We start from the raw sequence: 67,778 nt of genomic DNA on the forward strand, positions 1-67,778 counted from the left end.
CGAAGAGTTTAATTTAAAAAGTGAAGGGATGAAAAAAAAAGATCAACTGTGCTAATACTAACAAAATGACACGCATTATCAGCAAAAGTTTTTAATAACAGAAAATCGGAAAGAAATTGCTGCTTCTTAAATACCACCTACTGCAACCACAGTGACCCGCCAGTGAACTGCAGTGGATAATTCTATCATTCAGAATTGTGGGTGGGAACAGGATTACTGAAAAGATTACTTGCAAGGAATCTACAGACAGGCCTTTTTAAATTGTGCGTGTGTGTGTCAAGTCGTTTCAGTCGTGTCCGACTCTTTGAAACAGTCTACTATGGACTACAGCTGTCTAGAGTCCTCTGTCCATGGGATTCTCCAGGCAAGAATACTGTAGTGGGTTGCCATGCCTTCCTCCAGGAATCAAACCTGTGTCTCTTGTGTCTTCTGTGTTGGCCGGCAGGCTCTTTACCACTAGCGCCACCGGGGAAGCCCTTTTTTAAACAGGAGGGTCCCAATTCTTCTGCCGGACCAGGATGGCCTTTCAGAACCTGCTACCTGCAAACATCCATAGACCTATCTCTTGACGCCAGGACCCCTCACTTCTGTTCCACCAGAGCCACCCCGCAATTCCCAAGGTACGCCTGCTTCCCGCCCCTGTGTGTTTGCACACTTCCAGTTTCATTTCCTAGAGAAGTTCCCCTTTCCGGCCAGAGGCTGTTCTCAGGCCTTCTTTGGGTCCATCGTCCCACATCACTGCACGGTGGGGACTCTCAGAACTACTCAGCACACTGATTTATACCTATAAATAATAATGGCTGCCATCAGCTGGGCCAAAACAAGGATGCCTGGAAAGGCGCAGGGCCCGAGCGCTCTACCGAGTGTGTCCCCTCAGGGCCACCGTCCACAGTCCAGTTTCCGCCTTGTCTTAAAACGCCCACCCCCGTGGTTGCGTCACAGGAGGGCGGGTTCTAAGCAAGTTCGCGGCGTCTATTGGCTGTCCGCGGTGACGGGAGGCGGGGCGAAGCATCGGCGTGACGTCAAGACGCCGCGGTCCGGACGTCGAAACTTAAAGACAGGAGCCAGCCGGGTCAAGAGCAGTCGCGGAGCCCTGTTGCCGTCGCCTGGAACCTCCGCTGACGAGTCCCGGGGTCGTACGGCCGAGGTGGGTATGGCGAGCAGGGGTGGCCGGGCGGGCGGACGGAGACGGCGTTTCCTTCTGGCCTTCCGCCCCGCGGCCCCCGAGGCCTTGGCGGTCGTCGCATCAACGGACGCCGCGCGCGAGCGACGACAGGGTGTGGCGGGGACGCGGACCAGTGCGCCTGCGCGCGGGGAGCGGGGCGGGCGGCCGCGCACCGTCGCGCCTGCGCCATTGGGCGCCGCACCCCCCTCCCCCCCCGCGCTCGGAATTCCTGGGCCCCGAGCACCCCTTTCTTCAACTCCCATTGACGCGGCGGTTCCACAGGAGGACCGCGTTGCCCCAGGCGACGGGCCCCCTTGCTCTTCTTCGCCGCCTCGCCCCGCTCCCCGGGACGTGGTGCGCAGGGGCGGCCGGGGCGGTGTCTCCGGGGCCGATGGCTGGGATCGGGATCCGGGCAGGCTGTTCCTCCGTCCGGCGTCCTCGTTTGCTTTCCCTGGGCTTGCGGGACGGCCAGGTGCCCCACTCGCATCCGCGTCTCCTTCCTCCCCTTCAGACCTGCCCGGAAACCTCCCTCCCGAGTTGCACCAGACCTTACCCTAAGTCTTGCTGTCCTGGGTTCCCCCTCAATGCCCCTACCTCTCGGGACCGCCGGTCTCCACGCTCCCCACCCTTTCGCTCACTCCCGTTCCTTCTCTTCTCTGAGGCCCATTCTTCTTTAGGACTTTTCCCGGCTCTAGACTCCTGTTCCTGTCTCCCCACTTGTAGGACTTCTGGGTTCCCCAGCGGATCAGGCTTTTGGACACACTCATCCTTCTCAGTTATCCCCTCGAGTCCGGGTCCCTCCCACCCAGTCTTCGCCCCCAGGGCCCTCCTTCACTTTCTTGCAGTCCTCTCCCTCCCGCTCTTAAGTCCCTAACGATATTAGGGGTCTTTTCAGGCACCCGCAAAACTTTCTGTCCAGACCCCCAGCCAAGAGGATTTGATGCCTCTTCTCTCGGACCTATTGCTATTTTTAGGAACCTCCCGTATAAGAGTTTTCTCTGTCCTTAGGGGACCTTCCGGAAATTAGTCTAAGTTTTCTAAGAACTCCTTTCTTTACTTCAGGGCTCTTCTCTTTGCCGCCTTCTGGCTCAAGGAGTAACTTCTGGAAATCCTCATTTCCTCCCAGGTTTCTCCATTCTCCAGTGTTTTCTCTTCTCTCAAGACTCCTTCAAACACGTCCCTCTTTACAGGCTTTCTTTCAGAAGTCTTTCCCAGCCTCCCAGCCTTAAGCTTCACTCAGACCTTGTTCATTAGCGCTTCCTCCCTACCCCTTGCCTGAGGTCCCCCCAGCCACCCTCTGCCCCTCCTCCGATCTGTCTCAGGGTTTCCCTTGAACCTTTCCCTTTCTTCATTTGGGTTTCAGATCCTTCTTTTTCTCTTTGGGAAATTCCTTTCAACTTTTTTGCTTTCAAATCCTTCATTTTCCATCTAGAGTGCTGCAGGGGGCAGCCAGGGTCTTTCCCTGAGACTGTAGCCCATTTATTTATTTATTCTCTTCAGGCTGTTTACCCCATTGGCTCCTTCCTTCTCTGGCTTCTTGTGAGTCATCTGCTTCCCTTCGCTGGTTTGTGACATGTTTCTTGCTCCTTCTTGATTCTCCCTAATTCGTTTTTTGCCTTACAGTCAGTGAAAAAGCATTCTGGCTCCCGAGGTCCACCCCTTACACCCCAGGGTGCAGATGGCGGCCAACGTGGGTGATCAGCGCAGCACAGATTGGTTAGTGGGGCTGGAGGGATGGCATGGGGGTAGGGGGTGGTGAGAGGAAGCAAGGCCCAGTGTTGGGCTCTGGGTGGGCCCTCACTCAGCATGGGGGTCATGATGCGATCGTCCCTGTGCTTGGGCTGGGGGTGAGGCTTGTGTGGGCTTCATACTCAATTTATTTTATTTTTTTTTTAGTTCCTTATTTTTTCCAAAACAGTGTGGTGATTAACTTTCTGACTGAAGTGGCATCAGACAGAATTTGTGGATTCCTAAAACATTTAGGCCTGCTCGGCCCCAGGTTTTAAGTTCTGTGGATACTGGGCATCTTCTTGTTTGACTTTTAACAGCTGTATGTAGCAGGCGTCTGGTGAAGCACCTTAGGTAGGCAGTGGCGTTCACGGCTCACGGAGAGCTGTGAGCAGGAACTGTCAGCACGCCTCAGGTTAGACGCTGAGGCTGTAGGATTCCAGCCCTGTCGTTTGCTGGCCTCCATCCTGCCCACCGTCTGTGATGGGAGCGGGGGCTGACTCCACGTGCTCTTCCTGCAGGTCCTCTCAGTACAGTATGGTGGCCGGGGCAGGCAGAGAGAACGGCATGGAGACTCCCATGCACGAGAATCCAGAGTGGGAGAAGGCCCGCCAGGCCCTGGCCAGCATCAGCAAAGCAGGAGCCGCCGGCAGCTCCGCCAAGGCTAGCAGCAACGGGCCTGTGGCCGGTGCACAAGTGAGAGAAGTCCCTGCGGGACTGGGAACCCTGAGCGGGGCGGGGAGCACAGTGGTGTCCTCTGGGATCACCAGGGCAGGGCGTTCTGAAGATGCTCCTGGAGCCCTTGAGTGGGGATGCCCGGTCTGTCTTCTCGAGGAGTCTAGGGCTATATGGTCCTCACCGTGGGGAGTCCAGCCTAAGGAGGGAGAGGTGCCTGGGTGGGATGGCAGAGGGGGTGGTCTCCGTGGAGAGGTGCAGCCCCGGCTCCGTCCCTGAGAAGTTAACTCCTGGGAAATGGGGCTCCCGCCTGCAGCGCTCAGGCCTGCCACCCTCTGCCCACAGTACGTGTCGCAGGCAGAGGCCTCGGCCCTGCAGCAGCAGCAGTACTACCAGTGGTACCAGCAGTACAACTACACCTACCCTTACAGCTACTACTACCCCGTGGTGAGTGCCCCGCGGGGCGAGCTCCAGGGCAGCTGATGGACTGACCACAGCAGGGGCGGCTGCAGGAAGACCCTCCCCGGCTTGCGGCCTTCCTCGGCGCACCCCAGGCCCACTCTTGCTCCCTACTCCCTGCCCTCTTGTCCCTGCGCTCCTTGCAGAGGGCTACCCGGAACAGGCTTCCTTGGAGTGGCAGGCCTGCCGCCCACCCTGCCTGCCACTCGGCTTCTTTGCTTGGCCTTCTTTCTTCACTCACTGGGGGGAGTGTTAGGTGCCTGCAGCTGATTTCATCAGAACTGGGTTTCTGTGTGTGCAGTTGTTCTGTTGTGTTTAGACGGGGTAGCGCTCAGTAGATGGCTGTTGAACACGGTGAAACGTGGGACAGAGGGAGGTTTTCATCTTGTGACCTGTAGCATGAGCCAGTTTGGTGCGTTTATGCTGTGGAGAGGGGAGGGGTGAGAGGTCAGTGGCGGATTGCCTCTGAGGACTGGGAGAGAGCAGGGCCAGGCCCCCCGCCCTGGAAGGAATGGGCCTGCGGCTGACCCCTTCCTTCCTTGCCCCCGGCAGAGCGTGTACCAGAGCTACGGTTCCCCCTCCCAGTACGGCATGGCCAGCTCCTACGGCTCAGCCGCGCCCCAGCACCAAGGGCCTCTGAACCAGGTAATGCCCATGCCCATCCCTGCAGCCCGTCCAGGCAGGGGTATGGCGGGAGGTAAGGAGGAGCCCGAGCCCCCTGGCGGTCAGCAGGGTGGCTGTGGTAGCTAAGTCTGCACCCGAGGGTCGCTCTGAGGTCGGGGTGGGGAGAGCTGCACGCTGTAGGATGCGATGGTGAAAACTGGAGCGAGGGCCGGCCTGGAGCGCCTGCTCCACCCTCAGCGCCCGTTTCTCCCATAGCCCCCCGTCCCGGGCATGGACGAAGGCATGCCCTACCAGGCGCCCCCTCAGCAGCTGCCCGCGGCCCAGCCCCCGCAGCCTGCCAACCCCCAGCACGGGACCCATCCTCTGAGCAGCGGCCCCCAGCCTGGGACAGCCCCCGCCACCCAGCACAGCCAGGCAGGACCCGCATCAGGCCAGGCCTACGGGCAGCACACCTACCCTGAGCCCGTCAAGCCCAAGAAGGGCCAGCAGCTGTGGAATCGCATGAAGCGTGAGCGCCTTGGGGTGGGGAGTGGGGGCACGGGGCAGGGTCCTCTCTTGGGCACCCTGCACCCTGACCTGGCTTCCCATGTTGGGACCACCCAGGCTGTGGGTGTGGCTGCTCGGGAAGGAGGCGGGATTCCCAGCTCAGGTGTCCGGTTCTGAGGGGTGGGGCCAGCTGACCCCAGCTTTTCACGCCCTCACAGCAGCCCCTGGGACTGGGGGACTCAAGTTCAACATCCAGAAACGGCCCTTTCCTGTCACAAACCAGAACTTCAGTTCCACCACGGAGGGCCAGCACAGCGGCTTTGGCCCCCAGCCCAACTCCGAGAAAGTCCAGAACCACAGGTGAGTGCCCACCCATCCCTGAGAAAGTAGACCCTCCCTCCCTGGGTGTTACAAGGAGGGCTGACGAGGGTCCTGGCCCGGGTGTGGGGGCTGCTTCCCAACCAGCTGTACACGCCCGCCCTCCGCCAGGGGGAACCTATCTGGGAAGCCGGACGACTGGCCACAGGACATGAAGGAGTACGTGGAACGCTGCTTCACGGCCTGTGAGTCGGAGGAGGACAAGGACCGCACAGAGAAGCTGCTCAAGGAGGTGCTGCAGGCGCGGCTGCAGGACGGCTCGGCCTACACCATCGACTGGAGCCGCGAGCCCCTGCCCGGGTGAGTCGGGGGAAGACACAGGGGGCCTGGGGCTGAAGGGAGCCCTGCAGAGAAGTGGGCAGGAGGGTTGGGTCCTGGAGCGGGAGTTGGCTGGGCTGGAATTCCGGGGCATGCGAGCTGGGGGGCATGTTATTCAGCGGCCCGGAGCACCTCCCCTTTCTGTACCTTGTTAGCTGCGTGTGATGCCTGGGGAGGTGTCCTTTCTCCTGAAGGCACAGGGCAGGGAACGGGAGGCGCCAGACTGTAATGCTCTGCCCTGCCATGTTCTCAGGCTGACTCGGGAGCCTGTGGCTGAGAGCCCCAAGAAGAAGCGGTGGGAGGCGCCCAGCACCCTCCATCCTCCCAGGGGGGCAGCCTCCGCGACCAGGGGTGGGGGTGCCCAGTCCCAGCGAGGGACGCCGGGGGCTGGGGGCGCTGGCCGAGCCCGAGGCAGCAGCTTCGCCAAGTTCGGCAACCGCAACGTCTTCATGAAGGACCACAGCTCCTCCTCCAGCACCGACTCCCGCTCCCGCTCCTCCTCCCGCTCCCCCACCCGCCACTTCCGCCGCAGGTGCCGGGGTCCCCAGGCGGGCGACAGGGAGGGGAGGCCCCACAGGGACCAGGCCAGGCCTTACCTTCCCGCCCCTCCCTCCGGCAGCGACTCACACTCGGATTCCGAGAGTTCCTGCTCAGGCAACGAGTGTCACCCTGTGGGCCGCAGGAACCCACCCCCGAAGGGCCGGGGAGGCAGGGGAGCCCACATGGACCGGGGCCGGGGTCGGGCACAGCGGGGCAAGAGGTGAGCCTTGAGCTGACGGCGGGAGGGGCTGGTTTGGGGGTCCTGGGAGGAAGAGGGCGGTTGGTGTCTCTGGGGAGCGTCTGAGAGGGCAATGCCATGCCCCTCACCCCGTACCCCGACGCCCCCCCCACCCCCTCCCCCAGGCACGACCTGGCGCCCACCAAGCGCAGCCGCAAGAAGATGGCAGCCCTGGAGTGTGAGGAGCCAGAGCGCGAGCTGAAGAAGCAGAAGCGGGCGGCGCGCTTCCAGCACGGACACTCGCGCCGCCTGCGCCTGGAGCCCCTGGTGCTGCAGGTGGGCAGCCTGGAGGGCGGTGCAGCCGACCCTGACTGGCAGGAGCTGCAGATCGTGGGCACCTGCCTGGATGTCACCAAGCACTACCTGCGCCTCACCTGTGCTCCTGACCCGTCCACGGTGCGCCCTGTACCGGTGAGTGCCCAGCGCGAGGGCAGCGCCTCCGTGCCCGGGAGGCCAGGCCAGGGATGGGCGGTGATGAGCAGGGAGCTGCCACACCCAGGGGTGCTGACCCGGAGCTTGCACTCGGGAGACGAGTCCGGGAGGCGGGGCGGCCTCGGTGCCTCCATCCCTACTGAGGAGGCCGGTGCCTACGAGACCTGGTGCGTCCCCGAGGCCCGAGCTGGGCGCACAGGTGCGGGAGGCTGAGGCCAGGAGTGCGCTCTTAGTGTTGGCAGTGCTCGTTTCTAATGTTGACACGCACTGAGGGTCTGACGTTGAGCCCCCACTTTGGGACTCGGGTCCGTGGGCCCCTAGCAGATTTTAGCCCTTCCGACTGGTCCTGCCCAGGTCACACTGAGCCTTACTTCACCTGCCCCAGGTTCTGAAGAAGTCGCTGTGCATGGTCAAGTCCCACTGGAAGGAGAAGCAGGACTACGCCTTTGCCTGCGAGCAGATGAAGTCCATCCGGCAGGACCTCACGGTGAGGTGGGGGCCGGGGAGGGGGTCGGGGAGGGGGCCGATGGGGTGATGCCGGCTCTGCCCTGACGTCCGCTCTCCTGCCATCAGGTGCAGGGTGTGCGCACCGAGTTCACGGTGGAGGTATACGAGACCCATGCGCGCATCGCTTTGGAGAAGGTGAGGGGCGGGCAGGGCCCCACCTCACCCCGGGCTTTCAGCCGTCCCCCTATCCAGCCGTGTGGGGCTCACTCTGCCCCCTCACGCTGTGCCCTCCAGGGGGACCACGAAGAGTTCAACCAGTGCCAGACGCAGCTCAAGTCGCTGTACGCCGAGAACCTGCCGGGCAACGTGGGCGAGTTTACCGCCTACCGGATCCTCTATTACATCTTCACCAAGAACTCGGGAGGTGAGGCGCAGGACCGCGGCCCCGGGCTCCCAATGCGGCCCCTCAAGCCCCCTGACCCCGAGTCTCTGGCCGCAGACATCACCACGGAGCTGGCATACCTGACTCGGGAGCTGAAGGCGGACCCTTGCGTGGCCCACGCCCTGGCGCTCAGGGCCGCCTGGGCTCTGGGCAACTACCACCGCTTTTTCCGGCTCTACTCTCACGCGCCCTGCATGTCTGGCTACCTCGTGGACAAGTTTGCAGACCGGGAGCGCAAGGCTGCGCTCAAGGCAATGATCAAAACGTATGTAAAGCTGAGCTCTGCCCTGGCCCTCCGCCCCTGTGCCCCGCCCTGGCCGAGGGCGCCCTGTCTCCTCCCCCTACCTGTGTGCTCCGCCCTCTTCTGGACCCGCCCCCTTCTGCACAGCCACCTCTCCCCCCCTGCTGCTCTCTGCTCTCCGCAGCCTGGACCCCCCACATCATCCTCTTGTCCAGGCCCCCTTCCTCCAAGGCCTCCTGCCTCCCTGACCCTCCTGAGGCCGAGTCCCCCCAGAGGCTGAGCGCCCCGTGGGGCAGCCTGCAGAGCCGGCCCCGCCCTCAGTAGCTGTAGGCTCAGCAACCGGGCCTTGTGCCCTCCTGAGAGCTCAGATGAGTTTACGGCCAGGTGTCATGGGCAAGCGACGCCGGACGGCCCCCAAAGAGGGTGCCCTCTGCCCTGGGCAACGGTGTGCTCACATCTGTTAGGAGGGAGGCGCCCCAGGTGGGCTCAGGACACCCCTTTTTTTGTCACAGCCGGGGTTGTCCCGGCTTCTAGGGCTGGAGGCCAGGGATGCACTGAGTGTTGAGCGGTGCCCAGGTCACCCCCAGCAGGGCCACCTCCTGAGGTGACAGGCTGCCAAGCCCTGCTCAGAGGTCCCAAGGGCCTTGGGAGCCACGGGGCGCAGTCTGGGTGGGGATGAACACCCACTGAAGGTTAGGAGGCTCCTTGTGGGCTTCAGTGTGGGGTAAGAACGTTTAAGGGTGAGGTAGAGGGTGGGGCCGCGGAAAGACAGGCAGTGGGCCAGACTCAGCAGACCAGGCAGGGCGTGGGCTGCTGCCTGCCCAGAGCACCAAGGGGCCTGTGTCTGAAGGGGCCCACGTCTTTGGCAGAGACCGCCTCCTGTCCCAGGGCCAGTCCCGCAGACGGCCAGGGTTCGAGGCGGGAGGGGTCCCGTGTCCCCACTAGTGCACGCCCAGCGGCCGTGGCCCTGGAGCCTTGCTCCTGGGTGCATACAGCTGGGTGGGCCCACTGCTGGGAGGGCGCACAGAGCTGCTGGCTGGCACCGGCCCACCACCTCTTAGCTGGGTGCTCAGCCTCCTCTGACCAGGGTGAGGCAAGCAGGAGGGGTGGTCCCCAGATAGGGTCAGTCCCGGCCCCTCACATCGACCCCTGCCCTTCGCATCGACCCCTGCCTCCCCGCCCCCCCGGCCGCGGTGGGCCCTCTTGTGAGGGTCTGCGCAGGCCCCCAGCCAGCAGAGGAGCCAGCTGGCCCTTCCCTCCCATCCCCTCCTCCTGTCCCCCGCTCAGGTAAGTGAGGGCGAGGGGGGGCGCAGCCGGGGCTGGGGCCCCGACCCCACCCCGGGCCCCCCCGAGCCGCTGAGGTGGGGAGGCTGCGGGTGGGAACAGGCTGGCAGCTAACGCGCTGAGGAAACCTCTCTGGCGCCCGAACGGGGGCGCCCCCTCCCAGCCCAGGGGGCCTTCCCGCGTCCACTGCCGCCTCATCACCTTCTCCTCTTGTCTCCGTAGCTTCCGCCCAGCGCTGCCCGTCTCCTACCTGCAGGCCGAGCTGGCCTTCGAGGGCGAGGCCGCCTGCCGGGCCTTCTTGGAGCCCCTGGGCCTGGCCTACACGGGCCCGGACAACTCCAGCATCGACTGCCGCCTCAGCCTGGCGCAGCTGCCAGCCTTCTGAGCACCAGCGCCGTGGGGGCGGGGGGCCGGGTTGCAGATCTTGTCTTTGAGCCATGGACTTGGGATGTAAATTAATTCGTGGGGAGAGGGCTCCAGGAAGAGCCCTCGTCCCTGCCCCCGTTTTCCCACCGGGGAGTCTGTACAGAGATTTTTCTACATTTTTATTTTTGGCCTCAGAGGGTCGGGCTAGGGAAGGAGTGGGGACAGCGGAGGGCTGGGGGCGCGGTCTGTAGGCTGGTCTGTCCGTCTGGCCCTCCACTAATGCTGTCTCAGTGTTTTTTCTCTCTCTCTCTCGAGCTCGTACTCCGGTACCGACCCAGCACCCTGGCCCGTCCCATGCCGGGGGGCAGGGCAAGAAGACAGGCCGCTCCGCCCGCGCCCGCCTGCGGTGGGGGCATGCCCGCTGCCCGCCGCCCGCCTGCCGCTCCACAGACTCTTGTTGCCAGCCCTCCGGGGCCTCAGTGTTTGGGGCGAGGGGAGCCGCCTAGAGACTGTGCCCTGCCCTCGGCCCCCGAGCCCAGAAGCCACCGTCGCCGCCGCCACCCGCCACGCCGCCGCCACACTGAGGACTCCGGAGGCCGCCGCGGGACCTCGCCGGCCGGGCCGCCTCGTCTGCAGTTGTATTGAGTTGTCTCCGTGTCCCCCTCCCCCGTGTCTCCCCTGCCCCGTCCTCCCCCTCCTCGCACTCTTCCCTCGGTTCAGCACAGGTAAAGCGGTTACCCTCCCTCCCTGCCTCATGGATCACCAGCTCACGTCATGTTTCCTTCTCTTTTCTTTTTGTGTGTGTTTATTTAAGTTATTTTTCTTCCTCCCCTTTTCTTTTCCGTCTCCCTCCCTCTTCTGCCATGTAACTGGAGGGTGCGATGAGTTGCAAACAGCTGGACTGTCAGGCTGCTTCTCTTGCAGATGTCCTCCTCTGCCTCCCCTCTCCCCCCTCTCCCCTCCCCTTTCCTTCCTTCATTCTTTTCCTTGGAGCACTGAGCACCACTTGGAAGCTTGAGAGAAACCAAAATTAAAGAGAGAGAGAGAAAAGCCACGTGTGCGCTTTGTCCTTGTCTGGGGCCCGGCCCTTATTTCTGGGGTTGACCTCCCAGGGGGAGCTCGGCCAGGGCCTGGTAGGTGCCCCCGGCCCTGCCCACGCGGCACAGCCAGAGTGTCCCCAGGGGCTGGCTCCCCAGCTCCTGCCGCGGGCTGACCTCGGGAAGGCAGACTTGGGCGCCCTGGGGCACCTTGGCCAGGGTGAGGTGGGGGCGTATCCCCCCGAGAGGCTGCAACACCCTCAGCCCCTCGGCCTCCAGCCTCTGGCTCAGCCTCTGGGCCAGGCTCTCCAGGGGTGGGGACGGGGGAGCGCAGAGCACGTGGGAGCCCAGGCACACCAGGCGACCGAACCTCAGCCTCAGAGGGACCTCAAGCCTGGGGTCAGAGAGCGCGTGTCTGAGCGCGGTGACGGCCGCCGCTACCTCCCCGGGGCCCGCCAGCCTCAGCAGGGCCAGGGTCAGGTGGAGGGCTTCAGCCGGCACCGTGAAGGCCGCGCAAGCTGGTGCGCCTCGTACCAGGTCTTCCTGGACCTTGGCCACCTCGGCCCGCAGCTCAGGCTCCGTCACCATGAGCGCCACAAAGTGCGTGGGGCGGGGCTGGCGAGGGCCCACAGCCGCGGTCGCTCCTCGGTCCACAGGCCAGATCCCGGGACCCCACTCCGTTCCCATCTCAGAGAAGCTTTCCGGGGGCTTCCCGCCACGGGTCTGCATGGCCCTGGCGGCGGCGGCGGCGGCAGCAGCTGGCTTCAGCGCCCCTCCTGGCGCCATCCACGGGCAAGCTTGGCCTCCAGAGTCCGCCGACTCCCACTCCTGGGTCCTCGCTAATACGCCTGCCAGCGTCAGGCGCCCAGCTTCGGGGCTTCCCCCATCCGAGGCCAAAGCTGCCCGGAGTCGCGTCTGGGCTGGCTGTACCGGCCCCCCTGCGTCCGTGCCAAGGCGGGTGGCAGCTACGCTGTCCAGTGCGCCTCCGGTCCCGTCCGTATCCTCACCTCCGAGCGCATCTCCGACTGAGTTGGCATCCTCGCCGTCACTCGCCTCCCCGTTCCCGTGCGCGTCCCCGCTCCGGTCCCCACCGTCGTGCACGTCCCCGGGCCGGTGCGCGTTCACGCCGTCGCTCTCGCCTCCGGGTCCGTGCGCGTCCTCGCCGTGGAGCGCGTCCAGGATGGTGGGCCCACGGCCAGCCGCCAAGCCGGAGCCAAAGACGAGGTCGGTGCGCGAGGCGCGGTCCCATACCAGGCGGCCGCGGAAGCGGAAGTAGCGCACCCGGTGCTGCGGCACGGCCAGAACACCCGGCGCGAGCGCCGCTAGCGGCTCGTCCCAGCAGAAGGAAAGGAAGGGCTCCTCGCGCACGCCCAGGAAGCGGTCGACGTAGCCCACGGAGAAGTCGGCCGGGTTGAGGTGAGGGTCCCAGCGGATGCGCTGGATGACGGCCTCAGCCGTGCGCAGCGGCGGCTTCTTGGCTTTGGCCTGGTCTTCGGCCTCGCCTCTAGGCTGCGGCAGCGCCGGCGCCCCGGGGTGGGGCTGGCGGCAGCGGGCGCCGAAGCGGCAGCGGCCTTCCAGGAAGAAGCGGCAGGCCGGCGAGGGCCCGGGTTCTGCAACCGAGACCCCCGCGGGCGGCTCCGGCCCTCCAGCCGCCGCCATAGGCGTAGCGTACGGCGGGCGCGCTCGCCCGGCACGGGCCGCTCCTCGCGGGGTCAGCCCTGCCCGGCCCGCCGTGACGTCACGGGCGCGGCTCCCGCCCCGGCCCAGCCTGGAAGCACCCCGCGCGTGGGCCCGCCCTGCGCCGAGCCCGGGTAAGCCCGACACCTGCGGGCGATCGGGTTATGTTGTGGCCTCGCCCCTGCCCACGCCCCATCGCGTGTGGCCCCGCCTCTCCCGGGCGCGTAGCCAGCGCGGCTCAGCTCCCCTAGGGTTCGCAGGCGCCGCTCGGCTCCCCTAGGGTTCGCAAGCGCGGCTCGCCACTCGCGCGCCCCGGAGAACCTGGTTGCCCCCGCCCCGCTAAGGATCTGCACTGCTGCCACGCTCCTCCGGGCCCCGCTCGGGCCTCGTCCTCCACGGGAGAACTGGACGCCTGAGGGCTCAGCATGAACTTCTCAGCCCGGATTCCGGGCACCCCTGTCGGCCTCGGGGCGTCCCTTTCCTAGGGGGCCACGCCTCCTCCCGGCCACTTTTCCTGCGCGGCCGCTCCCGGGGTAAAGGGCAGCCCTCCTGGGCGGGATCCACCGGCGGCGTGGAGCTCCCTGGGTCACAGCCCTTGGCCAGCCCCCGGGAAGCGTCGGGCCGAGCCCGGAACCGCGTCCGGCCGGCAGCGGCTCGCGGCCCACTTTGCTGAAAGAACTGTGCAGTGGGAGCGACCACGTGGGGGCTCCGCCCCTGGGAGCCACGCCACTGCCCCTCTTAAAGGGGCCGCATCCCATTACACCAGGACCACCGAATTTCTACCACTATCCACCCGGCGGGTACCAGAACCCCCCCGCGACACACCTGGCTCTTAGGGGCGCCGGGACCCCATCACCCTGTCCCGTTACCGCTCTCCACGTGCAAAGTGAACAAACGAAACCCGGGACACAGACCTTGTCGGTTTATGTAGAAAGAAGTGGGGCGCTGGGCGGTAAGAGCGCAGGGAATGGGGGTGCCTACAGGCCGATGACGTCGTCCGGCTCGAGGTCCGCGTTGGCGAGGCAGCGGGCCCGGGGGTGCTGCGCCCCGGGGCCGGGGTCCACGTCCGGCTTGGCGGCAGCGGCGCCCGGGCGCTCCGCGTCCATGACGCCCAGCACCGCGTCCAGCATGGAGGGGCCCAAATCCAGGTGGAAGGACAGCAGCGGGTCGGCGGGCGCGGGCGCGCGGAGGGCGGGCGGCGAGGCCTGCGGCACGGCGGGCGGCGGCGCGGTGCGCGGCGCCCCCGCGGGCGGCGCCCTGGGCTCAGGGGGCGGCCCGCCGCCGTGGCGGCTCAGGAACGAGGTGTCCCCGAAGGCGTCGCCGCCGCGCCCCACGTGCAACGTGTGCCGGAAGTCGCCGAGAGGCGCGGAGATGGACAAGGCGCCGCGCTCCGGCCGCTTCTTGGGCTGCGCGGGGCCCAACTGCTTCAGCACCGGCATCTGCGGGGTAGGGGCGGGTTAGCACGGCCTCCCCCAGGGACGCTGCCGAGGCCTGCCTGCCGAGTTCCCAGCCCTGGCCTAGCCCGCGGTGCAAAGGATGCTCCGGACACGCACAGCACGACCGTGGTGGGGGGTACGGGGGTTACTACATTTTACAGCTGCGTAAACTGAGGCCCGAAGTCATAGCTGCTTGATTAAAAACTCAGACTCAAATTTAGGTCTGCCTGTATGTTAACTGCACTTAGAACTAACGTTTGAGGATTTCATACTGCAGAGAACCAGCAAAACACGCTTCACCAAACCTGCAGACTGCTTCCCAAACGGCAGAAACTCCACCTTGAAGACGGGCTCCCCTAGTGGCTCAGACGGTAAAGAATCTGCCTGCAATACAGCAGACCCCAGTTCGATCCCTGGGTCGGGAAGTCCCCTGGAGAAGAGACTCCAGTACTCTTGCCTAGAAGATTCCCTGGACAGAGGAGCCTGGCGGGCTAAGGTCCATGGGGTCACTCGACTGAGCGACTATCACTCATTCCACCCTTAAGACAGAGCTGCCCCTGTCCTTTAGAGGAAGAGACACGGTGCCCAGCGCCTGCCACACTTCTAGAGGCCCGCACACAGTTTTAAACGCTTTAATTTATTATTACCTTTCTGAGCCTCGGTCCTTAACTGAGGCCGCTGGCCGCCAGCTCACGCAGGGCGGGGACAGGCGCAGGTCTTCCTCTCCGGCACCACCTTCCGGGCCCACAGAGCTCATACAGCCCAGAGGAGGGCAGAGGAGACCCTCTCAGACGAGGGGAGCCCCCCACCCTGTCAATACACAAGGTACAGAAGCCCCTTCTGAGCCGAGGGACGCTGTGTTTTGATTTATTTCAAAATGTCTGGATTATGTTTGTCTTTATACCAACACGGTCATAAAATATAATTATAACATAGATAATTATGTCCATGAAAGCTTTGCCTGGGACACACAAAAGTCATAATGTAGGCTGGCCTGAGGATTCTAATTTGGGAGGTTTAGGGTGGGCCTGGGAATCTGTATACTTGCACATGTACGTGTGTGTGCGTGTGTCCACATGCACGCTCAGTCGTGTCTGACTCTTTACAACCCCATGGACTGCAGTCAGCCAGGCTCCTCTCTCCATGGGGTTCTCCAGGCAAGAACACTGGAGTGGGTTGCCATTTCCTCCTCCAGGGGATCTTCCCCACCCAGGGATCAAACCTGCATCTCCTGTATTTGTGGGTGGGCTCTTTACCACTTAGACCATCCCCCCGACACCCACAGCGTTTTACACAGTGTTTTACAATTTCAAATTATCTGGTTTTGAAACAAGCAGCATAAAACCTTACTTCTTGCTAAGAGTAACAGTAATAATAATGCAAAATTTCCTATGTTAAAACATGGCAAGAATGGCATAAATTCCAGTCTGGCAGCACATGAACTATAAACCAGGTGTCCTATGGCCACATGACTTCATGACTTCATGACTTGATGGTAAATAGATATGTCCACCAACCTTTGCCCATATCCTGGAACTTGGCTGTTTTTATGGAACTTCTGGGAGGGACTTGATGACCTTGTACTTTTGTTTTAACAGTCACTGTTGGAATAATAATAAACATTCTTTCTATTTGAATTGAAGCCCCACCCTTTGCCAACTGTATGAACTGAGATAAATGATGTGATCGCTTGGCTTGTTTTCTATCTGAAAATGGGTGAAATAACACTACCTTCCTTGTAGGGCACACAGAAACACTCAGAGAAAACTATATTTGTAACACCACCAGTCAATTGATAGTGATAGCACTGGGGGTGGGGGGAGATGTGTCCCCAGACAAAACTGTGGAACAAAATTTAGATTTCATAAAATCCTCTGAAGCAGGCAAAGCATTGTCCTTTTAGTAACAACCACCCTGGGAAATACCAGCTTTTATGTGGAGAAAAATTAAAGCCAAAGGATTTGAAATAATTATAGATGGCTGTGGTCTGAGGGCTGTCCACTCCCCTACTCAAACACACATACACACTTTACATTTATTTCTCTTGAAAAACCAGTCTTGCTTGACCACCTCTATAGCGCTTCTCAAAATTCCCTAACCTCCACCCAGGTGAATAAATATATTTTACTGCAATCTGGAACACAATCACCATTCCTTCCCCACCCCACCCAGTGTATAAGGGAAACATTTTATGAAATGAGACTACTCAGCACATGCTAGGCACTTGGATAGTTTAGATTCTAATCTATAGTAGTATTTTGGCCGTGCTATGCAGGACCCTAGTTCCCCATCCAGGCATTGAACCCACACCCCCTGCAGTGGAAGCCCAGAGTCCTAACCACTGGACCACCAGGGAATTCCCTGTTAGTCTTTTTCAACGCTGACCTCTGCTCATTAATGAATCTCAATCTACAGTTAAAAAAAAAAAAAAAAAAATCTGTCTCAGAGCTAGCAGTGCCCCCTGTCTCACTGAGCCATGAATTATAGGTGAAAAAAAGCAGAACTCAGAAAGCCAGCTGCCCAGACTTGGATCTGACTGTGCACATTGCTGGGTTGCTTTGGGCAAATCACTTACCCTTTCTGACCTCACTTCCTCATCTCAAAAATGGAATGTTACTCACAGGATAATTCTTAGTCTCTTTGCAAAAAATAGTGAGGGGGAATTCCCTGGCAGTCTGGTAGTGAGGACTATGAGCTTTCACTGCCAAGGGCACTGGTTCAATCCCTGTTTAGGGAACTAAGACCCTGTTAGCCAACCAGTGCAACAACAACAAAAGAATTGGTGAGATATTGCCCCAGGGAAAGTCTTAGCACGGTAGCCAGCACACAGAAAATGCTGTGTGCTCCGTGGTCCAACCTTGCATCATCCTCACCTGTCCCAGAGAAGGAAACAGATGCTCAGAGAGGGTATGTGACTTGCCCGAGGTCACAAAGCAGCTCTGCGGGCCTCCAGAGCCCAGAGTTATGGCTTCAGCTGCCAGCTGCCCCATGCATTGGCCCTCCCTGGGCCGCTCTCCACCTCTGCTTCCTCTCCCTGCCCACCCCCCACCTTGCCCTCATCCTGTCCTCCCACCACCCTACAGGGTGATAGCTCTGGCATTTTCTAACACTTAGCAGCTCCTGAAGATTTTGGTCTCTCACAAGCCATGCAGACAGAAGGAGGAAAACAAAAAAACAAAACACAGCCGGAACTAACTCTCTCAACCTCACACCTCAGTTTGCTCCTCTGAAAACTGGGAAGTCGGAATGCCTATTTGCAAGGGGCTGTCCTAGAGTGGACTCATGGTGCTGACATTGTTTCCCAAGCACTTACCCTGGGCCAGGCAGGGGTCTAAGCGCTTCAGGCACATGAAGGAACTCATGTAGTCCTCCCAACAGTCCCCTATGAGGGGAGAACCCTGCTATTATGTTCATTTTAGAGATGTGGGTGACAGCTTGAGCCACAGAGAGGTGAGGTAACTGGCCCTGGGTCACACAGCAGCAAAACCCGCCTGAATCTGGAACGCAGCCAGACGAACTCCGGAGCTGGAAGGACGTTGTATCGCTCATGGTCCCCAAAGGGTAGGGCGTGCAGACCCGTGGGAAAATAAATAATGCTTTCATATCAAGGCCAGGGACCTACACCCTTGACCCTGTTTGTTTGCTTTTTTTTTTTCCATTCCAGGTAAGAACAACGAGTTAGAAATTGTTTTTGAAAGCCACCGCTTCTCCTGGCTAGTTCTGAGAACTCGGGGTGACTGGGGGAGGGCTGGGGTGGGGTGGAGAGGGTGTGGGGAGCATCCATCCACTTCTCCGAGCCTCGGTGTCCCCTGAAATTGAAGGCTCGAATCTCCCTTGTGTGCCCGATGCAATGAGGTCATGCTCGGAAAGAGCCAGTGGCGGGGCCAACTCCGCACAGAGGAGCTGTTGTGTGTGACGACCTCGGGCCGGGCAGAGAGCAGGAGCCGCGACCCTGGACCCGCGCGCCCCTCCTCCCGCCTCCACGCGCCCCCCCCTTTCCTGCCGAGGCTCCAGCTGCAGGGGGAGGGTGGGGACGCACAGCTGGCTCTGCTCCGTCCTCTCCGGGCCCCAGCCAGCCCCACATCCAACCTGGCTGGTTCTCAGCCCCGTGGGAGAGGCGACCAGGCGGGCGGCACCCGGACGGCGCAGGGGGACCGGGGACCGGGACCCCACCCCGACCCCCCTGTGGCTCCAGAGCGCGCTTCCTGAGGCCACGTGGCTGCGGCCCGGGCTTCAGCGGCCGCCGTCCTTTCGGCCGTTTGTCTGCCCCGCTCCCCTCTGGACTTGCCTGGGGAGCCCGGGGCCGCCAGTATCCCCTTACCTCGCGGTCCTTGCCGAACCGGACGCGCGCGCTCTCAGGCTCCGGCTCCGCCCGGGACCCGCTCCTCTCGGTTCGGGGCCCGCCTCCGCCTCCTGGTCCCAGGCCCGCGCCTCCCTCCGCCTTCCTTCGGGCGGGATCTCACCTGCGAAGGGCCCGTCAGGCGGAACCTGGAGGGGCACTCACGACCCGGGCGGCCGGCCCGCAGCGCCCCCTGCTTCTCTCTTGGGTCCCGGGAGCCCTGACTCAGTTCCTCCTCGGCCTCAGGACGCGAGGGGGTCCCAGACCATCCCCCGGCCTCCCCTCCACCAGCCCCGGGAGTCTGAACCCCACGCCCGCCTCCAGACCCTGCCACCGGGTGCCCTCTTTACCTGCACCGGGAACGGAAGCCTCAGCCCCTCTCGGGGGCCATGATGGGAGCCCAGAGGGGCGCAGAGTTCCCGCCCAGTCCCGTCTGGGGCCGAGAGGGTTAAGGCAGTAGGCCCCTCCCAGGCCTCCCTTATCCCCCTCCCCCGACCCCCCCCCACCCCCCAAAAAAAGTTGGCCTCTAGGATTTAAGGACTAAGAAGCCGCGGCGGAAAAGCGGAGGCCCCTCCAGGCTGAGTGTGGGGGCGGGAAGTGGCCGGGACTGGATGTGCGGGTGGAAGGACCGCGGAGGGGGTGGGGGATTGGATGGACGGGGCGGCCCCCCAGCCCGGCCCCTCCCCTGCCAGCCTGGAATTTCCTGCAAGTGGGGAAGTCTGGCTGTTTGGAAAGAGTAATTTCTTCCAGATTGCAGCGGTTGGGGGAGCGAGTGTGGGGCCTGGAAGAGAGAAGCCGACAAGGTCAGGCAGTGAGACCGGCGGTAGGAGCGGGTGGAGGTGGCCGCAGAGGGCGGCTCCCTGCCTGCGTTGGGGAGTTGAAGGTCCGGGCCTGGGCGTCACCTCGCTGGGGCTCGGCGCCGAGCGGTACGAGAAGACTCAGGGTTGGGGGTGGGGGGTGGATGGCGGGAGGACGATCCCCAAGAGGGTGAGTGCGGGAAAAGCCCCACCCCGGGGAGGAGGCCGGCTCGGTTGTGAGCTGGGACGGAGGGGCTGGAGAGGAGGGAAAGAAAGAGAAGGCGCTCAGTCGTGTCCGACTCTCATGGACTGGGGCCCACCCGGCTCCTCTGTTCTTGGAGATTCTCCATGCCAGGCAAGCATACTGGAGAGGGATCTTCCCCACCCAGGGCTCGAACTCAGATCTCCGACTTTGCAGACAGACGCTTTACCGTCTGAGCCATCTTTGCGGCCAAGAGCAGGGAGGGTCCTGGATAAGGAGGAGGTGTGGCTTGACTTGAATCTTCCGAAGCGGGAGAAGTACGTGTTTACAGGGTTGAGGACCGGAGGGAGCGGGCCAGGCCGCCAGGTGGAGCCCAGGGCCCTGAGGCCCCGGGTGGAGCCTGGTTTGCCTGGAGAGATCGGGTTGGAAGCCACGGGGAGCTTCTGATTTGTCCTGAGTCGGGTATTAAGCGGGAAAAACAGGGTCAGAACTTAAAGGGGCAGAGAGTCCACTTCACAGTCCAGAAGGGGGATGGGCTGAGACAGGCTGGGACGGTGGCTCAGATGGTAAAGAATCCGCTAGCGATGCAGGAGACCCGGGTTCCATCCCCGAGCGGGGAAGATCCCCTGGAGGAGGGTACGGCAACCCACTCCAGTAGTCTTGCCTGGAGAATCCCACGGAGAGAGGAGCTTGGCGGGCTACGGTCCATGGAGTCGCAAAGAGGCGGACACGACTGAGCGACTAATACTTTTTTCTTTCACGTTCAAGGCAAAGTTTAAGGTGGGGGTGGGAGAGCGGTCACCCAAGATAAATGCTTAAATAACAACAGCATTTTAGTTATTTTCTGTTGATGTTTGGATTCACATTACAGTGCATCATTATAAAGGGATTTAGTATATTCTCAATGTCGTACAATCACCACCTCTATCTGATTCCAAAACACTCATCACCTCAAGCAAACAAAAGACAAACTCCCCCACCTGGTCTGGTCTGCACCTGGTCTGCTGCGGCAGGCTGCCTGCGTCCTTCTGCGGCATTCACCCTGTCTCTCCACCTGAGTCCCTCTTAGGCTTCAAACTCCCTGACTTGCAAGCCTGCTCCACTGTCCTGCCTCTGGCCAGAGAAGATCCTCTGCTTTTAGGGCTCACGTGATTACGTGAGGTCCACCTGGATAACAGCCATGGTAATGGCTAGATCTAATGTGTTACTCTGTAATCAGTACAAGTTACATGCTGCTGAGGTGTCTGTGCCTTCCCAGTGGCTCAGTGGTTATGAACCCGCCTGCCAATGCAGGGGACATGGGTTCAATCCCTGATCCCAGAAGATCCCACATGCTGCAGAGCGACTAAGCCCTGGAGCCACAACCACTGAGCCTGCGTTCTAGAGGCTGTGAACCATAGGCACTGCGCCCTCTCACATGGCAACCGCTGGAGACCATGGGCCAGAGCCTGCGCTCTGCAAAAGCACCCACCGCGACGGGAGGCCCGTGCACCTGAATCAGACAGTAGCCCCACTCACAGAAACTAGAGAAAGTCCACATGCTGCAACAAAGGCCTAATGTAGCTAAAAAACCCCCAAGAATCCAGCTGCAGTGCAGGAGACACAGGAGACCCTGGTTCAGTCCCTGGGTTGGGAAGATCCCCTGGAGGAGGAAATTGCAACCCACTCCAGTATTCTTACTTGGGAAATCGAATGGACAGAGGAGCCTGGCGGGCTACAGTCCATGGGGTTGCAAAGAGTCAGACACGACTGAAGCGACTTAGCACACACGCAACCTAGTCATAGGTTCCAGGGATTTGTGCCTGGACATCTTTAGACGTGCATTCTGTCTACGCCAAGGACCTGCAGAGGGCAGGTCCTGGGGGATGCTGGGGCGACCGCCAAGCTGGAGAGCCTGGGAGGAGGAGCAGGAGAACAAGAGACCCCGGAGACCCTGATCCAGAGCAGAGGGAAGGGCAGTCAGCCCCACCAGAGCAGAGGGGAGCACCTGTACGGTCCCTGGGGGTGCCGTGCCCACCAGGGCCCTGTACTTGTTTAATGGTTTGCTCTATCTTGAACTATTAATCCTTTTGAACAAAGGACCCCGCATCTTCCTTTGCCACGCACCCTGAAAACTATGTAGCTGGTTCTGATTGAAGTGGGAAGAACAGAGGCCGGAGATGAAGTGGCTGCAAAGGGTGACACTGAGAGATAAAAAGGGGAGGCACTTGGGCCAAGGCCCAGCAGCCACAGAGAAGGAACCATGAGGAGCCTGTGTCCACACATGTCCCCTCGATGCAGGCTCAGAAGCAGACCAAGGCTGAGTTTAAAAAAAAAAAAAAAAAAAATCCACTGCATTTGGTAACAAACCAGAGGCCACCGGTGGCCGAGTGAGAACTGCCCCTGGGGGCTGGGTGGGTGGGAGCCAGCTTGCTGTGGGGGAGGGGAGGGAGACAGGGAGGAGGATTTCGGAATCCAAGGAAGGAAGGGGAAGGAGACAGGGTATCCCAAGGAAGAGGTGGGGTCAGAGAAGGCATTTTGTTTCTTTGCTTGGTTTGGATACATTTGCCGCTATTTTGTTTCTTTTTTCAAAAAAGTAATTTTTAGTTACATAAAGGGTACCTGAACACATCCTCCTTGAAAAAGAGAAAAAAACGCTAGCTAGTAAGGTTTTGGGAGAAGGCAATGGCACCCCATTCCAGTACTCTTGCCTGGAAAATCCCATGGACGAAAGAGCCTGGTGGGCTGCAGTCCATGGGGTCGCTAAGAGTTGGACACAACTGAGCGACTTCCTTTTCACTTTTCCCTTTCATGCACTGGAGAAGGAAATGGCAACCCACTCCAGTGTTCTTGCCTGGAGAATCCCAGGGATGGGGGAGCCTGGTGGGCTGCCGTCTATGGGGTCTCACAGAGTCGGACACGACTGAAGTGACTTAGCGGCAGCAGCAGCAGTAAGGTTTTGATGATCTTGTCCAGTCCAAGGCCATGAAATTAGTTTGAGGTATAAACCTTCCAGGGCTTCCCTGGTGGCTCAGATGGTAGAGTCTGCCTGCAGTGCAGGAGACCCCTGGGTTGGATCCCTGGGTCAGGAAGATCCCCCTGGAGGAGGAAATGGCAACCCACTCCAGTAGTCTTGCCTGGGAAATCGAATGGTCGGAGGAGCCTGGCGGGCCACAGTCCATGGGGTCGCAAAGAGTCGCCCACGGCTGAGCGACTAAACAACAGCAATGCACCATTCCACTGGGTTGAGCTCTTACGCGTAGCCCTGTGGTCCGACAGTGGGAGCTACTGGCATCTGGGGCTGGGTCACTGCTTGTGGTGGGGGTGGCCTGTGTACTGGGGGATGCTTGGCAGGGTCCCAGGGCTCCACCCGCCGATGCCAGTAACTCTCCCTCCCTGTGATTTAGACTCATCACTGTTTCCAAACGGCCCCCAGGAGGGGGATAAAGGCCCGGCTTAAGAACAGCCGATCAACGTGGTGCTCTAAGTAAACACATTTTAAACACACAAAGGCGGGGCCTCCCTGGTGGTCCAGGGGCTAAGACCCCGTGCTGCCACTGCAGGGGGGCCCAGGTTCAATTCCTGGTCAGGGAACTAGATCACACGTGCTGCAACCAAGACCCTGTGCGGCCAAAGACGCAGCTGCTAAACACACGCAAAGGGACTCGCTGCGTGACTTTGGGCCGCCACTTCTTTCCCACTTGGCAGTCTCTTTTGGAACTCATTCATGCAGATTTTAAAAAGGGGCTATGAACTTATTTCAGCATCTTGAAGAAAGTACATAACAACAACAAGAATAGCAGCTAATGCTCATGGAAGGGTCGGAATCGTTTAGGAGCAGTTCTAAGCTCTCTTCTTAGGTAATCTTAATCTTTGGAATAACTCTGTGGGTGAGAGGAGGGTGGTATTACTATTCCCAATGGGTTTTCCACTTTGTTTTGCCTTAGGAAACTTAGTTCATGCAGCTGTAAAGCTGTGTGGCTGGGATTTGAACTCAGGCAGGCCGACCCTGAGGAGAGATGAAAAATACAGGAGAGGAAGGTTGTATGATGGACAGGACCTCGGAGCCGGCGGGGCGGGGGTGGGGGGGTGGCTGGGGATCTGTCCCACAGAACCTTCAGCACAAGCTGGAATCAAGATGGCCAAGAGAAATATCAATAAACTCAGAGATGCAGAAGACACCACCCTTATGGCAGAAAGTGAAGAGGAACTAAAGAGCCTCTTGATGAAAGTGAAAGAGGAGAGTGAAAAACTTGGCTTAAAACTCATCATTCAGAAAACTAAAATCATGGCATCCAGTCCCATCATTTCATGGCAAATAGATCGGGAAATGGTGGAAACAGTGGCTGACTTTATTTTGGGGGGCTCCAAAATCACTGCAGATGGTGATTGCAGCCATGAAATTAAAAGACGCTTGCTTCTTGGAAGAAAAGCTATGACCAACCTAGACAGCATATTAAAAAGCAGAGACATTACTTTGTCAACAAAGGTCCATCTAGTCAAGGCTATGGTTTTTCCAGTAGTCATGTATGGATGTGAGAGTTGGACTATAAAGAAAGCTGAATGCAGAAGAATTGATGCTTTTGAACTGTGGTGTTGGAGAAGACTCTTGAGAGTCCCTTGGACTGCAAGCAGATCCAACCAGTCCATCCTAAAGGAAATCAGTCCTAGGTGCTCATTGGAAGGACTGATGTTGAAGCTGAAACTCCAATACCTTAGCCACCTGATGCAAAGAGCTGACTCATTTGAAAAGATCCTGATGCCAGGAAAGATTGAGGGCAGGAGGAGAAGGGGACGACAGAGGATGAGGTGGTTGGATGGCATCACTGACTCAATGGACATGAGTTTGGGTGGACTCTGGGAGTTGGTGATGGACAGGGAGGCCTGGCGTGCTGCAGCAGTTCATGGGGCCGCAAAGAGTCAGACACGACTGAGCAACTGAACTGAACTGAACTGAACCTTCTGGAATGATGGGCACGTCCGGTACAATAACCACATGTGGCTGTCGGCACTTGAACTGTAGCTAGTGGGGCCAGAACTAAAATTTTAATGGTATTTCACATTGATTCTACAAGGAAATCACCACTCGGCCAGTGGTCCAGGTGTCGGGTAGCCCCATCTAGGGCACCTGAGGAGGGTTTAGCTCCCCAGCAGGGGCTCCACTTGGAAAGCAGGAGGAAGGGCGGAGGGGAGGCTGCAGCCTGGACTAGTAGGCGGGGGTGCTTGTGGGGCTCTGTCCTGCTGGCCCTGGCCTGGGTGATGAGGTTCAGCTGTGCTGGGAAGGGAAGGGAAGCTGGTTCAGATCCGAAAGTGTCAGTTGCCTAGTCATGTTTGACTGTTTGCGACCCCCAAGGACTGTGGCGCGCCAGGCTCCTCTGTCCGTGGGATTCTCCAGGCAGGAACACTGGAGGGGGCAGTCATTCCCTTCTCCAGGGGATCTTCCCTACCCAGAGGTCAAACTGCAGGACATCTACGGAACACCTTGCTGTGAGCAGGCTCTGTCCCAAGCCCTGCTCCCATGCTCTCTCATTTAGGCCTTGAACCAACCTATGAGGCAGGTGCATTAGGCCCACTGAACGGACGAGGAAACTGAGTCAGCGTGGCAGGGCCCCTCCCAAGGCTGGCAGTGCACTGACCTACACCGGAAGTGTGGAATTTCCCCTGTTGCTCAGGGATGCGAGCAGAGGATGCTGCTGATCGGGGGAGTGACCCAGGTTTCGCGTTTTGCCATCAGGAGGTATTTCCAAGAACCAAAAGGACTTTGAAAGAGCCTCCGTCTAGAGGCAGAGCGGGAAGGGAGGGAGCCAGGGAGGGTAGGGACAGACTGGGTGAGACTGAGAGCAAGGGAGGGAGGGAGAGACAGAAAGAGAGAAATCAGGAGAGAGGCTGAAGAGAGAGACAGGATCGCGTCCACCATCCGCAGGTGGAGCCCTAGGGCTGAGGCCAGCCTCTGGAGCTCCCCACTCCTTCCAGCTGCGCGCTCTGAGGGCCGACGCCTGCAATCCCCCAACACCCCGCCCCCACCCCCGCAACCTCCCCCCTCCCCCCTCCCTACAGTTTAGAAGCAGTTTTGTTTCTTTGGTTTGGATACACCCGCTGCTATTTTTGTTTCTTTTTTGTAAATGTACTTTTCAGTGACATAAATGATACTCCCTCCTTATAAAGACAGAAAGGAAGGATTTGGGGGTGGTGGTGGGGAATCCGCACCACACAGATTGTGAGATCTTAGTTCCCCCACCAGGGACTTAACCTAGAGCCTCGGCAGGGACAGTGCAGAGCCCTAACCAGTGGACCGCTTGGGAATCCCCTGTCCCTGCAAAGGTAGAAAGGAAAAGTAACCCTACCAATAAGGTTTTGATGACCTCATCCAATCCAATTCTCATGAAACTGGTGTGGGGTATACACCTTCCAAGTTTGTGTTGGTCTCTTACACACAGACCAGCGTTTCTGCACCCAGAGCTATTGGCATTTGGGGCCAGGTCATTCTTTGTGGGGTGTAGGGTCCTGTGCACTGTGAGATGCTCACCTCAGCCCTAGGGCTCCGCCCACTGGATGCCAGAGCTCCTCCTCCCCTTGGTTGGATAACCGACAATATTTCCAAATGGCTGTCTGCAGTTCCCGCCTCCTGGCTGCAACGCCAGCAGGAAAAGCTCCTGGGATCCACCGGAGGGTCCATGAAGGAAGGGAGTATCCGGGCACAATTGGCAAAGGTGAGGAAATAGAGACGGGCTTAGAGATAATTTGTGCAAACCTCTGGTCAAACTACCATGAGCCCTGGTCTTCCATCTGGGGATGGGGGTGGGGGATTCCCAAGGTTCTTCCTGCCTTGCTGCTAAAGGGGGGCAGGTGGGACCACGCATTGGTGTCAGATGGCCTTGATTGGAGCCCCAGTTTCCTCAGCAAGTCACTTTTCAGCTTGTAGCTTTAGTTTCTTCATCAGTATCAGAGGTCTAAGGACCCTCACAGAAACCCTAAGAATAATTCATAAAAGCAGCAGTCATCACCAAGCAGAAGTAGTTTTTCAGACTGTGTCTAGGTGCTTGGTGATGACGGTGGTGGTAATAGCAGTAATAACAGCCCGCTTTCTTGAATGCATGCCAAGTACGTGCCAGACATTTTACCCCATGCATCACACGTAAAGCATTTAGGTTCTCACGAAAACCCTACAGAGCAGGTCCTGGCATTATCTTCACTTGGTAGATGACAAACTAGTGGCATGACTTTGTCTAAGTCACAAAGTTAATAAAAGGCAGCTGTTGTTCAGTTGCTAAGTCCTTTCTGACTCTTTGTGACCCCCGTGGACTGCAGCATGCCAGGCCTCCCTGTCCATCACCAATTCCCGGGGTTTACTCAAACTCATGTCCAGCGAGTCGGTGATGCCATCCAACCATTTCATCCTCTCCCGCCCCCTCTCCTCCTGCCTTCAATCTTTCCCACCATCAGGGACTTTTCCAGTGAGTCAGCTGTTTGCATCAGGTGGTCAAAGTATTGGAGCTTCAGCATCAGTCAGGATTCTGATACAATCCGAGGACCTCTTCCTCCAGATCCTGCCTCTTAGCTAAACTGCTCGCCTCCTATGAGAAACAGAATATAATAGTCTCTGACCATCTGCTTCCCATTAAGTAGACACCATTGTTACTGCCATTTCACAGAAAAGCAAAGTGAGCCTCAGGGAGGCATAACGATGTTCCCAAGGACACAGAGCAAATGAGAGGCAGATCTAGGTTTTGAAACCTGCTTTGGTGTGAGCCCAGTCTGTTATCTTTGGGCCAAACCTAGATATCTGGTACGCTGACCCTGGTCTGGTAGAAGACAGTTCTGAGCGGGTAGAGGAAAACGAACATCATATGACCCCCTGGCTGCTCCAGCGGTGGTGACGCTGAGCGCGGCGCCAGCACCACGAGCTTCGGCACTGTACTCCTCATCGGGGTGCATGGATCATGAACGGAATTTGAGTCACTGTCAACTACTACGACCCTCCTGGTGTTTTTCCAGTTTACCCACATGCTCTGGTTGGATGTTTTGTTTAACTCCTGCGTGGAGACCACACAAGAGGACCATGGATGGGGCTCAGCTGATGAAAATTGGCCCACCGAGACAGCAGGAAATGGTGGAGGCTGCCTTGCCTTCATAGACTCTGACCGTGGTGCCGAAACCAGACTCAACCGTCGAATCCCGGTCAGCACCGCGGACAGCAGCCGCAGAGCCTGCCTCCCTGGGGTTGGGTCCTGGCGGGTCAAAGAGGGAGGGTGTCCAGATACAGGTAGGGAGGTATGGGGGCCACCCAGAGGAGGCGCCAGAACTGTTCAGGAGGGAGGGGAGCTCAATAACGCAGGACATGAGGATCAGACTGACCACATAGTACTGCCATCGGAAGACAACTCCTTGGACTCCCTGCTGGTCCCGTGGATAAGAATCCTCCTGCCAATGCAGGGGACATGGGCTCGGTCCCTGGCCCCGGGGGACATTCTACATGCCCCGGAGCAAATAAAGCCTGTACGCCACAACTTCTGAGCCCTCGCGGCCTAGAGCTTGTGCTCCACAAGAGAAGCCGCTGCAGTGAGAAATCCACGCAATGCAATGAAGAGTAGCCCCCACCTCCACGCCTGGCTCAGCTCCCTGAGCCTGGTCTCACCTGGACATCACGAGGGCCCGGACACTGAGCCCCAGCATCGGTGGTGGGGGGCGCACAGATCCGACCCTGCTGGGCTGCTGCGAATGGGCTTCCGGAGATGGGGGAGAGAGACCCCTTCAGTGGAACCTGGGTCTTGTCCCCCAGACAAGGGTCAGAATGTGTGGCTCCTCCAGGCCGACTGCCCGCCACCGCCCCCCTCCCCCGTGGTGAGGTCCACTCTTCACCGGGCAAGTCACAAGGACCAGGGCCGGATGGTGCTTCAGGGCACCTTTGGGGGGAGGCCGTGCCTGTCCTGTGTGTGGTCAGCTCCCAGGGTGTCCTGGAGTCGGGGTCCATCCAGCACACTCTGACCCCCCACACCCAGAGGAGGTCACCACCAGAGGAGGTCACCATGAAAAGTCTGGGCAGTGATGCGGGGCACAGCTCCGGGAGGTACAGAGGGTGTGACCCCAGCACGATGGAGCAGGGGGCTCCGCCTTGTCTGGCCCCAGGCCCCTTTTCTCAGGAATCTCGGGGTGTTGTCCGGGGTTGAGTGAAGGCCGTGCGTGGCCCATGGTTGGATGCTCAGGATGGAGAGCCGCCAGGCTGAGTGGAACAGACCCTGGGCAGCCCCCACACAGCAACAGTCCTTCTCCTGTCCCCCCACCATCACAGGAGCCCCTGGAGGCGTCAGCTCCCCCACCACTCAGTGCTGCTCCTCGGCTGGTAAGTAGCTGATCCCCGCCTGGAGGGGTGTCTGGGAGGCGGCCTGTGCTGGGATGGGGGCACAGCCCTCTCCCGGGCTTGGCTCAGGGACTGTGAGAGCGCAGCACGGGGCTAGCAGGCACAGGGCACCGGGGTGTCTCTGACACTCATAAGGACCCTGGGAACAGCACCCACCTGGCTAGATGACCCTGCACCAGACGCCTGATGGCAGTAATGCCAGGACCGCCCATCGTGGGTGGCACTTCCCAGACCTTCTCAGAGCCTCCGTCCCTTTTCCTATGCAGAAAGGAGGTCACAGGTTCTTGTCCAAAAGGGCAAGGATTGGAAGGGAGGAACCAGCCCAGGGCAGCCAGACTGGACCCCAGACTCGGGGGTTTGGCCGAGGCTCTGCACCGCCCCCTTGAGGTCAGGGTCACTGCGGGCCGGGCTCCACGCTGAGAGAGGGACAGGGCCACTGGCACACTAGGAGAGGGAAGGGACCGCTGATGGTTATGCCTGGGCAGCCTAGAAGGGAAGTCACTCTTGCAAAAGCCTAAAACGGACGTTGAGAGGGTTTCCCTGTGGAATCATTCCTTTCTAGAAAGTCATCGAGTCAATTCTGCTGCAGGCAAGAACTAGAGTCCTGAGACCCACCATCAACTTCTGGGAGTTTCAGTATCCATGTGGTCCCTCCCACAGTTAACTAGCTCCTTGGAGAGAAGGTGTAGCACCTGTTTCCAGAGACCCAGCTTTGGTGCTTGGCTGTTTCCAGAGACCCAGTTATGTTCTTACAGTTGTTCAGCTGATTTCAGACATGTTCTGTGAATCCTCCACTACCCCCAGAGATGCGTTTTCATTGTCTTCTGAGCTGACTCTGCAAACCTTCCTAGAGTGCGCGTGGTGATCTTGAATCTGGGCTGCACTCATGTAGCTGATAGCTGATACCCAGTTTTCTGGATCACACTTCACCTTGTTCGTCAGTCAATGTTCTCACAGGTCCAAGAGCATCAGCCCCGCATGTGGCGCTGGGTACACAGGTTGTAGGTCCCAGTCTCTGCTCCACCGTCCCCCAAAACTCAGTGAGGGAAACAAGACAAAAACAAGACAATCAGTGTTTTCTGACCCAAGAGTGTGTCTGAGGGGACTTGTGTCTGGGTGAAGGCGCAGAGCTGCCCCACCTGCATACAGCTCCCATCCCTTCACAAGCACACAGCCATGCATGCACAAATGCACTAATATGTACCCAAACACACCTGCACAGTGTAAAGTGTATACATGCATACATACCCCCTGAATGCACATATACACACAGAGACATATATGCACACACTGTACACACACATACACTCATGCAGACACCCACGTGTGGGCAGGGTGGGCTGGCCAAGGGAGTTGGTGAGGCCATGACTGCACAGGGAGGGCCTCTCAGGCTTTAGGTCCACCCGGAGGAACCGGCAGGCCCCCATCTCCCACCCCACCCCAGTTCATTCCCACTGGACGCCATGCATTCCCCAAACACGAGAGGGCCCAGCAGCTGTAGGACACTGTCCTTGACCTGACCTTCACCCCTCACCGGGCTAATGCCTGTCAGATTTGGGATTGGAGGCCATTCATCCCTACAAGCATACAACTGCTGTAACAAATTACCACTCACACAGCAGCACCAAACAACGCAGCTTATTTCCCTACAGTTCAGGAAGGCAGAAGTCTGAGATCAGTTACACGAGGCTGAAATCCGGGGTGGGCAGGGCTGTGTTCCTTCTGGAGGCTCCACGGGAGGCTCCATTCCTTTACCTTTTGCAGCGTCTGGGGGCCATTTGCACTCCTTGGCTCATGGCCCCTTCCTCCATCTTCAGATCCTCCCTCTGACTAGGACTCCTGCTTCTGTGGTCATGTCTCATCTCACTCTCTGACCCGCTTGCTTCTCTTATAAGGACTCTGGTGATTACATTGAGTCTACCTAGAATATCCAAGCTCATCTCCCCTTCTCAAGAGCCTTAACTCAGTCACACTTGCAAAGACCCCTTTTGCACCTAAGGTAACACAGCAGCTGGTTCCTGTCTTCCTGAGTGGGTGTCCGTCCGCATCACCACCTCCATTCGTGGGCTCCTCTGGGCTTGAATGCCTCACTCTAAATTCTACGCATCTCCTTGCAGGGATGTGTCCTTCTGTTTCCACTAGCTTTTGAAATAATGAATTATTGAGAGTCTATTTCCTGTGTCCTAGAACCTCTGTGTAAGAGGAGGTCGGGTAGGAAGCAGTGGAGACTAGAAACACCCCCACCGTGTGATCCCAGGTGCCCATAGGGACAGGTGGCCCCTGTGTGACAAGACTGTGGCTGCCCACAGCACCGTGTCCTCCCTTCCTGGGCGCCCAGCGAGATGGTCTCCCAGCCTCCTTGCAGTTATGTGTGTCCTGGGATGACGTTCACAGTGAGCAGGATGCACGGAGCTGCTTCCAGGCCTGGCCCCAAACCCTCCCTCACAAGATCCTCACTGTTGGTCATTCTGCTGGTGGATGCGGATGCCCTGGGCGACCTTGGCAGCACACTGAGAGTGGTGCCTGGCTGCCAGGATGACAGTGGAGTAGAGCTCCCTGTACCTGTTGCATTAGTCCTGTTTCAGGTTTCTGTAAAGTTGATGCTTTAACATGTGTGATACATGTACAGTAAAAATGAATTGAAAATAGAGTTGGGAAGCCCCGAGGCAGAGCTCTTTCACCATTGCTTTCTGCTGCAGCTTACCTTACATTGCTGGGTAGAAGGATGGTTACTTTACAATCCAGCAGAAAAATGATGATTTTTTTTCTTCTTGTCCAGCAACAGCCACCAATGAGAAGCAGTCACAGCACAATGAAAAATAGGCCAGCCCAGTCTATGAGAAGCAGTTAAGCCAATGGGAAACAGCCACAGCCCAGCCAATGAGAAACAGGGAATTTCAGCCTGTGAGACACAGAGATTGTCCAGCCAATGAGACACAGCCACAGTCCAGCCAATGAGAAACAGCCACAATCTAGCCAATGAGAAACAAGGAATTTCAGCCTATGCGACACAGAGACTGTCCAGCCAATGAGACACAGCCACAGTCCAGCCAATGAGAAACAGCCACAATCTAGCCAATGAGAAACAAGGAATTTCAGCCTATGAGACACAGTGACTGCCCAGCCAATGAGACACAGCCACAGTCCAGCCAATGAGAAACAGGGAGTTTCAGCCTATGACACAGTGACTGTCCAGCCAATGAGACACAGCCACAGTCCAGCCAATGAGAAACAGCCACAGATGAGCTAATAAGAAACAGCCATTACAGCCCAGCCAATGAAAAAGAGGGAAATTCCAGCCAATGAGACATGGTGAATGTCCCACCATTGAGAAACATCCACAGTTCAGTTGCTCAGTGTAGCCGACTCTTTGTGACCCCATGGACCACAGCACGCCAGGCCTCCCAGTCTATCACCAACTCTCAGAGCTTGCTCAAAACTCATGTCCATCCAGTCGGTGATGCCATCCAACCATCTCATCCTCTGTTGTCACCTTCTCCCGCCTTCAATCTTTCCCAGCAACAGGGTCTTTTCAAATGAGTCAGTTCTTCACAGCAGTTGGCCAAAGTATTGGAGTTTCAGCTTCAGCATCAGTCCTTTCAATGAACATTAAGGACTGATTTCCTTGAGGATGGACTGGTTGGATCTCCTTGCAGTCCAGGGGACTCTCAAGAGTCTTCTCCAACACCACAGTTCAAAAGCATCAATTCTTCAGCACTCAGCTTTCTTTATAGTCTCACATCTATACATGACTACTGGAAAAGCCATAGCTTTGACCAGACAGACCTTTGTTAGCAAAATAATGTCTCTGCTTTTTGATATGCTGTCTAGCTTAGTCATAACTTTTCTTCCAAGGAGCAAGCATCTTTTAATTTCATGGCTGCAGTCACCATCTACAGTGATTTTGGAGCCCCCAAAATAAAGTCTCTCACTGTTTCCATTGTTTCCCCATCTATTTATCATGACGTGATGGGACTAGACGCCATGATCTTGGTTTTTTCAACGTTGTTTTAAGCCATTTTTTTTTCACTCTCCACTTTCACCAAGAGGCTCTTTAGTTCTGCCATAAGGGTGGTGTCATCTGCATATCTGAGGTTATTGATATTTCTCCCAGCAATCTTGATTCCAGCTTGTGCTTCATCTGCATATAAGTTAAATAAGCAGGGTCACAATATACAGACTTGAAGTACTCCTTTCCCAATTTAGAAACAGCCACAGCCCAGGCAATAAGAAACAGTGAAAATTCAGCTAATAAGAAATAGCCACAGATGAGCCAATCAGAAGCAGCAAAATCTTAGCCAATGAGAAACAGCACAGACCACCCAATGAGATACAGCCACAGATGAGCCAATCAGAAACAGCAAAATTTTAGCCATTGAGAAACAGCCACAGTCCAGCCAATGAAATACAGCCATAGATGAGCCAATCAGAAACAGCAAGATTTTAGCCAGTGAGAAACAGCCACAGTCCAGCCAATGAAATACAGCCACAGATGAGCCAATCAGAAACAGCAAAATTTTAGCCAGTGAGAAACAGCCACAGTCCAGCCAATGAGATACAGCCACAGACCAGCCAGTCAGAAACAGCCACAGCTGAGCCAATCAGCAACACTGAAATTTTAACCAATCAGCAACAGCCACAGTCCAGCCATGAGAAACATCCACATTCCAGCCAATGAGAAATCATCCCATCTGCACAGCTTGCTTTTCTCTAACAGATTTGCATTTAAAGCACATCCCTTCAAGCATCCTCATTTTTCTGTATAAAGTAACATTCCTCTCCATTGCTCTCTGGACTTGACGCTGGTTTGCCACAGTTTGAATGTCCTGAATTGCAATTCCTCGGCCATTCCTAAATAAACTCAGTTTGCCTGCAAAATAACTGGACCTTTAATTTTAGGGTTCAAACTGGACACACCTTTTCCTGGATGAGCCAATAATATGTCTGAGTCACTTGCTCTGGCCTCCTGCCTCCCTCGGCCTCCTGCCTCCCTCTTCCTCCCCCGCCCCCTACCTCCTACCCGCTTCTTAGCAGGAATCCTCTTCCTGGTGCTCTTAACAAACTGTTGTCGTTTAGTTGCAAAGTCGTGTTAGACTCTTTTGCAGCTCCATGGGCTGTAGCCCACCAGGTTCCTCTGTCCATGGGATTTCCCCGGCAGAAATACTGGAGTGACTTGACATTGCCTTCTCAAGGGGACCTTGCCAGCCGAAGAACTGAACCTGAGTCTCCTGCATTGGCAGAGATTCTTTACCACCAAGCCAAGCAATTATCCAACACAAACCAGTTGATCCAGAGTCTACACCCCCATCACCTCTTTTACGGGTCTCCACAGTCTGGGCCACTATCCACCTGCCCTTGACACTCCGGGGCCAGGTACAGGCCAACAAGGGACACCTTCTCCACCCCACAACCCGCTGAGATCATTAAACCAGCCAATCCCAAGCTGCTTACCTTTTTTTGTCCATTATTTCTTGTGGCAACCACAATAAAGGCTCTTGCCCACATTCCCCTCTCACTCCATCTTCTTTCTGTCTCTGGAGCTTCGTCTTGTGACCCTGGTGGGTGGCATCCATGCTCCCCACTCCTGGGAACTGTGAGTTGCAAAATATCTTTTCAACAGCAAGGCGTCTCCTGATGGCTCCCTCACTATCCTTCACATTTTAAAAATACACAGCATTTTAAATCACCACCGTGCTGAGCTAGAATCAGCTTCACCTGTTTACTGGGGGAGGAACTAACTCCTATCAAGAGGCCTTAGACTTTGGGAGTCTATTGGCAGTAATAATTACACAGCTGAAACACACATTCCGACCGTGAGAATGGGTAAGGGGTGACCCGGCCTTGGGTGTGCAGAAAGCAGACCCCCGTCTCTGCCTGAGTCAGAGCTTCGTCTTCCGTTCCCCGTGCACGATGTCAGCCCGCCCAGCGCTCTCTGAATTCCACACCTGGGAGACCTCATACCTTTCTCCCTGACCCCTACCCCCACCCACACCACCATCACAGACACCTGGATGGACCTCATGTCTGTGTTACAGGAACAGATCCCCTCCTTCCTCTCCAGGGTCTCTGTATTCTTTCTTAATGTCACTTCCCACAGATTCAGGTCCAGCCACAATTGCCCACTTGATCACTTCACATCACTGCTGAAGTTACAGGGCTTCTAAATGAGGCCACTCCACGCTGTCTCAACAAAGAAACACTTGGGGTCCGCACGACTACGGCCCCGGAGTGCCACCAAGGATGCAGGGTCACTAGGAACCCCTCGCCAGGAGAATTCCGATCCCATGCGTGGTCACTGTCCTGCTTACTGTGCAGTCAGACCTGTGGTTCCCACTCAGTGCAAATGGGAACGTTACCCCCAAATCCCGCTAGACCACAGCAGAGTTCAGTTCCCAATTTGTGTGTCTTTTATTATTTTTAATAGAAACATAAATAATCCAGCCTACCTATGCAGGAGGCTCAAGAGACTCCCGTTGGATCCCTGGGCGGGAAAGATCCCCTGGAGGAGAGCATGGCAACCCACTCCAGTATTCTTGCCTGGAAAACTCCATGGAAAGAGGAGCTTGGAGGATACTGTCCATGGGGTCGCAGAGTCAGACATGAATGAGCAGACACAAGAAACCAGCATGCCTGTTGCAGATCTGGTATTTTTAAGTGTTCTTATACATCTGAAGCATATTTTAATAATTCATCCTAGATTCAGCCAGCTCCTACAATGACTATTTTAGTTCTGTGCAAACATTTGCACATTTAAGCCTGGTAGGAACCCTCCATAGAATGTCCTACTCTCTTCTCCCATTTTCTGCAAGAACTGAGGGACTGAAACATTAGATAACTTGCCCAAGGTCGGCCAGCTCTGAGTGACGGGGCCACAGACCCATGTGGACACCTGATGCCCTGCTCTGACCTCAGGGCGGGCTGTATCTTGCCAGTTGGGAGGTTTCTGTCCTGGCTCAGAGGAGGGTGCCCAGCCCCCAGCTCGTTATTAGTACTGATCTTTCATTTGTTATTCACACTCGCGGTTAGTTCCTGCAGAGACCTGCGTCCTAACTCGGTGGTCTTCACCTTCGTTTCCTCCGGTTCCATTATTGTGCTCAGTTTCCCTGTTTCACTCTCTCTGCCTCTCTCTGTGTTCCTCTCTGTCTCTGTGTGTTATTTTCCCACCATTACCGTATTATTCAGGACTCTCCAGGACGGACAGGTCATCACACAGTTGTATGGGGATTTCTGAGAGGAGGCCATCATGGGAACAGACCCTCAGGGTTCAGGAGGTGGAGAGACTGTCCCAGGACCTGCTGCAGACCCAGGAGAGTGGCTGACAGCGTCAGTGTGGGTGTATGATAGTGTCAGCGTGGGTGTGTGACAGCGGCAGTGAGCGTGTGTGACAGTCAGTGTGGGTGTGAAGGCCGAGACCAGGAGAACGGCAGTGTCAGGCCCAGCCTGGGGCTGGGGAGTCAGGAACCAGGGGCTCTGAGTCTGAGGACTGGAGATGCTGGACGTCCCAGCGCAAGAAGAGGCAGGGAATTCACCCCCTGGCCCTTCTTGGTCTGTGGGGGCCCCGGGGCATGGGGTGGAGCTGCCCACATTGTGAGGGTGGACCCCTTCTCTCAGCCACTAAACCCGGCTCATCTCTTCCAGAGTCTCCTTCGAAGACATGCCTAATGCACTCCAGTACTCTTGCCTGGAAAATCCCACGGACGGAGGAGCTTGATAGGCTGCAGTCCATGGGGTCACTACGAGTTGCACACGACTGAGAGACTCCACTTCAAGGCTCCTTAGCCCAGGCAGGTTGACACATAAATTAACGATCACAGTTAGAATGGTGCATTTCCCCTAAAACCTGGCTTGACTCTGACCCCAGGCAGACAGACGGACAGATGGGGGCTTAGCAGAGGGAAGTGTGGAGGGCTGGTGTTCCTGGAGATGTTCCTGAATATTCTATGCTTATGGATTGGAAAATTAATATTGTTGAAATGACTATATTACCCAAGGCAATCTGCAGATTCAATGCAATCCCTATTGAAATACCAATGGGATTTTTCACAAATGAGATGAACAATTCTAACATTTCTATGGAAACACAAAAGACCCCTAATGGCAAAAAAAAAAAAAATCCCAATAACTGAGAAAGAAGAATAATGCTGGGGGGATTATACGCTCTGATTTCAAACTATACTACAAAGCTACAGTGATTGGATCAGTGTGGTAGTGGCACAAAAACATCCCTCAGCACAAATCACCGCGGTGGTGCATGACAATGTGCGCTGTTGGGGGAATGTAAACTGGGGCAGCCACTGCGGGAAACAGCACGGAGTTTCCGCAAACTATTAAAACTAGAGCTGCCACGTGATCCAGTCAAGGCCCATTCTGGTATTTACCCAAAGAAAACAAAAACACCAATTCACAAGGTTATATGCATGGCGATACTCGATGCACCATTATTTCCAACAGTCAGGATATGAAACAGCTAACTGAGCACTCAGCAGACGAATGGACACAGGAGATGTGGTGTGTGTCTGAGTCTCTTGCATGCGTTTTCTACCTATGTAGTCCTTGTTTTCTATGACCTGCATTTCTCTGGTGGCTCGGCTGGTAGAGAACCAGCCTGGAATGTGGGAGACCTGGTTTGATCCCAGGATTGGGAAGATTCCCTGGAGAAGGGAACAGCTACCCACTTCAGCATTCTGGCCTGGAGAATTCCATGGACTGTATAGTCCATGGGGTCGCAGTCGCACACGACTGAGTGACTAAGCACAGACTCCTGTCAACTTCATGTTATTCCATCAGGAGGAGCACAGACAGGTTCTCTCACCTTTTCTATGACTGAGTAATAATCTTTTACACGTGTGTGTGTGTGTGTGTGTGTGTGTGTGTGTGTGTATCTTGGCATTTGTAACAACATTTGTGGACCTAGAGGGCATTGTGCTAAGTGAAATAAGTCAGATAGAGAAAAACCAATTACTGTATGATCTCATATATGCAATCTAGAATACAAAACAAAGAAAACAGTCTGAGAGAGACTCATAGAAACAGAGCGAATGGGTGGTTGCAGGAAGGAAGGGGGACTGGAGGGGCAAAACAATGAAGGGGACAAACATCCAGTTATAAATAAGTCACAAGCATGTAACTACAGCCTGAGGAATATGGTCAGTAACATTGTAATAAATCTGTGTGGGGATGGATGGTTACCAGACTTACTGTGGTCATCATTTCAGAACATATGCAAATGTAGAATCCTTATGAGGTGGACCCGAAACTAACATAACATTGCACATCAGATATATTTCAATAAGATAAGAGAAATGAGGAGACTTCCTGGTGATCCAGTGGTTACAGCTCTGCACTTCCACTTCCAGGGGGAGAGCTTTGGCTCTCTGGTTGGAGAACTAAGATCCCCACATGCCGTGTGGCCAAAAATAAGCGAACCTCCACTAAAATAGGAATATTCACAATAAACACATCTGACAAAAAAAGTCACGTGCCTAATAAGAATGAGAAAGTATCCCGTTATTTAGTAAAAAAAAATAATAATAAAGTTAGTTAGCCCCAATTTTTAAATGAGAAGATGATTCAAATAGACATTGCACGAAAATAAAATTAATATCCAAATGGCTAAGGACAGATGGAAAATTTCACAAGTTCATCAGTTACCAGAGACATGCAAAGTAAAACCACAAAGGTACCACCACCCCTCACAGAGGGACAAAAATAAGAAGGTGGGAAAGCAGAGGGGCGGGTTAAGGATGTGGGGCAACCAGAATGCTCAGAGTGTGAACTGATGCCATCACTTCGAAACATATTCATAAGTACCTACTGGAACTGAATAAATGCACAGCACAACACACGGCAATTACACCCCGAGGTTTATTCCAACAGAAACGCACATATACGCTCGTCGCTGGACATGAATTAAGACATTCAAAGCAACACTTTCCATTCTAATGTAAACTGGAAGCTAAGCAAATGCCTCTTTACACTGGAGGGGATGTACGCATGGTGGTGATTCACACAGTAAAATACTCCACAGCACCCAGAGTGTTAGACAAATCTTAAAATATTCGGTTGAGCAGAGGAAGCCACACACACACACACACACAAAGAGGCTGCAGAGAATATTCACCCTGAGATAAAGAACCAAAACCTGCAATTTTAACCCATGCTGTTGAAGTCAGCAAAGTCATTACCTTTGGAGTTAAGTTACTGGAAAACGTGAGCGCTCAATGTGTGAAAATTCACCAAACTGTGCGTTCAACATGTGCAATTTTTTGTGTATTATACTTCAATAAAAGTCAACACACACACAGAAACACATCAGTGAAAAACTGCTGAAAAACCCAAAGACAAAACCTTAAAAGCAGGGAAAGACATAATTTTCAAAGGAGCAACAGGAGGAGGCACAGTTTATCTGCACAGAAGTGGTTAATGCCATATTTAATGTGCTGAAAAAGCTAACTGCCAACCTAGAACTCAAGGGAACATCCATCCTTCAAAACTGGAAGTGAAATAAAGATATTTCGGTGGGCAGCGAGAAACCGTATCCATCGCCAACAGAATGCCAGGTTTGCTCAGCCCAGACCACACCCTCTCCACTCCCTCTTCCCTAGTCCAGGGTTGGAACACAGCCCCTCAGATAGAACTAGGTTTCTGTTAATAGGAAGACTGAGCACCGGTGCTGTGTAGACCACCATCACCACCTGGCAGAGCTCCTCCCGGGAGAAGCGGCTGTTCCCTGGCCTCAGGGACAGAGGACAAGGGATTCCACGACGGGGCTCCTGTCCTGCAGGCTCCGTGTGCACACACGCCTCCCACCCCCAAGCCCTGTTCTCATTTCAGCTCCCAGCTGAGGGCCCCACTGGGTCCCAGGCCCAGCGCCAGGTCTCAAGGTCTGTCTCCCCATCACTCAGCTCTGGGATTTTGTGTGTGCTCACCGGCCAGCCCTGCCTCCCCCGGTTCCAGCACCGCCTGGGGAAAGGGGCAGAGAACACATGTGATAAGATATTTTTAATGCACTTGACACCTCCTGGGAATGTAACATATATCGCAATATTAAACACTCAGAGGAGGGTTTCGGAGTTTTCCATTTTCAATACGAGGAACCGTTGGCATAAAGTGATGCAACTCTTTGCCCAAGAACAGAGTCGGGACTGATGGTCAAGTCGGTGTGCTGCACAAAGTGTGTTCTGCTCATGGGTGGAGAATGGGGCTCCCCCCTCGGGGTGCACCCGGAGAAGAGTTGAGCCTCCTGGGAGCCCAGAGGGAGGAACAGCTGGGAGCCGCCCCTGGGTCCCCTTAGGGGGAAGTGTGACAGGCGGAGAGGGCGCTCTTCCCCTTTGTGTGAGGCTGTTGGTTGGAAACCGCCCCATAAAGGCCCGGGGCACATCGCTTCTCCCGTGCCGGCTGCAGGCTCCATCCCTCAGCACCGACTCCAGGGCGCATCGGGACAGGGCTGGGCTATGGCGCCTGGGCCCTCCACCCTCCTCGGCCTGGGTGAGCCTGGGGGTGCTGGGACGGATTCCAGGGGCAGAGGGGCTCTGCTCAGCCCTGACTCCAGCCCAGGAGACGCCAGAATCCTGGGGGGCAACGTGGTTCCCCCTCCATCCCCGGGGCTGCGCCCTCAGCTTTGGCCCAGACCCAAGTGACGGGAAAGGTTCGGTCCTGGACACGGACTGGGTGTGGGGTGAGCGCAGACTGAGCCGGGCTGGCCTGGAGGAGAGGGTCGGGTTGTCTGCGATTTCTTCAGAGCGAGGAGAGGGCTTGCACTCAGACGTAATGTTGTGGGGGGCGGTGTTGGGAAATGATGGAAAGACACCCGGCCACCCCATGGCTCCTCGAGGGCCCCGGGACTGCGGCCAGTGAGGAAACTGCGAGGCGGGCACCTTCTCACTAGAGCTTCTCTTCCAGCGCTCTGTCTGGCCCAGACGGCCCGCACCCAGCAGGGTGAGTCTCCCCCAAACCCCCGCCTCCCCAAGACGGACCTCGATGAGAGCGGAGAGGATCGGGGGGTCTGGGGGCCCTGGCTTATACCCCGAGCTGCTAACAGCCCCAGGGGGGGACCCTGGCCCGGGTCTCCCTTTTCCCCCCTCTGCCCTCGATGGCCTCGCAGGGACGACCCGACCCTCAGGACCGTGCTGAGCCCGCCAGCTCGCGCCCTCCTCCCCCCGCCACCCCCGCGAGCCCAGACCGCCCCCCCCCCGCCCCCGAGTCCCGCCCGAGTCCCGCAGCCCCGTGCAAACAGCCCTCGCTTGCTGAGGACCAGCCCGGCCGTCTCCAGTCTCCTCCAGCCTCCTCCTCCAGCCTCCTCCTCCAGCCTCCCCTGCACCACCCCCTCCCTCGCGGCCCCCCGCCACCCCCCCCCCCCCCGCCCCGTGAGGATGGCCGCTCACTGGGTTTTCTTTCACTTTCTGAATCTCGCCCCCCAACCCGGCCCTCCCCACGGTGACTTCTCCGCCCTGCCCCTCAGCCCGGGGACAGTCCTCCACGTGTGCTCTTAGCTCAGGAACCCCCTCCCTCCACCCCCGGGGGGGCAGCTCGGCCTGGGCAGGCGCCGGGTATTTCCCGTATTTGTGGAGCCAGAGGCACATGGAGGCCTCAGTAAACGGATGGACAGATGGATGGGAACTAGATGTGGTGGAAAGAAAGAGGGAGGGGGTGGGTGAACGAGTGAGTGAGGAGCGCACTCTGCCGGCCCCTGCCTGTAGGGACTTCCCTAACTGAGGCCAACTTCCTGCTTCAGGGCTGCAAGTCCTCCTCGACCCCCGACCCCCCACCACGACCCCCACCACGCCCCTGCCTAGTTGAGACACGTGGGGTTTCCAGAAGCCTCAGTGACAAGGACACGGAAATACACTGGGATGGAGGAAGAGAATACTGAGAAAACCCAGGGATGGTCCCTGCAGACTCACCCTGGACACAGTGACCCTCACCCGCCAGGGAACGTGGGACCAGACCTGTGCTCCAACTCCTCCACAAACACACACACACTCATGCACATACATGCACACACACACACATGCACACACCCACCCACATATACACATGCACACACCCCCACACACACTCGTGCACATACACACACATACCTGCCCACATACACACACCCCCACACACATATATACCTGCACACACACATACACCCCACACACACCCGCATACGCACACACATATATACTGCGCACAGACACACACACACACCCATACACACCCCCACACACATACACACCCCCACACACCCATTCACACCCCACACACACCCATACACATATATACTGCTCACAGACACACACATCCCCATACACACCCCCACACACATACACACTCCCCACACACACCCACACACATATATACCTGCACACGCACACATACACCCCACACACACCCACATGCGCACACACATATATACACCCCACACACACACCTGCACATACACCTACCCCCCCACACCATCTTTCCCAGCACAGGCAGTGGCCCGTCCCTTCAGACCCAGCACAGGTCACTCCCACCCACTCAGAGCCCTGCTTTCCTCGTCCCAGGAATGAGCCGGGCATCCCACCCTGTGTCCCCCTGCCCCTCTCTCTGGAGTGGCCGTGGGCAGGGAGGGAGCCGCCCCCAGCTGCTCTGTCACCTCCCATGTCATTCTGAGCAAGATGTGACCAAGTCTCAGGGTCCTTACGTCAGTGGGGAGACTAACCGCAGTGGTGGGAAGTCACCTGCCCCTGGGACGGGCGGGGGGTGGGGCTGTCCACTGCGGGGGTGATGGAAGTGTTCCCAAACTGGATGCTGGTGAGGGCTGTACACCTCTGCAAGCTTCCAACAAGAAAAAGAAGCGAGAGAGTGAATTGTGTTGTGTGGTAATTCTCCACTGCTGCTGCAGCTGCTAAGTCGCTTCAGGCATATCCGACTCTGTGTGACCCCATAGATGGCAGCCCACCAGGCTCCCCTGTCCCTGGGACTTTCCAGGCAAGAGTACCGGAGTGGGGTGCCATTGCCTTCTCTGGATTCTCCACTAAAATGCGAAAATTATGCTGTGTGGTGATTCTCCACTAAGATGAGAGCCAGGGCCTGGGGGGGACGCCTGGTGAGCTCGCCTCTGATTTCCTTCCAGGGACCCTCCCCAAACCCACCATCTGGGCTGAGCCGGGCTCTGTGGTTCCCTCGGGGACCCCTGTGACCGTCTGGTGTCAGGGGACCCTGGAGGCCCAGGTGTTCCATCTGGATAAAGAGGGAACCTCAGTCCCCTGGGACAGACAGAAACCCCCAGGGCCCGGGGACAAGGCCCAGCTGGCCATCCCACAGATGACCGAGCAGCACGCAGGGAGCTATCAATGTTACTACAGCACCCCCACTGGCTGGTCAGAGGGCAGTGACCGCCTGGAGCTGGTGGTGACAGGTGAGGGACTCTCGGGGGCCTCGGGCTTTGCCCTCGGGAGGGGGTCTGCTCTCAGGGGGTGTCCCTCTCACAGCCCAGCCCTGGGTGGGGGAGAGGGGAGCCCCACGGATTCAGCTGCCTCCTTCTCTCCTAGGATCCTACAGCAAACCCAGCTTCTTAGCCCTGCCGAGCCCTGTGGTGACCTCGGGAAGGAACGTGATCCTCCAGTGTCTCTCCCTTCAGGGATTTAACAGATTCTTTCTGACCAAGGAAGGAGAAGATGAGTCCTCTTGGACCGTGGATGGAGAGCGACACCCCGACGGGCAGATACAGGCCCTGTTCCCCATGGGCCCCGTGACCCCCGGGCACAGGTGGACGTTCAGATGCTACGGCTTTTACAGGCACACCCCCAGGGTGTGGTCGGCCCCCAGCAACCCCCTGGAGCTCCTGGTCTCAGGTGAGGAATCCTGTCCTGATCCCATACATTTGTGCAGACAAGACAATGTACTGGGGTCTCTGCTTCCAGGGGAGCCCCTGTGAGAGGGTGGGGAGAGGAGCGTGGGGCTCACAGGACAGACACACAGACTGAGACACGGCGAGGCCTGGGGCCGGGCCGGGAGAGGGGGGGTTCATGGGGAAGCGGTCCCTACAACCCAGCACGTGTCTCTCCCCAGGGCTGTCTGGGAAGCCCTCCCTCCTGACCCTGCAGGGCCCTGTCGTCACCTCTGGACAGAACCTGACCCTCCAGTGTCGCTCTGACGTTGGCTACACCAGATTCGCTCTGTCCAAGGTCGGGGGACAGGACCTCCCTCAGCGCCCTGCCCGGAGGCCCCAGGTGGGGCTCGCTCAGGCCGACTTCCCCCTGGGCCCGGTGGGCACCATTCACGGGGGCCGGTACAGATGCTACGGTGGACACGGCCTCTCCTCCGAGTGGTCGGCGCCCAGTGAGCCCCTGGAGCTGCTGGTGGCAGGAGAGGAGCCAGCAGGTCAGTCGGGGACCAGACTCTGCACAGGCCCTACCGGGGAGCCCCAGGGGTGATGCTGGGACCAGGGGGAGGGGTCCCGGGGAGGGACAGAGAGACGGGGTGGGGACGGGAGAGACTCGGAGAAACAGAGACAGCGCTGAGGGACCAGAGAGGCCCACGGAGTCTTCCTCAGGACCAGGCCCAGTGCCCGCACCCCCTTCCTCTCTGCAGGACGGCTCAGAGACAGACCCTCCCTCTCGGTGCGGCCAGGCCCCTCGGTGGCCCCGGGGGAGAATGTGACCCTGCTGTGTCAGTCAGGAAACAGGACGGACACCTTCCTTCTGTCCAAGGAGGGGGCAGCCCATCGCCCCCTGCGTCTGCGCTCCCAGGGCCAAGACGGGCGGTACCAGGCCGAGTTCTCCTTGAGCCCTGTGACCTCAGCCCACGGGGGCACCTACAGATGCTACGGCTCACTCAGCACAGACCCCTACCTGCTGTCACAGCCCAGTGAGCCCCTGGCGCTCGTGGTCTCAGGTGAGGCTCAGTGGTCAGCTCTGAAGGAGCCCCTCCTTTCTAGGGTGGGAGTTGGGGGGCTCTACAGAGAGTCAAGGAGGGTCACGCAGATGGGGACCCAGGCTTCAGAGGGACAGAGGGAAACGCTCCCCCCACGCCCTTTCCCACATCCTGTCACTGGACTTCTCAGGGGTGGGGGGAAGAGGCAGAGAGCCAGGGGCAGCTGCGGGGCCGTTTCAGAGACGCGCTGAGCAGAGTGGGTTCCAGGTAGCTGCAGCCCTTCCGCAGCCACAGGGGTCATCCAGAATCCTCTGGGGACCCCGGTCCCTGACAGGGGCTAAACGTAACAGCTCCTGAAACAACGGGGTCTCTGTAAAGTGAGTGGACAACTGGCCCCAGGCCTGTCCCTGGGTCCTTGGCTGATCTGATTGAACTCTGCTTCCAGTCTCAGCACACCTGGTGTCCTGGGGGCAGTGCTGGAAGTTGGGCAGAGAAGCGGGGCAATTGCAGCCTCCAGGGGCTCTGAGGCTGATGGATGAAGGGTCGGGGCCATGGAGCAGGAGATGCTGGGGCCCAGCCTCGTGGGGGGGGCAGCAGGGCTGAGGAGGGGAGAAGCTGCCCCACCCTCAACCCCTTTCTGATTCCGCAGGAGGTTCAGAGGATCAGCCCGCCCCTCAGTGGAGTCAGGAACAGCAGAGTAAGAGTGAGGCTTTTGGGGAGGTGGTGGTGGGTCCGGGGCAGAGCAGGGCTGAATATGCCGCCAGTTCAGGCGTCTCTGGAGACACTGATGTGGACTCCCTCACCATCACCACCCCCCCGTGCAGGCCTCAGCTTCTTCCAGTGTAAAAGGAGAGACCCATGCCCCAGATCTTAGATTTCCTCAGTTCTGACCTGGGTGTGACCCTGCATCGGGCGAGGAGCACAGGGAGCCCCCGAGGAGGTGACTGTGGGGGCCTGTCCCCTCCACTGCAGCATGTGGGGAGGGAGGAGAGGACCCAGAGGCCCCTCCACGCAGCCTACCCCTCTCCCTGCCCCCTCTGAGGTGGGGGAGGGGACGGGACAAGGGAGGACCCTCAGCTCCAAGTGAGACCCTCGGACAGCCCCCTGCAGGTGAGGGGCCCCCAGAGTAGGAAGCTGGTGTCCTCCTGGGGGCCAGCTCAGGAGGAGCTCAGGGTGCCCATGGCCCTGGTTCCAGTCCCAGCTCTGCCACCTCCAGGCTCGGTCACCAGGACCCGTGAGTGATCTCCCTCTCTGTGCCTCAGGCTCCTCGTCTGTAAAACGGGTGGGATGGGCTGGAGATGGATGCACAGACCCCAGCACAAGTCTGCACACGGCCCTGGTTCCAGTCCCGGCTCTGCCCCGTCCAGGCTGGGTCACCAGGGCCCGTGAGTGATCTCCCTCTCTGGGCCCTCAGTTTCCTCGTCTGTAAATGGGTGGGATGGGCTGGATGTGGATGCACAGACCCCAGCACGACTCTGCACACAGCAGGTGCCCAGTTAAAGGGCCCCCATGGCTCACTCAGGCATCTCTGGTGCCCCAGGACTCACGTGGTACCTGAGTGTCCTTATCGGGGTCTCGGTGACCTTCGTCCTGCTGCTCCTCGTCCTCCTCTTCCTCTTCCTCCTACACCGGGGTCAGGACAGACGCAGGAAGTCAGGTGAGTAGGGAAAAGGGTGACCAGGGCCCCTGGAGGCTAGGGTCTTCGGGCTCCACTCAAAGGGAAACCTAACAGATGAGAAGGTCAGCTTAGAAAACATTGTCCAGAGACTCGAAAACTCAGAAGGAAACACCCACTGTCAGCTCACGTGCACTAATTAAAGCCATTTCCCTCTTTTTCAATGTCACGAACACAAAACACGCACCACGAGCCCAGGCTGCCTTCTCTCCTCCTGAATCCCACGTGGAGGGCAGGGGTCACCACATCACCGGGGCCAAGCCTCTGTCCCTCTGAGGCTCTCGGAACCCCGCCCAGCGGTGCCCCTGCTCAGAAGGGTGGGGGACCACACAGCACCCGCCGCAGGGGTGTAGGGTGGGGGCTCCAGCCCTGAGGCTCTCGGAACCCCGCCCAGCGGTCCCGCTGCTCTGCTGCAGGTGCTGCCGTGAGCGACGCACACTGAGGTGGGGCTGCAGCTGGACCATCGGGTGAGACCACAGACCTCCTGTTGACAAACTCAGCCCAGCGCAGGCGCCGCTGTGCTCACACCCCAGCTCCAGCCACGCCCACCCCACCCCTCCTTCCCGGCTCCCTGGGTCCTGCTCTGACCCCACCCTCCCCTTGCCCTGTGACCTCATGGCCCCTTCTTTGGGGTGCCTTTCTCAGCTCCGTGTCCTCTGGCTGACCTTCTGGTGTGGGAGTGCAGCCCCAGGTCTCATGAGGACGCCTGCATCAGTGGATGGCCCACACGGCCCCCAGCCCCCTCCTTCATCCCCAGCAAAGGGCGCGGGAGAGCGGGCGCCACCCCCCAGGCCCTGCAGGTACGGCAGGTGCTCAGCTCGTGGTGAGAGGGGCCCCACGCCAACAAGCTGGCGGAGTCCCAGAATGCAAGGTGCTGACAAGGAAAGTAAATCAAGAGACGGGACTGGGCGCACGGGGCAGGCAGACTCAGGAGGAAGGTCCTGAGGCAGGAGGGACGCGCTTTATCAGGAAGACGGCTGTGTGCCAGGCCAGATGAGCAAGAGGTCTGGGCTCAGACAGAAACCAGGGCTGCACAAAGCACCCCGAGGCTCCCGGCATCAGGAGGCCCCTGGAGTTTCCATCAGGAGAGTGAGCTGACCTGGCCCGAGGTTCCAAACCTCCTCTTGGCACAGCGGGGAGCTGGCTGGAGGACGGCGGCGGACCCAGGAGGCGCCTGTCCTGCCTCACTGTCTCCCTCCAGCGCAACAGGCCCCCAGGAGGGGACGGTCGCCCTGTGAGCCCCTGAGATCACGAAGGCAGGAGGCGCCCAGCCCCTGCCCCCGCCGTCCTCCCGGTTGGGGGGATTCCGGGAAGGATGGGGGGATTCCGGGAAGGATGGACAGACACAGCAGATGGGTCCCTCCTCTCCGGGGCCCCAGGCACCCCATCTCACACACCTTCCCCCCCACAGGCTGTCACATCTGAAGCCCCCCAGGACGTGACCTACGCCCAGCTGAACCACTCGACCCTCAGAAGGGGGACGGCCGCACCCCCCAGCCCCCTGGCGGGGGAGCCCCCAGCAGACCCCAGTGAGCACGTGGCTCTCGCCGTTCGCTAGCCCAGGAAGGACCCGACCTCAGGCTCCAGAGATGAGATCTCAGGGACCCCAGGAGGCACGGGAGCTGCCAGCAGTGGACACAACCTAACGACCAGCAGCCAGTACCTGGGCTCCTAACAGACCACCAGGAGCCCCTGGGACCCTTTCGGGTCAACTTGTACCCTCATAGATAACCAATATCCTGACATTCATGAAATAATGCAACAGACTTGTCTAAAATCGTGTGTGGATGAAAAGAAAACTGGCTCCAAGCTCTACTCCCTCCTGGAGGCTGAAAGGGACAGTCTCACTGAGTTTCTGGGAATAATGGAACTTATTAAGCTGGTGGGAATCGGGCTCCCTGTCGGCTGAGGGTCCTGCCCAGCTTCCAGCAGCTGTCCCAGCCCTTGCCTTGTGGGTCCTCGCTTCATCTTTGAAGCCCAAATGGAAGATGAGACTTGCTGCCTCTCTCTGAACGCGTCTGCTGCTCCCCTCTGCCACTGCTGAGGACCCGGGTAACTCTTTGGACCCCCCTAGCTAATTTAGGATCATGCCCCCTTCTTCTCTCAGCTGCAGCTGCATGATCCTTCTTGCCATGTGAGGTAACACGCCACAGGCTTGGGGAATAGGAAGTAGGCATCTTTTTGGGGGGTCTTTATTCTGCCCATCACACATTGTAAGTGCGTGCACCATTCAATGGTCACTCGTAAACATATACAGTTGTGCAGCCATCACACACACCAGTCGCAGAACACATTTCTCCATCCCTCAAACTTTGCTTGCCTGTCTGCAGGTGCGTGCTGATCTCTGCCATAGGTGGCCACTGATTTGCTTTTTGTGTTTATAAATTTGCTTTTTAGGGTATTTCATAAAAATAAGATTAAAAATATTGAGTCTTTTCATCCAGGCTGTTTTCCTAAATTTAGCATAATTTCTTTTGAATTTTTTTCCGTGTGTAGCATTGACCTATAGCTTCTTTTTTTCCTGTTGACTATATTCCAGGGATTGTATGTACTGTGTTTTGTTCATTCATTTACCAATTAACAAACATTTGAATTGCATGCAATTTTAAAACACCAATATGTGCAGGAAAAAGATGATGAGTTCAGAAGATTTAGAACCGTGAATGAAGATATCACAAAAGCCTAAAAAAATCAATGACCTCACCACTCACACTAACAATTTAGGAAGGGATAGTAAATTATTTCACTTGAAGGTAGAAGATGGGAATAATAATGCAGACAATCAAGAAGTAGAGAAAATCAATTAAGGCAAAAAAGCACACTCATTCTTGACAATCGTCATAAATCCTAACCACCACAACCCAGGTAAAAAGAGAGAAACCATATTTTTTAATATCATGAACGAAATCGCAGGCAGCAGCACAAATCCTACAGAATTTATTTGGGGACAGAACATGAAACATTTGATACCAACATCCAGAAAATGAAGAGGAAATGGAAATATTCAAGTGTACAATTTCCTAAATAGACTTAAGATTAAATGGAATATTGATCACTTTATTCATTGGCTTGGTGATCAAGCGCCCATGATTGAACTATGTAGAATCCAAAAAAGTCGAAATGAGAGACAAGGAAGGTACACTGGTGGTTACTAGAGTTGGTGTGAGCGGAGGGGGAGATACTTTGGTCTAAGGGCACAGACTTGTGGTTATGAGCTGAATAAGGTCTGGGCATTCGGCATAAGGCAGGGTGATGATAGCTAGTAACACTGTATCACATTTCGAGTGTTGTGAACAGACCCTAACCACAAAAAAGGAAATAGTAGCCGTGATGATATGGAGCGGTTAAGTGAAGCTGTGGTGGTAACTAGTTCCACGTGTGTATCAGTTCGGGATGCTTTGCTGGAGATTATGTATTCATTTTCTTAACAAATGACTGACTGCCTTTATCTGACTGTGCTGGGTCTGAGGTGGGGCCCGTGGGATCTTTGATCTTCTCGCAGCAAGCGGGACATGCAGTTGGGCATGGAGGGGTCCCGGGAGCCCCCACTCCGCCCCTCTGCCTCTGAGGAGGAGCCCTCAGTGGAAGGACCGGCTCCTCCCTCTCCCCCGTCCCCACCGGGGGCAGGGGCTCCCTCTGCTCTGACCACTGTGGTGTGCACGCTGACACAGCCCTGCAGTGTGAGCTCCTGGATTTCAAGGAGAAATTGGCTTTGTTACTAGAGTCCTGTGGGGCCCCGTATCCAAGGGTCCAGAGACCCTCTCTTCACAGACAGAAGGCTTCAGCCTGTAGACACCCCTAACACCAGGGGGTCACAGGGCTCCCCTTGGCGACCGTGGCCCTGGGTTAGCCCAGATGGAGGGTCTCGGGGGATTCCTGGAAAGGATGTGGAGCTGAAGCGTCTGGCGCCCTTCTGCCCTCGATCCTCCCAGATGTCACTGCAAGGCTGTCCCCAGACTGGTCACCATCCGTCCACACACACTGTGCTCCCCACCGATGGCAAGGCTGGGGCCTGTCGTGGGGCTGAAGCAGAGGGTCGGGGGAGAACTCACCCACCTTGACCTGGTCCCACAGGCCCCAACAGGGCCCTGGAATCGAGTGTAGGGATAATATGCATAACAACTACAAAATAAAGGGGGTAAGAACAATGTGACCTGTAGATTTATACGGTCTCTACTCTTCCCGTGAAGACGTAAAATTCTCTTTCCGTGTAAAGCTGGGTACGTACCTGATAATCTCTAGGACAGCCACTTAAACAGCAACGAGGTGTAGTTACAGCACCAATGGAAAAATTAAAACGGAATGGTAAAAACATTTTTAAATCCAAGGAAAAGCAGGAAAGGGTAAACAGAAGAACAAGAAAGAAGAGGAAGAACATTTTAAAAGATGAGATGGTAAACCCAAACAACAATCTTATCAGTAATAACATTATATGAGAATGTGCCAAACACAGCAATTCAAGGACAGAGGTTGTCAGACTGGTTTAAGAAAAGACCACCGCCACCAAGACCCTACACTATGAAGTTTAGGAAAAGCTCACTTCAAATACAACATATAAAAGTAAAAGATATGAAGGAATCTTGGAAACCTTACTCCATGTGACGTCAGCCTGACACAAAGTATCTCCTACTGTATGATTTTCCTGACATGAACCGCTGGGAACAGGCAAATCCCTAAAGGCAGGAACTGGAACGGAGCTGACCAGGGGCTGGTTCTAAGAGGACCTAAGGGATTCTCGCTTAACGGGTACAGAGTTTCTGTTTGGGCTTACAAAAATGTTCTGGAAGATGGACAGTGGCCATGAATGCCAGCATGGTAAATGTGCTTAAGGCCGCTGAACTACACGCTTTAATCATGTTTCAACAGTGGAAAATATCAGTGTATAGGTTTTATACCATTAAAAAAAGTAGAAGGATTAAAAATATACTATGCGAAGTCTAACCAAAAGAAAACTTAAGTGGTTGTATTGGATCCTATTTACCACAAATGGCCACAGACTTGGTGAACGGAAAGACTTACATGATCTTACAGCTCCAGGGGTCAGGAGTATGGAATCGGGCTCACTGGCGTGAGGTCAAGGAACAAGAAGTTTCATTTAGTTCATCTCAGCCCAGGACCGGAATTCTGGAAGGCAGCTGAATTCTAAATATTGATCATGTGTCCAGCAATGTTAGGAAACCACTTTTAAACCTTTTTCTTTCTTTCTTTCACTGCACCAGGTCTTTGGTGGGGCCTGTGGGATCTAGTCCCCCGACCAGGGATCAAACCCGGGTCCCCTTGCACTGGGAGTGTGGAGTCTTAGCCACTGCAGCAGCAAGGAAGTCCCAGAGAACTCCTTCCTAACTAGAGCACAACATCTCCGTGTTTCTTTGTTTTCTGTGCACACAGGAGCGCAGTCTCGGTGACGCAGTCTGGTTCTCACCCTCTCCAGAGCCGCCCGCTCTGGCTGGTCTCACTTCCTTGGTAGGTGCTGCTAGTGTGCGGGTGAGAGCCGTGGTCGTGAGGACACACATGGATCCTTGCCGGGCACAGAGGAGAGGACCCCCGTCCTCACCTTTACAAGTGGCGTCTAGGGCTAGTTGTTAAACGCGCCTTCACCAATGAAAGGAAATCCCCTTTACTTCTGATGTGCTTTTACTTCCAGCAGAAACCGTTAGCATATTGTATCAAAGGCTTTGCCTACATGTGTTGAGGTGATTATTCTTTTCACTTGTTGTATCGATAGATTGCATGATGTGATAGATTCTTAAAACTTTAAGTTACTCTGTCCATCCAAAAACAAACAAACCCACAGTACGGTCACAAGTAACGTCCCTTGAACATGTCGCTAAATCTGGCTTGTGTACACTGTTCATGGATTTACACCCAAGCCCACGGGAGAGATCATCCTTTCCCTTTCCCGTTTAAAATTCCCTTGTCAGATTTCGGTGAGTATAGCCTTCTGGCCTGATAAATGTGTTGAAGTGTTGAGGTATATGCCTCCTTTTTCTGTTTGAAAGAAAAGTTTGTGCAGTTACAGAGTGTGTGTGTGTGCTTAATAAGTACACAATAGTTTGGGACTTCCCTGATGTTCCAGTGAGTGAGGCTCAATGCCCCCAGTGCAGGGGCCCAGGTGCCATCCCTGGTCAGGGAGCTAGATGCCACTTGTCACACTAAGGATCTGCAAACCTCAGCTGAAGACCCCAGTTGCCACTGGAGAGCGAAGACTTCGAGCGCTGCCATGAGGACCCAGCACAGCCAGCTAAATTACACAGAGAAATATTTCAGGTTTTTTTTTTTTAATTAGTACTTATGTATTTGGAAGAACTCACCAGGGAAGCTTCCTGAACTGACACACGCATCGGAAAATGGTTACCACATAGCTTTACTTAAGGCCTCCAGCTCATCACTTGGTTGCCATTTCTTCGTGATGAGAACATTTAAAGATCTACTCTCTTCACAAGACTCGAAAATGCGATACAGTGTTACCAGCTATAACTGCTGTGCTGTATATCTGATGCCCAGAACTTACTCACCTTGTAATTGGGAGACTGTGGCCTTGACCAGAACGCCCCCCTCTTTCTCCCTCACTCCAACCCTGGTCACCGGCAATCTACCCCATCTGCCTCAGTCTGACTTCTGTAGATTCTACATACCGCAGTCGTGGGCGTTTGACTACAGAGTCAATGCATAAGGCAACAGAAGGGCCGGTCAATCTTACATTCGAAGCTTACCACTTGAAATTGTACACTTGAAGGTGACCATTTCACCTGTATCTTCTATGTCGGCACGTTTCAAAATGTTTCACAATGTTCTGTCACTGTCTTTATAAAGTCCGTAGAATCTGCGGTAGTCTTGGCAATTTCTTTCATATATTAGAAATGTGTGGTTTCTCTCTTTTTACCTTGGGCCTGGTGGCCAGGGTTTATGAACGTTGTCAAGAATGAGTTTCTTTTTGCCTTAACTGATTTTTTTCTACTCTGTGGTTGCCTTCATTTTTAGCTATCTTTGTCACTGTTATTCCCAAATTGCACCTTTATTTGAAAATTTTTTCTACTTTCCCCTAAATTCTTGATATGATAAACCAGGTCATCGGGTTTCTTCTAGACTTCTCTGGTATATTCATTCACGGTCCTCAATTTTCTCAGTTCATAGGTTCCACATGTATCATGCACTTTATCATTCGTCAAAAACATTTCCTATCATCTTTTTTGCTGTTTGTTTTTTTGTTTGGATTTTTGGTTTTGGTTTTCAGATAACACATTGACTTTGAGATGTCCGTTGCATTATTTCCCAAATATGAGGATATTAGGTATCCTTGAGGGTAGAATTAGGTGATTCCCAAAGGGTCCCAGGGGCTCCTGGTGGTCCGTTAGGACTGGCTGCTGGTCATTACGTGCTATCCACTGCGGGCAGTTCCCATGCCTCCTGGGCTGCCTGAGATCTGGTCCCTGGAGCCTGGAGTCTGGATCCTTCCTGGGCTAGTGAATGGCGAGAGCCGCGTGCTCACTGGGGTCTGCTCGGGCCCCCCACTGGGGGCCAGGGGGTGCGGCCATCCCCCTTCTGAGGGTCAAGTGGTTCAGCTGGGCGTAGGTCACGTCCTGGGGGGCTTCGGACGTGGCAGCCTGCAGGGGGAGGGGAGGTGTGTGAGATGGGGCGCCTGGGGGCCCGGAGAGGAGGGACCCATCTGCTGATGGTGTGACCGACCATCTGTCTGTCCTCTTCCCCGTCTGTCCTTCGTGTCCAGCAATCCCCCCGACAGGGAGGAAGGAAGGGGAGCACCTCCCCACCTTAGTTTCGATCTTGGGGATTCACCAAAGTGTCCGTCCCCTCCTGGGGGTCTGCAGCCCGCCTGTCTGCTGGAGGGAGACAGAGACACAAGAGGCACCTCCTGGGCCCACCGTTCCCTCCTCTAGTCAGCTCTCCTCTATGTTCCCAGATGTTTGTTCAGTTGCTCAGTCGTGTCTCACTCTTTGCAACCGCATGGACTGCAGCACGCCAGGCTTCCCTGTCCTTCACTATCTCCTGGAGCTTGCTCAGACTCATGTCCACTGAATTGGTGATGCCATACAACCATCTCACCTGCCGTCCCCTTCTCTTCTTGCCTTCAATCCTTCCCAGCTACAGGGTCTTTCCAGTGAGTCAGCTCTTCACATCAGGTGTCCAAAGTATTGGAGTTTCAGCTCTAGCATCAGTCTTGACAATGAATATTCAAGGTTGATTTCCTTTAGGATTGACTGGTTGCATCTCCTTGCAGTCCAAGGGACTCTCAAGAGTCGTCACCAACACCACAGTTCAAAAGCATCAGTTCTTTGGCACTCAGTCTTCTTTATAGTCCAACTCTCGCATCTGTACGTGACTACTGGAGAAACCATAGCTTTAACTAGGTGGACCTTTTATACGCTGTCTAGGTGTGTCATGGCTTTACTTCCAAGGAGTATGGCTGCAGTCGCTGTCCACAGTGATTTTAGAACCCGAGAAAAAAAGTCTATCACTGTTTCCATTGTTTCACCGTCTATTTGCCATGAAGTGATGGTACCGGATGCCATGATCTTCATTTTCTGAATGCTGATTTTTAAGCCAGCTTTTTCACTCTCCTGTTTCACCTTCATCAAGAGGCTCTTTAGGTCCTCTTTGCTTTCTGCCATTAGGGTGGTGTCATCTGCGTATCTCAGGTTGTTGATATTTCTCCCGGCAATTCTGATTGCAGCTTGACCTTCATCCAGCCCAGCATTTTGCATGTACTCTGCATATAAGTTAAATAAGCAGGGTGACAATATACACACAACCTTGACATACTCCTTTCCCAACTTGGAACCTGTCAGTCATTCCACGCCCCATTCCAACTGTTGCTTCTTGACCTGAATACAGGTTTTTCAGGAAACAAGGCAGTCTGGTATTCCCACCTCTTTAAGAATTTTCCCGTTTGTGGTGATCCACACAGTCAAAGGCTCTAGCATAGTCAACGAAGCAGATGTTTTCCTGCAACTCCCTTGCTTTCTCTACCATCCCCCCACTGTTGGCAATCTGATCTCTGGCTCTTCTGCCTTTTCTAAATCCAGCCTGAACGTCTGGAAGTTCTCGGTTCACATACTTTTGAAGCCTGGCTCCAAGGATTTTGAGCGTAATCGTAGGTACGCCTCTGCAAGTGTGTGCACTGCCATCGGCCAAGGCGGCTCTGCCTTATTAGGGAGCGGGAGGCCAGGGCTGGCTGTGGCCTGCTCGCGGCTGGTCCTGGCGGGGCGGCTGGAGCCCCAGTCAGTTTCCAGTCTGCTCCCTCCAGAGGAGGCAGGTCTGCCCACACGCTCTCAAGGGCAGAGTCTGGGCTTCCTTCAGCCCTCTGGTAAGCCCTGCTGGGGTGCAAGCCAGCAAAGGTGCCTCCTCCCCCCAGCACTGGTACTTAGGGCTGAGGTGCTCCATGTATGACTCAGACCCCCGCTCCCCAGGGAGACCCCCTACCCTGTGATACCTGCCGTGTCCTCCATGTTCCCTGTCATGGCGGTAGGTCATTCCAACCCGACTCCACGTGGGTCTCTCGACAGCCTGGCCGTGCAGCGCTGTCCCCAGGCCGATTTCCATGAGCCTTGCTCTGCGGGTAGCTGAGGTTTTGAGGTGCTGGTGGAGGGAAGTGAGCCAGAGTCTTCCTATGCTGGCCTCTTGGTCTCCTCTCCTGCCTCCTGTTTAAATACCTTGGATCGCTTTCCTCCTCCGCGGGTATCATTTCTAGTTTCCTGACTTCCAGCTTGCTGACTCTCTCTTCCACACGGGCTGCTTAGTTACCAGAGCTCTCCGGGCATTCTTCATCTTGTTCACTGAGGTCTTCAGCTCCACCACTTCTGTTTCCTATTTGTTTTAGAATTTCAGTCTCCTTGGTGATGCGTTAGTTCAGTTCATTCATCACTTCCCTGAGCTCGCTGAGCGGCCTCGCACAGCAGCTCCTCTGAAGTCTCCATCAGATCGGAATGCTTCCCGAGCTTCGGCTCCTTTCTTGAGGGACTGTCCTTTTTCTGTCTGTGGCACAATGTCACCATGCTTCTTCCCGCTGCCGCCTCGAGTGACTCCTGTCCTGGGGCCCCTTTCTGCTTGATTCAAGGACTCGACACCGTGGAAATCGGAGGACTGCCTTCTGTTTTCCAGTAGGTGGCAGAGACACACCACAGGTCTGGGGTTTCTCTTGCCTGAGTGGCCGGAATGTACTTGAGAACCGATGCCTCCCACCCTCCGGTGCCTCTGTTGGAGGCCCCATCTCTGACACTAAGCTGGTGGCCCCAGGGTCACCAGTGCCTGGGTCCCCAGGACGGCGGGCTCCTCCCCCAGTCTGGGGACCCTGAGCCGCAGGGTCTGTCACCGTGGAGTGAAGCGGGGAGACGTGCGCCCTGCCCAGTGCCGTCGGGTTTGCGGGCTCCACAGCTGCAGATGGGGAAGTCCCGGGAATCTCTGCGCCTGGTGGGACATGGCCCCAGGCACGTGGCTGGCTCCCTGTGATCGTGGGGGCCCTGCGAGGACAGGAGGCCCAGGTTTGGTGCGCTGCCTCCCCTCTGGGGCTGCGGGACCCCCAGCTGTGGCCAGAGGGCGGGGATCGTGGGCACCCACCCAGCTGGGACCCTCCTGAGGTGTCCTGCACGCCTCCCTTCTCACCCAGCACCCCGGCGTGTGGGACAGAAGCCCTTGGTTGAGCTGTGGGTACTTCCCTGGTTATAGACGGAAGGGGAGAGTCAAAGGGCGCACCCCCACCTGCCACGCGGGTGTCCCTCTGCTGCACACTGTCTGATATCCACTCATCTGTCATCGATGATTGCATCCGGCACCCACAGGGGAAGCAGCTGTCCAAGTCAGCATCTGCCCACAGACTTATCCAGATGGGTTTGGAAAGACCATAACCCTCCCCTGCAGTGGAAGACTCTTGCGGTGGTGATGCCACAGCTGCGCTCCATGTCAGGATTCTTCCTTCTGTCTCCTGGGACGCAGTGACCACATCCTTTTCATTTCTCAGATCCCCGGATGCTTCCTCCCAAACTCCACAAATGACTGCTTTTGTTCCTCCATGATTCGGGCAGAGTGAACTCTTACGACACATGTGGGGGAGGGGGGTGTCATTTCAGAGCAACCGAGTGAGGAAAGGGAGGAAGCGGCCTTCAGCCATCATGGAAGTGGTGGTACCGCATCTTGCATTACAGCGTGTGACTCTGTGTGTGTGTATGTGTGTGTGTGTGTTTTAATACCTTCCAACAGGAGGGTCATTTGGGCCTGAATCCTGAAAGGTCTGCACAGTTTGGTGTGAAGGGTGACACCCAGCTTTGAAGGGGACGCTAAAGAAACAGAAATACCTCAAGTGATTTCTCCAAGCAGATGGAGAGACCAGCCCGCTGGGCAAGAACTGTGCGAGGTAAAACCTGGCTCCCAGGCCCAGGAGGAAGAGCTGCCCTCCCAGGTGAGTGGAAGAGCATCGCGCCACCCCGACTCGGGGCCTGCTGCCCCCACCCCGGGGCTCACCGGGTCTCCGCCAGCCAAGGCAGCCAGTGAAGCCCGTGCTCCCGGGTCTGGGCTCCCGTCCCGAGTCCACCCTCCACACAGCACCTTGCTACCTGCCCCTTCAGAACTGTGTCCCACTCAAACTCCTCACCAGTTTCAGGGCGAGCTCCAAACTCTTCTAAGTGAACTCAAGGCTGTTCATCATGCCCCAGAGGAGGCCCCCAACCTCAGCTCTCACTTCTGTTCTGCTCCAAACCCGAAGGCTGCAGTCACACCACAAACACACACACACTCAGACGACTTCACACAATGGTGAGCCATTTAACACACGTGTGCTTTCCCATATCTGCTTTTTTTAGGGTCATCTAGACCTGGCCGATCCATTCCCATGTCTCCAGTTGAAACTCCATGGGAAGAGTAAAACCGTGGTTATTTCTTTGTCTTTTCTGATTCTTTTTGTGACTGCTACAGGGTACGCCAGGGACACACAGTAAATCCTCGGTGAGCATTTCTCTACCGGTGTTTTACGCGTTGCTGGAGTTCAGTTGCTGCTGAGTGTTTAATTTACACGTTGGATTTCTCTAGCCTATTTGCAATACAGTGGCACACATGATCCTCATGAAGCAATCGGAGCCTCACGGTGCATTATGTCTCTGTCATAATCCAGGGCCCCTGCGCCTGGGGCAGCAATGCATAACCTCCACCGCCTCCCCCCTCCTCCTGTCCACACAGTCCTTGTGTCTCCAGGGCTCTCTGGAACTTTCCTTCCTCTCTGGAATGGTCTCACTCTCACCCCAGGTCTCCACCTCCTCAGAAAGCCACTCCCTAAACCATAGTCCACTCTGGCCCTCCGAGGCCTCCCACCCCCCGCCACTGCCTTTCCCCTCGCCTGGGGTCCTGGAGGGGCAGGCGGCCAGTGGGAGGGTCTCGGGAGGCCACACGGCCATGCAGGGGAGAGGGGAGTGAGGTGGAGACCCTGGGTCAGCCCAGCGCAGGCCCTCCTGGGCTCATCCCCTGGACACTCTCAGGGCCCGGCCCCCACCCCCAAGGCTCCAATTCAACAACTGGGGAGTCCGGTTCTCTTTGCTCAGAGGGATCCCAGGCCACCGGAGCAGTTTCAGAGTATCTCAGAGGAGCCAGGGCCCCTCAGATATCTGAGGACAGGCTGGTTTCCCGGGGGGTAGAGAGCTCTTGGCTGGCCTGCAGAGGATACAGACTCCATCCCATGCAGAGGCCCCCCAGTCACTCGTGTTGAGGTCCCCAAAGCCTCTGTTGGTTGGTAAACAGGAGTGGCAGTGACGGGGTGCATTCAGTTCTCGCTCAGGACAGGCTGGGGCACACAGCGCCAAGGAGACAGGCCACGCCCATCAACAAGGAGCCCCCAAGCCCCACGCTGGTGTCCAGCTGGGGCACAGTCCTGGACTCCACTTCCACGATGTCCCTCTCTGAACCTCAGTGTGCTGGTCTGCACAGTGGGTGGAGCCCGGCAGCATTCTCCCGTCGCCTGTCTGCTGGGAGAGTTGGTGGAGGTGGACGCTGGAACCGCAGCCCAAGTCTGCACCCAGGAGTTCTCAGCTGCGTGGCTTCACTGGCGCATTCGGCAGGTCGTCGCTGTGCCCAGGGCCTTGGAAAGCGTTCTGACCGTGGCTCGGTGCCCTCATCCCCTGCTCCCCCCGCCTCCCTCCTCTGACGGGAGCCCCATAGAAAATGTAGCAAGTCAGGTGAGAGTGGATGGGGAGGCCTGGCGCCAGAGACCTAGGAGGGCACCATCCGGAGCCCCGCACCAGGGAGAGGGGCCTGCGTTCGGTTCTGAGCGCCCTGCCCGTTAAACAGTCTAAAGTTCCTAGAAAGCTCCTTCCATCCCCACTTCACTCCCTGATCCTCTGGACAGAGATCCGGGATTCCCGGGAAGAAGGAAAGTGGGGAAGGCGCTCCTGCATGGAGGTGGCAGGGGGCTGGCTGGCATCCGAGGGGCTGCCCCGGGATGGCAGGGGCACCCCGGGCGGGTACCGCGGCTCAGCGGGAGCCTAGCAGCGGGAGCGGGCGCGGGGTGAGGAGCGGCGGCGGGATGGGGGGTGGGGGTTGGCGGCTTTAAGCGAGTAGGTGAGTATGCGTCCAAGGAGCGGAGTTACGCAATGGCTGTGAGGAAATCTCAGACTTGCTAACACAGTTGGCAAAGAATGCTCGGAGGGGGGCTACTGGCTTTCGAAATGTCAGTACAACCTCATTTTTAACAGATAACTTCTGTAAATGACTATAACACACAGAAACAGTCTGACGGATGTAGACAACGTATCAGTAAGGGGATTCAGAGGCATAAACCTCTATGCATAAAGTAAATGGGACCCGGAAGCGCGGGAACCCTGAATTGAGACAGCAGGAGAGGCGGGGCCGAGGGAGAGGTGAGCTGGGAAGCCTGAGGCGGAGGCGCCCGCCCTCGGGCCTGTCTGCCCGGCTGCCCCAAGCTGGGCTACTGGAAGATGAAAGAGACTCTGCAAGACTAGCCTGAGCCTCCTGGACCCAGCATAGCCCCCGCTTATCCAAGTCCCAGGCGGCAGCATCCTCGTTGGTTCCCAAACCCCCAAAGAAAGAAAGCAGAAAGTGAGGTCGCCCAGTCGTGTCCGACTCTTTGCGACCCCATGGACTGTAGCCCGCCGGGCTCCTCTGTCCATGGGATTCTCCGGGCAACAATACTGGAGTGGGTTGCCACTTCCTCCTCCAGGGCATCTTCCCAACCCAGAGGTCAAACTCAGGTCTCCCACATTGTTGGCAAACTCTTTGCCTTCTGAGCCACAAGAGAATCCCCCAAACCCCGACTCAAATCAGGTGGAGGGTTTGGGCCGGATGCTGGGTCAGGGACCACAGTGCCCCCCGGATGCCTCCCTGTCCCTCGGGCCGCTTTTGACGCCTCAGCTCGTGAAGAGGAGGAGGAAAACCCGACGATGAAGGTGAAGGTGAGGAGGGGGAAGCGGCAGCTTGGAGGCCACCCCCCAGATGGGCTCAGCTGGGGGCGTCCCAGGGGCCTCGCCCTCCCCGCCCTACTTATCGGAAAACCTGTTTGCAGCGCCGACCTCACAGAGCTGTGAGTCTTCCGGATGCTGCTGTACTCAGAGAAGCACCTCGATGCCACTCCACTGCAAGCTTTGGGGTGCCACCGGGGCCGGCGGGGGAACCTCACACACCCCAAGGGCCACCTTTCACCCCGGGAAGGGGCTGCGACGCCACAGGTGCCCTCCCCTTGCTGTCGTTTTGACTTCCCCGCGGGGACCACCTCCTCCCCTGGCCCGGTCTGCTAGGTGCTCTCATGGCTGAGGAGGGGGTGACAGGGTCTCCACCAGAGCCCTCTCGGGCCCCCGTGGAGGAAGGTGGATTAAGCTGGACTCCAGTGTCTCCTCTGGGCCCTGACCTGGGTCTCGTCTCCTGGACTCTGCCCAGCGGCTTTGGGGGAACCACCTGGGCCGCAAGGAGAGTGAAGTCTGGCACCCTGTGAGGCCAGCATCCTCATCAGCAGTGCGTGAAGGGCTGGGGACTGCGTGGCCCAGGAGCTCTTCCAGGCCCGGACATGGGCGCTGTAGGAGAGGCCGAGCAGCCTGGGGGAAGCTGGGCAGGACAGCACCCCAAGGGAGAAGCTTGTCTGCTGTGTGCAGAGCATCTCGGATGAATTCCTTCAGACAGATGGCAGCCTCGTCCTCCTCAGCACAGGTGAGGGCATGGAGCAACCGGAGGACATTTCCTGCCAGAATTGTCTGTACCGTCCAGGAAGGGCTTGGGGCGGCGATGGAGCCAGCCATACCCGCGGATGCCAGGCAATGCCCAGCTGAGGGGCCTCCCGTCACCCATAAGGGCATGTGCCCACCACAGGTGGCTCGGGGACTCTGTCCATGGACAGAACTGGCTCAGCGACCCAGTGGCGGATGTGGGTGGAGACCTGGCAATGGACACGGTCCCTGAAAAGGTGCACTTCTCCAGCAGTTTCTTCTACGATGAACTGCGTACCATGGGTCATGACGGAGTGAAAGGGCGGGCCGAAGACGTGGACATCTTCAGCAAGGAACTGTTGCTAGCCCCGTGGGCCCTCATCTCTGCTGACGTCAGGCGGCACACCTGTTCTGACTCGCAGCGCACCCTGCACCGCCGCTGCCCTCAGCCTATGGCCAGGTATCTGCAGGCAGAGGCCGGGAAGACAGACTGGCTGGACCTCCAGCAGGGCTGAAAGGTTCCTTCAACATGAATGTGGCCAGCAGAACAAAACCAGTGACTGCAGCGCCTCTGTGCTGCAGGACTGCCCGCACCTGGCCCTGTCTCAGCCACTCAGCTCCGCTCAGCAGGACGCGCCCGAGCTTTGGCGGCCGATCTAGGAGGAGATCTAGGAGGAGCCATGTCCGCAGACTCGGGGTCAGCCTCGGGGCCCAGGTTGTAAACGGGCAGCGGAACGTGTGAGACCCTTCCTAAGCAGCTCCACTTCCTTTGGTCTCTAGCCTCTTTCCACCCAGTTCCCTTTGGTTTTCCATATTTAAATGCTTTAACTGATTTCTGTATTTTTGTTTTCTTTGAGAGAATACTTGCTGATTTCTGATGTTCAAGGGGTGGCCATGGAAAAATCCCCAATTTCCCTCTGTCTGCAGGGGAGTATGGCCTTGTGGCCTGGGTGGGGCAGTCACCTGCGTTCCATGTGCAGGGCAGGTGGTGAGGGGCAGGAAAATCCGGGCATGGTGGGTGGGCAACGGGGTTACTGCCTGCCAAATCTTCAAACATTATATATTATATATATAAATGCCATGGCCCTGCTCTGTAAACAAAGGATCCTTTGGAGATAAAAAATAAATAAGTCACAAGGATATCTCATATAGCATGGGGAATATAGCCAATATTTTATAACTCTGAGTGGAGTATAATCTATAACAAAAATTGAATCACTGTATATAATATATACACTGTATATACTACTGTATGTTTTAATTAAATCAACTGTTTAATTAATATACATTATATGTCTATAATATAGACATATATTACACATACCTTGATTGACATGCAAACAGTTACAGGCTTAAGTGCTTGTTAGGGCTTCCCTGGTGGCTCACATGGTCAAGAATCTGTCTGTGATGGGAGAGACTCAGGTTCGATCCCTGGATCAGGAAGATCTCCTGGAGAAGGGAAGGGCAACCCACTCCAGTATTCTTGCCTGGGAAATCCCATGGACAGAGGAGCCTGGTGGACTACAAGCATGCATGCTAAGTCACTTCAGTTGTGTCCGACTGTTTGCAACCCTGTGGACTGTAGCCTGTTCATAGTAATATATGCAAATGAATGAATAAATAAATTACTACATGGGAAAAAGAGAAAACTTTAGAGTAGAAATGCCAACTTATCAATACAGAGGGAGGGGTGGAAAGAGATCACCATTATTTAGTTCCCCTCATGTCAGGGGAGACTCATCCACAATTACTAACAACGGCAGTTGTGTGTCTGCCAGACGTATGTTGTACGTCTCCCAATATTGGACGAGAACCCAGCATCTATCCCGACACTGATCGAATTCCAAGGGAGAACTGGGGACTTTGCCTTGAGAAGCCGGGCACATGCCTGCTTGACGTGACCAGGCGATGAGCATGCATGACCAGGGTGGGGAAGGGGGGACACCTGGGCTCCTGACACCATGGAGACGACCACAGCCTCATTTCTGGGCTTCCGTCCAACAACGAGTGACCTGGGTCAGCTCATCCGTCCACACGGTCGGCAGAGGTTGAAGGTCATCTACAAATCCTGTACCCCTGAAGGCGGTCTGGGGCCCAAGGCACCAAGACTGGGGGGTCGTGCAGATTCTGGGGGATGACAAAACAGGACAACCACAGGCAACATATGCTTCCGGGTGAAACCCTGGACCAAAAGGAAAAACTGAGGCTGTCTGGCAGGTGACTAAATGTGAATTGGGACTGATGACTTGGTAAAATTTACATCAGCAAAGACCTCCAAATTGGCAGACTCAGGGTCACGTAGACGAGTGTTCGTGTCTATGGGAGGCACACACCGGTGTTTTTACGGTGATGATGCTTTATCCCAGGGCTTCCCAGGTGCTGCACTGGTAAAGAATCTGCCTGTCAGTGCAGGAGATGGAGGAGATGTGGGTTTGATCCCTGAGTCGGGTGTGGTGGGTTAGTCACCAAGTCGTGTCCGACTCTTTCGACCCCGTGGATTGTAGCCCGCCAGTCCATGAGATTCTCCAGGCAAGAATACTGGAGTGGGTTGCAATTTCCTTCTCCAGGGGATCTTCCTGACCCAGGAATCAAACCCGGGTCTCCTGCACTTCAGGCAGATTCCTTACCGACTGAGCTATGAGGGAAGCCTAGGGTTGGGAAGATCCCCAGGAAATGGCAACCCTCTCCAGTATTCTTGCCTGGAAAATTCCCATGGACTGAAGAGCCTGGTGGGCTACAATCCATGGGGTTGAAAAGAATTGGACACAGCTGAGCGACTGAGCACATACATGCTTTATATCAGAAAAACATCTGTGTGTCTACATGTTTCTGTGTGTGTACACACATATGTAGCAGACTCACTCTCCCGCCACGTCCCTCCCTGACCACGTCATTCTCTTCCGACAGCTCTCTCTCTACATCTGCTTCTGTGTCTATCTCTATCTCACTTGGGTAAAATATTACTCAACTGGGAATGTAGGTCAAGATGATGTCGGAAAAAAGGCAATTCTTCTAAGTTTCCCTGTAAAACAATAAAATGACTATAAGATCACTTTGAATGAGGAGATTTAATAAGAGAGTAAGACATTTGTGTGCTGCAGGTTGCTCCTGTTTACCTTGAAGCCATGTGGGCAGAGCGGGGGCGACTATGATCTTCTCAGGGCTGAGATCCTCTGCGATCTTAGCATAGTCTGAGAGCTGGGTCTGGGATATTGTGGAAGCCAATTTCTAACGTCATGCAGGTGCTTGCCTCAGACCCTGAAGCTAAGATGAGAGCCCCCAGAGAAATGTCATTTCTCCCCAAGCCTTACCCACTCCCCCACCCCACCTCCGCCGACCTCCCACCTCTCCCTGAAGCTCCTCCAGCGCTGCCTAGCTTTGTAATCCTGCTTTCCTCCCCTCAGTCCAGCTCCACAGCTCAAGCCCAGAAGGTGAACAAGCGTAACTGGAGAGGATGCGGGTCCTGGGTCCTGGCAGGAGGACTGGGTGGGGAGGGTCTGGGCTTCGGGACGAGGAAGCATGGACGCTTCCGTCTCTGTGATCCCAGACACAGCCCTGCCCCGTGCTGGACCCAGAGAGGAGTGTGCAGGACTGCACAGTTTGGGGAATCTCGGCATGAGATGAAGTTTATCACTCCCCAGACGCAGCCATGCGCGATTTGCTGTCTGAGGAGGGCAAACAGCTGGGCAGCCCAGTGAGTCCCAGCTTGCTATGGGGGACCCCCACACGGTCTTGTTTGGTTCCTCATGTGGGATCTTAGGTCCCCGGCCAGGGGTCAACACTGCTGCCCCCTGAAGCGGAAGCGCTGAATCTTAACAACTGGGCCACCAGGGGAGTGCTGCCCCGCTCTTTTGAATAGATAAAGCCGGGACACTTCCCCTCCTTTCACTCAACTCCCAGCAGCTTCTGACCTCAGCCTTCCTCTTGAAATAGGACACCCCTGGGCTGCTGGGATGCCACTCCTCAGGGGGGCCCTCCTGATGCCATGTGGGCCCCGCCTTCCTGGTCCTCTTAATGTGGTTCCTTTGAATTGGTGGTGTGTCCATGTCTCAGACGGTACTGCTGCCAGGGATGGTTGCATAGTGTGTGCACTGCACAAGAGAGTCCCGGGGGTCTGAGATGCTTGCCCTTTCTTATTCACACAGAAACCCCTGTAGACTAGCCTCACCCTAGCCTAGGATCCCCTGTCTCCCCTTCACTCCACTTCCTCTGCCCTCCGGCCCTGTGGACTTAGATGCGGTGGAACCACCCAACAATGTGCCTTGGGGGGGTACCTATAGGCATTGGGCACCTCCTCTCACAGGAAGGGCACCCCATCCATTGTGTTAACACATGAGACCAGTCTGTATTTTAGGTTGTCAGATCCCAAAGTACAGCTGCACCCTCTGTACGCTCATCATTCACAAGTATTTCCTAACCCGCCTCCTTCCTGAGAGCCAGCCTTATGTAATCAGCGACCCATAAGCCGCCTGCCCAGTCCAGTAGCTCAGTAGCACATGGACGACTTGCAAAGGCCTCTTACTCTTTAGGGCTCATCACTCCCAAACACCCAAACGTTGCTCTCAATCCTTTTCTTTCCCGTGTCATGGCAGCGTCTAGAGACACTGACTGGCTGGCATGGTGGACTGACTTACACATACACGTGTTTACGTGTGACTGTGTCTCGCTGCCCCATGCTGCAGTACACGGATCCTGCGCGGCAGGGGCCACTGCTCCAGCTGCGGTGTGTGGCCTTGGCAGTCGCAGCACGTGAGCCCGGGTGCTCTGCAGCATGTGGGTCTTAGTTCCCCGGCCAGGGATCGAACCCGTGTCCCCTGCCTTGCAAAGCAGATCCTTAACCACCGGACCACCAGGGAAGTCCTTCTTTATTCCTATTGAGGTATCGTTGATGTGCAGTATTATCGTCGTTTCAGGTGTACAATCTAGTGATCCAAAATTTTTACAGATTATACTCAAAATGTTATAGACTACATATAAAGTTATTATAAAATATTGGCTATACTCTTGACTTACAGCCATTATCTTGGAGTAAACACAGTGGCACACATTTTCATAGGCTACCATGACTATCTGACAAGGCTATTTCAAGAGAGGAAAACTCGAATCTCAGTCTCCCAAATCAACTTAGATTGAAAAGAACTTTTAAAAACGGGGGTGGGGGGTGGGGAGTCCGATTGTAACCTGATTGCTCAATTCACACAAGCAGTGGGTGATTAATACATATTTAAATAAATATCACACTGCAGCCACGAAATTAAATGCTGGTTGGTCTCTGAAAGAAAAGCTATGATAAACCTGGACAGTATACTAAACAGCAGAGACATCTCTCAGCCAACAAAGGTCCGTCTAGTCAGGGCTATGGTTTCTCCAGTAGTCATGTATGGATGTGAGAGCTGGACCATAAAGAAAGCTGAACATCAAAGAACTGGTTCTTTTGAACTGTGGTGTTGGAGAAGACTCTTGAGAGTCTCTTGGACTGCAAGGAGATCGAACCAGTCAATCCTAAAGGAAATCAACCCTGAATATTCATTGGAAGCATTGATGCTGAAGGTGAAGCTCCAATATTTTGGTCACCTGATGTGAAGAGCTGACTCATTGGAAAACACCCTGACGCTGGGAAAGATTGAAGGTGGGAGGAGAAGGGGATGACAGAGGATGACATGATTGGATGGCATCGCTGACTCAGTGGACATGAGTTTGAGTAAACTCTGGGAGATAGTGGAGGACAGGGAAGCCTGGTGTGTGGCAGTCTGTGGGGTCGCAAAGAGTCAGACACAACTTAGCAACTCAACAACAGGTAAATATCAATTTCTCCAGATAACTCAGAGATCTAATTCAGCTTACTGTCATAGAAGTTTTAGACAAAAAGCACAGAATGAAGAAGAAAGCCCTGCCCAAGGATCGTGGAGCCCCGAGGAGCCAGGAAGGACCCAGGGGCTTCTTCCCAGGAAGGCGGGAGACAGCAATACGAGAAAAAGACAAGTCCCTGAAGGGGGCTGTGATGGGGGAAACCCACACTCCGGGGCAGGGGAGGAGTCAGTTTCCTTCCTTATTCCCTGAGCATCTCCTCTGGGCTCTCGGCCACGTAGGACGCCACTGAGCCCAGGGTGACACTGACCGTGTGTCCCTCACAAAGAGCAGACTTGTGGACACAGAGGGGAAGGAGAGGGTGGGATGAATGGAGAGAGTAGCGTGGAAACGCGCACACCAGCTCGTATAAAACAGACCACGGGGGAATGTGCCGTGTGACTCAGGGAGCTCACACAGGGGCTCTGTGACAACCTAGAGGGAGGGAGGTTCTAGAGGGGGGCATGTGACACATACGGCCGATCCATGTTGATGTATGGCAGAAACCAGCACCATATTGTAAAGTAACAATCCTCCAATTAAAAAAAAAATGTGTCTCTGGGGATCTGAGCCCTCCCCGAAGCGTCTCCAGGGCCTCGTGACCCCAGCCATAGTG

The 67,778-nt window shown here is 56.3% G+C and overlaps 4 protein-coding genes and 1 pseudogene across 12 annotated transcripts; 3 read left to right on the forward strand and 2 right to left on the reverse strand.

The window, feature by feature from the left end:
• The first annotated feature begins 1,053 nt into the window (after positions 1–1,053).
• Positions 1,054–10,877, forward strand: LENG8 (leukocyte receptor cluster member 8). 3 transcript variants are annotated; one of them, XM_010815483.4, is made up of 16 exons: positions 1,054–1,147; positions 2,789–2,881; positions 3,415–3,589; positions 3,914–4,015; positions 4,580–4,672; positions 4,907–5,159; positions 5,356–5,497; positions 5,627–5,815; positions 6,087–6,365; positions 6,453–6,593; positions 6,737–7,022; positions 7,429–7,530; positions 7,617–7,685; positions 7,785–7,914; positions 7,990–8,197; positions 9,680–10,877. In XM_010815483.4, exons 2-16 carry the CDS (start codon positions 2,844–2,846, stop codon positions 9,840–9,842), a joined length of 2,370 nt encoding a protein of 789 aa, XP_010813785.1. In that variant the 5' UTR covers positions 1,054–1,147; positions 2,789–2,843; the 3' UTR covers positions 9,843–10,877.
• On the reverse strand, positions 10,601–13,355 carry LENG9 (leukocyte receptor cluster member 9). Its single transcript, XM_005219745.5, has one exon. It carries the CDS (start codon positions 12,517–12,519, stop codon positions 10,912–10,914), a length of 1,608 nt encoding a protein of 535 aa, XP_005219802.1. The 5' UTR covers positions 12,520–13,355; the 3' UTR covers positions 10,601–10,911.
• An 89-nt stretch (positions 13,356–13,444) lies between these two features.
• CDC42EP5 (CDC42 effector protein 5) lies at positions 13,445–18,911 on the reverse strand. Of its 5 annotated transcripts, XM_005219740.5 has the most exons (6): positions 18,663–18,911; positions 18,295–18,436; positions 17,287–17,355; positions 15,491–15,574; positions 14,621–14,783; positions 13,445–13,976 (listed from the first exon to the last, which is right to left on the reverse strand). In XM_005219740.5, the coding sequence occupies exon 6, from the start codon at positions 13,974–13,976 to the stop codon at positions 13,515–13,517; it is 462 nt and encodes a 153-aa protein (XP_005219797.2). In that variant the 5' UTR covers positions 14,621–14,783; positions 15,491–15,574; positions 17,287–17,355; positions 18,295–18,436; positions 18,663–18,911; the 3' UTR covers positions 13,445–13,514. The 5 variants fall into 5 exon arrangements, with proteins under 5 accessions (XP_005219797.2, XP_005219798.2, XP_005219801.2 ...); XM_005219741.5 differs by lacking the exon at positions 17,287–17,355; XM_005219744.5 differs by lacking the exons at positions 15,491–15,574; positions 17,287–17,355.
• Positions 18,912–39,888: 20,977 nt separating this feature from the next.
• Positions 39,889–48,605, forward strand: LOC101907857 (leukocyte immunoglobulin-like receptor subfamily A member 6). 3 transcript variants are annotated; one of them, XM_024978818.2, is made up of 11 exons: positions 39,890–40,135; positions 40,550–40,585; positions 42,750–43,034; positions 43,168–43,470; positions 43,688–43,999; positions 44,210–44,512; positions 45,141–45,188; positions 45,754–45,876; positions 46,032–46,148; positions 46,583–46,633; positions 47,578–48,605. In XM_024978818.2, the coding sequence occupies exons 1-10, from the start codon at positions 40,102–40,104 to the stop codon at positions 46,606–46,608; spliced, it is 1,587 nt and encodes a 528-aa protein (XP_024834586.1). In that variant the 5' UTR covers positions 39,890–40,101; the 3' UTR covers positions 46,609–46,633; positions 47,578–48,605. The 3 variants fall into 3 exon arrangements, 2 of the variants coding, with proteins under 2 accessions (XP_024834587.1, XP_024834586.1); XM_024978819.2 differs by lacking the exon at positions 46,583–46,633 and having other exon boundaries at positions 39,889–40,135; XR_003030242.2 differs by lacking the exons at positions 46,032–46,148; positions 46,583–46,633; positions 47,578–48,605 and adding an exon at positions 45,316–45,431 and having other exon boundaries at positions 39,892–40,135; positions 45,754–45,839.
• Positions 48,606–60,097: 11,492 nt separating this feature from the next.
• On the forward strand, positions 60,098–61,987 carry LOC509705 (sentrin-specific protease 3-like; annotated as a pseudogene).
• Positions 61,988–67,778: the final 5,791 nt, after the last annotated feature.

This window comes from Bos taurus, chromosome 18 (genome assembly GCF_002263795.3).
Source record: "Bos taurus isolate L1 Dominette 01449 registration number 42190680 breed Hereford chromosome 18, ARS-UCD2.0, whole genome shotgun sequence".
Lineage (NCBI taxonomy): Eukaryota > Metazoa > Chordata > Mammalia > Artiodactyla > Bovidae > Bos > Bos taurus.

Coding starts and splice junctions, on each gene's coding strand:
- LENG9 (XM_005219745.5), bottom strand. CDS start 12,519: ATGGCGGCGGCTGGAGGGCCGGAGCCGCCCGCGGGGGTCTCGGTTGCA.
- LOC101907857 (XM_024978818.2), top strand. CDS start 40,102: ATGGCGCCTGGGCCCTCCACCCTCCTCGGCCTGG. Junction 43,035..43,167: donor CCTGGAGCTGGTGGTGACAG/GTGAGGGACTCT, acceptor CTTCTCTCCTAG/GATCCTACAGCAAACCCAGC. Junction 45,877..46,031: donor AGGCTGGGTCACCAGGGCCC/GTGAGTGATCTC, acceptor CTGGTGCCCCAG/GACTCACGTGGTACCTGAGT.
- CDC42EP5 (XM_002695391.6), bottom strand. CDS start 13,976: ATGCCGGTGCTGAAGCAGTTGGGCCCCGCGCAGCCCAAGAAGCGGCCG.
- LENG8 (XM_010815482.4), top strand. CDS start 2,844: ATGGCGGCCAACGTGGGTGATCAGCGCAGCACAGATTG. Junction 4,673..4,906: donor ACCAAGGGCCTCTGAACCAG/GTAATGCCCATG, acceptor TTTCTCCCATAG/CCCCCCGTCCCGGGCATGGA. Junction 7,915..7,989: donor CTTCACCAAGAACTCGGGAG/GTGAGGCGCAGG, acceptor CTCTGGCCGCAG/ACATCACCACGGAGCTGGCA.